This window comes from Ruditapes philippinarum, unplaced genomic scaffold, assembly GCF_026571515.1.
Source record: "Ruditapes philippinarum isolate M1 unplaced genomic scaffold, ASM2657151v2 ctg6050_1_1_1_1, whole genome shotgun sequence".
Lineage (NCBI taxonomy): Eukaryota > Metazoa > Mollusca > Bivalvia > Venerida > Veneridae > Ruditapes > Ruditapes philippinarum.
Genome location: NW_026866049.1, coordinates 48,917 through 113,210, shown reverse-complemented (window position 1 = coordinate 113,210; position 64,294 = coordinate 48,917). Strand labels below are relative to the sequence as shown.

Here is a 64,294-nt window from a genome sequence, read left to right as displayed (position 1 = left end):
AAAGACTGCAGAGCCCCGGACCGTGTTGTGCGAGAGAAAATTTGAAAGAAAACCAAAACGATTTTCGAAAAAAAATGCTATTTTAACTAGTTTTCAAGGTCGCAGTAAGGTCGTGGTTTATGTGTGAGGGCACCTTAAAGTAAGTTATCAGTTACTCGTATAATGCGGAACTGGCGAAGGGAAATATTTTACTTAAGCAAGAAAATGTTTCGCGGGGATTTTAGGGTCATGCACGTGAAATATTAGTGAACACATTCATACAACCCTTTCAACTTACAGTGACCTCTCATACGAAACAGACTATACAAAACATTACCACAGTTAGGCAAACAAACGACGACACAACAGTTAGGCGAATACCAACCAAATACAACATAACACGGAGGATACAATATACCAGTGATAAACAGAAAACGATACACAGGTTACATATTATTAAGGCTTTTTCAATTAATGTAACATGGACAATTATAAGTATGTAAAAAATATCAGATTAATGAAGGAGGGGTTTCTAGAATTGCAGACACCGTTTATTCCTGCGTGATCGTAAGAGGCGAGAAAATGGTTCGAACAACTGGATTATATGCAGCTTATGGCTCCGGTAGGTTTTTATCCTGCTGGGCTTTGAGTTATAACACCTTAGGTTAGCCAAACTCATCTTTCCTGTTCCGGCGCCATAAATGACTAAATTGTGTTAGTGCGCCTGAATATAATATAATAATAATAATAATAATAATAATTATGATAATAAAAATAAAGAATCAGGGCTAAAGATAGTCACGCTCCGACTTAAAAGTGGTGTTCAATTCCCTACACTTTATACACATGCACTAGAATCAATTATACCAAAGGATCAAAACAAATTACACTTAGATGTACTATAGTTGCCACAAAGCACTAATATCGGCCTGGTGTGAATATAATTAAACGTTCAAGAGAAAGAATGAAAATTACAACATCTACAAAAAAAAACAAGAACCGTCTTAATCAGTATTCAATTTTCAATACATACAGCATTCTGATAAATTATCCCGATGGACCAGACAGAAAAATAACTAACAAAACTAAGATGATGAAGACGAAAATTATTAGCAATATAAAATAGAGAAAAACATGATCCATAAAGAAAGCCCTACACGGAAAACATGAAAATGTTGCAGGCTCGGTTTGATTGAGCCTGTTCAAGGACGGCAAATGGAAAAAATGCAAGTTTTCCCTCCAAAGCCCCCCTTTGCACCCGGGCCTAAGCAGAATTCCACATTTAAACACCCCAATTTAAAAACAAAAATATCTTCACTATTTGGGCTAAAATTTGCAAAGGGACATATCAAAAATCATTGATTTACATTGGGTTTCAAACCCCTTGATACTTTATCAAAGCATTATGTACTATATTTTGAGGCACATTCACAATTCATTATAACTGTACCATAAAAGTCAAATAGTGCTTTTGGGCAGAAGGGACCAAAATATTTCAATATCCAAAAATTAAAAAATAAAAAATTATTTATATTAGAAACTTTTTTTGAATACATAATATCTTTCAATATTAAAATCATAGAACTGTACATGTACCACATGTGGGCAGTGTAAACTATATTAAAGGAACTCTACTAATGGCAGACAGCCTAAAGACATAAAATTTTAAAATTCTTACATAGAGCAAGTGGAGTTCTTTAAATGGAAAAATATGCAAAGGATAATGAATAAATACACTCAAAATTAAAGAAGTTTTTTGTGCGAATCCTAACCCAAGTTGAGTGAAAGCGTTGCAATGCTTTTCATATTTGTGTCATTTTGGACAATAAAAATGATTATTTGAGGGATATGAAAATTTGCACACAAGTTACTGGTCCAGACCTTCATGTATATATCAAATGTACCTAAATCTCGGGCCAGTCATGTAAAAAAAAACTTTAGAGTCCCTTTAATGATACACTGCCGAGTGCCGACTGTCGCATGTTTCTCCTTTAAACAGTCAAGATAAAATTTTACATTGTCATATCTTCTGCTATCTAAAAATAGCATAAGTTTGTGTATTTTATTGCTGGTCACTGTATTTACAAACTAGCACAGGCACGTGTGAATGATGAACAATATAGTCGCTAACACTGCCCAGTATGGTTCGTCTGACCACGCCCATTCCCCGACTCCCGGTTACAATGATGTCAATATTGTGATCTTTGGCGGCCAGTACTATAGATTCGCCAGCAGGCTCGTGTAGGCGCTCAACTGAGTATTTCACCTGTATCAAGAATAAAAAACAACAACACGTGGTTAAAAATGATAAAAAAAAACCATCAAACAAAGAAAAACAACAAACAAAAAATAACAAACAAACAACAACAATACACATCTAGATATAATTATAAGATGGCCTTGTATACGTATGTAACTTTGATGCGCGGGAATTTTAATTTAAATACTAGTATAGGGCTACTCCTTCAAGTGCTAATGATATAGTTAAATGGGACATTTAACGACTTGTAGCACTTGACACGATACATAAACTGAGTGTTGTTTAAAATGTTGATAGTGTAGTAGTCACGGACCTTAATTAGTACGAGATAGGTTGAGTACGTTAGTATATGTTTCATAACCTTTGATTGGCTGTAACCCTTGACGGCGAAGGGCACAAACTTGACAAAGGGCCGATTCTGGGTGATTCATCTAGAAGCAACCATTGGTGATACTAATCCGTTCATAAGCGAGACATATTAGTTCATCCAGATCTAATATACAAACATCTAGATAGATAAGTTATTTAATTTAAATTTGCAAGGTTCTACAATTGACTGGAAGGCTGCGTTCCATATGAACGTTGCTCTCTCCCTTTTTACGCTCACATATTTTTTACATACGTACATGCGATACAATACCAATAAGTTAAAATGTGTGTACATAGCTAGATGTTAGCAATCTATCGATCTATGAACAAAAACAATAAGGACCCTTACAATACATTTACGGACCGTTATAATAAATTATAAATAAAAATGTCTTACTACATGTACTGTTACAAGACAATATTTTTTTATATTTTGTAACGTTCGAAGCGTAGCAAAAAAAAAACAGCCATGGAAAAAATTAATAAAGGGTAAAGCCGCATTTAGATTATCCAGTCGATTACCAAAAGTCATTATCCCGAAGTTTGACTGAATTACAAAGTTGCGATTTTAGTAAATGATGGAGTTGCCTTACATTATATTGTTTGACGGTGTCATCAATGTTCTTCAAGACTTTCTGTACTTCCTCGTCATGTTCGGCTATCATGATGGGAACCACTCCAGGGTTTGTAAGCTGGGCAATGGCTGGCAATAATAATAATGATAAGATAAAATAAACCAGCGTTTTATTATTCAACATTATCGTAAAAATCTCGTTTTATAAACATTCAAACGGAACTTAACGTCTCATTACACTTGAAGAGACAAGAAAATTAAAATTATAATTTTACGAATTTATCTCTTTGAGGAGGATATCATAATGCCGGTCAAATGTGATTAAATGAAATTTTAACTTCTTCTAACTTACGAGGCAGATTCGCTCCTAACTCAGCGCAGTAAACAATAATCAAAGTATCACCATCCTTGTAGAAATGCTCCATAAACCCTGAAAAAGTACAAGATTCCTTAAAGTTGCAATTAGTTCATTAATTTGTTTTACATGTATGTTATACAACATTCAATTTGTGACAACTATATGTAGCAACCGTAAATACGACAACTATTTTGAGCATATTTTGTTTATCATTGAGTATTATTTACGTATTTTGTACAATGTTATAATTTATATCACAAACTCCTATATTTGCGCAGTCATTTAATTTGTCGCCTGTCAGTGTAATATGTGGCATTTGTCATAAATAAATTATGAATTTAAATGCATTTTTTACATTTAGTCTCGCCAATTTGCAGTTTCAATAATAAAAATAAGACAAACGCAAATTGGGCAGAAATGTTTAACCAGCGAATGACTGATGCACAGACTTTAATTGACAATTTTGTCAATTAAAGTCCGTGGCTGATGGGAAGCATTATAAAGTTTTATTTAAATGAAAAAATATATAAAGTATGCCTCGTAGATAGCTACTTATATTACTGAATGAAATAAGTGAACAGTAACTTACAAACGAATGCATTAGTTGCGTGTTTGCTTCCGTCCATAGCAATCAAATTCTTCGACTGTTTGTAGTAACTTCTGCCATTTTTTTCCCTCTCTCTCGATATTTGTGTTATAATTATATTAATTTAAGTATTATTACTATATAAAAACCAAAATCTTCTTAAGGCTACTTTTCCTTAATATCGCGTTTATTTTAATAAACACTTCATAATTATTTTAACAACAGTGACACTTAAATATATCATACTGCTGCTTTTGCGTTCGGAAAACTCCGCTGAGTGCCGAGTTACCATCATCATTGCCCAAGTTTGACGAAAAGAGCCGAAAAGTCGCGATTGGCTGACTGATAAACTGATACTTTGGACTTGTTTATATGACACAAAACAAATAAATGGTTAAAGTCCTATGTACAAAATACTATTATATTAATATAAAAACTGTTGCTGTTAAGTTGATTTAGGACGACAGTGTTGAAAACATACATATATACACCACTTAATTAGTGTTCAGTAATAATTTACGGTCAAGCGATCACTGAACCTTTGAAAGAACTTGAATTACTAATGATATATCACTTTAAGTACTATGAAAGAGTGGATAGTCTAAAGAAGTAACAAGTTTAAATCTTTAAAGATACCACATGAAATATATAAATATTCCCCACGCCAAAAAAAAGAGAAGTATCATTGAAACAATAAATAAATAAACAAATGAATAGATAATAATAATAACAATAATAATGATAATAATAATAATAATAATAATAATGATGATAATAATAATGATAATAATAATGATAATAATAATTTTAATAATAATAATAATAATGATGATAATGATAATAATAATAAATAATAGTGATAATAATAATGATAATAATAATAATAATAATAATAATGATAGTAATAATAGTAATGATAATAATAATGATAATAATAATAGTAATGATAATAATAATGATAATAATAATGATAATAATAATAATAATAATAATAATAATAATAATAATAATAATATTAATAATTATAATAATAATAATAATAGTAATAAAATGATAATAATAACAACAACAATGACAACAAAAACTGTCAGTGATCGCCGTGGCGAAGATATAACTAAGTCAGAAATACTTTACAACTTACGAAAGAAGTAGATAATTCCTTTACAATGATATTGCATGTTATTTCTTTATGTATATACTCTTTACAGCGTAATTTAGCGTTATAATGGCTTTAAGGATTATCTGTCCCTTAAATAATGCAATGAACAAATATCTATTCTAATACATGTATTTCTTTTTCGGAATTTGACGGAAAAACAGCGATTAATCATCTATTGAACAACAAGGTCAGATTAAATATAACAATATATATTATACGTATGTTTATTTAAAGCTATACACCAGGTCAATCACGTCTATCTTGATATTAAATATAATAAAGATAAACTTACACTCATAGTGATACATGTATAAACATAATATGAAATCATGATTTTAAACTTTTTTGTGTTACACTTACTTATGTAATATTGTTAATTAATTTTTTCAAATTCTGACTGGCTTAATCACCGTTTTTTTTTTGCCATGCCAGCTTCCCTGATTCATGTGATCTGGTTCGTGTGTTCTGGTCTAGAAAAATCCACACTTAGAGCTAAATCAGGATAATCATATGTTATTGCTATAAACTCTGTACATATAACATAAAAAAGTACATTAAATACAAAACAAAATACAAACTATACAGAAAAGAAAGTACGAGTATGGTTGACTCACAAGATTAACCAACATATAAAAAAAGCAGATTGAAGCAAATTTGGTTTCAAAATTTCCACATTAAAAAAAGGATATCGTTAAAAATGACTTCAAAATACACACAAAAAAAAAATTTTTTGCGTAAGTAAAGTATAAAAGCAAAAAAAAGAAAAAATATAAAATTTAAGCATCAGAGAGAAAAAAAACTTCGTTTTTTTAGAAAAAAAACAAGTAATGTTTTAATTTTTTTTATAAAAAAGGGTTTAAAAGAAAAGATAAGCAAAAAAAATGTGAGAATGTAACAAATTAAAAAATATATACAACTGAATATCTTTTAATGATTTTTTGAATATAACTCTCATTTTTAAACCACTTATGATAGGATCTTTGTAATTAGTTTTGTTTTACAAAGACCGAATTCGTTGCTACGTTTTATAAACGTTAACATCCGTCAGATTTTTTTTCTCTTTTTTTTTTATCTCAAAACCATTAAAACATACTTAAAATTTACAGTTAACATAAATCATATAAAATAAGCTTGTGATATCATTTTATGAAATTAAAGTTTTCTTTATAAATTCTTGGATACCTCAAGGGAGGACACACTTGATGTATACCTAAAACAAGCTATACAACATGAAATTCACAAATCAAAATATAAAGGGTTAGTTTAATGGTTACATATATTTTTTCATATATTTCAGCAACGTCATACCGCAATAAATCACGTCTGCAATATGAATTTTACCTTCCAGGTATAAAATAATTATGTCAGATACATAATTATCGTCATTAGTTTTCAATGTTTTATTTTTAGTTTAAAACCCAGTAACAGTAATAGGTTACTGATGTTATATTGTTATCTTATTGAAACATAATCACTGTTTCTCGGAATCATTTGTCATCATCTTAATCATAGATTTCTGCACTAATCTCATAGTTTGATTTAGGGTCACCCCTCCATCTATACACTGGTATCCTCCTTTCTTGGACTTTATGTTCACGTCATTCGTATCCTTCAATTTATCTTGATCTACTGGGGCAGGCCCAAAATCGATGGTACCAAGAACGCTAGAGAGGTCGACCTTTCTTGGAGTCGTTGGTGTCTCTGTCTGAAGATTTGCAAGCGTTTCTGTTGCCATAGTAATCTTAGATTTTTCAACCTGTGCTGTCTCATGCCTATTCGTATACTTCAATTTATTTTCATCTACTGGGGCAGGCCCAAAATCGATTGTACCGAGAACGCTAGAGAGGTCGACCTTTCTTGGAGCCGTTGGTGTATCTGTCTGAAGCTTTGCAAGCGATTCTGTTGCCATAGTAATTTTAGATTTCAAATTACATTCTTCAACCTGTGCTGTCTCATCTTTATTCTGACTTTCATCTGACACTTTAGCTTGTCTCATTTTATGTGTTGTAGTTTTGTAAAGAGTTTTAACAGCATCAAATCCCATTGTTGAGATGTCCATAGCCGTTGCGGAACTTTTTGCCGTTGCTAAGCCGCATTGATTTAACGTCAATTGTTTTGTAGTTTCTCCACGTTGTTGCCATCTTGTATGAAGTAAATTTGTAACTTCGTCTTCGTTTATAATTCTCTTGCTTGCTTTAAGCTCAACTATTTCCTTATCCACTTCTTCTTCAAATTTTTTCAACGACATTTCTTCTTTTGCCCCATAAATTATTATTTTAACCAGACAGTTTGCTTCCTCAAGTGGTATATATTGACCACCGGTTATATGTGCCACTGCCAGATAAAAATCCTTATATGCTTTTATACTTGGCTCACACCCAGCAACGTAAATTCCAATTCCTTTGGCAGCTAATGCTCTTGCAATCTCCATTGGGTCTAAACCAAGTGGGCAACCCTCAGGGAACTTATCTCGAAAGGCACCAAGACCGTGTGGTGGTGCATCCGTAATGAATACACATATTTTAGTTGCTTCTTCGCGCCAGGATAGCTTCAACAAATCGTTCATTGCGTCGGCAACAGCTTCAGGTATATCACCGCCGCCACCAGCGTAACAGTCTCGCAGCCATTTCTTCATAGTTCCGACTGACTCAGTAAAATCATGTACTCGGGTAACAAAAGATTCTTCTACCGGTGGATGGTCACGGTATTCTATTAGAGCAAGATGCACGTCACAGTTCTCACTTTCAACAATTTCATTTACGATCTGTACAATATTGTCCCTAGCCTCTGTTATGTAAGGATCCATACTTGAAGTACAATCTATTACAAACGCTAAATCTAATTTTGCCTCTCCTTTTTTAGCCAACTTAGTTGGATGAAATGTTGCCATTTTATTTCTTCTCTAGATAAATCACAACAATCGAATGAAATTATCACGCCTTGAAAACGTTTCGTAAAGTATGTGTGAAGTTAATCTCCAACTACTATACTAAATACATGTATATTACTATTATTCCAGGTACTGCTCGTTTTAATTTACTTCCGTGTTGATACCCGACATATCATAAACTATTTAAACAATGTGTCTTCTATATCGACTTAATTACTGATTAGTCGGCCTTAGTTTAAGGTAACATTTCTTCAATCCTTGTGCATAACTAAGATAAAATTAGTTCAAACAATGGATAGTTTGAAAATAATATATTGATTGGATAAAAAGTATAATTATTGAATTCTGTAACGTTAAATGTATAATTTGACTACCGTAACGACACACAAGGTTAGCTTTTAAAAAAGCTAGTAGCGACTCGCTTCGTAATTTTTTTCAAGGGGTGTGTTTAAATGTAAAAATGACAGTTCTGTTAGCTGAAGAGACTTCAGCGAACATCAAAGTAAAAGTGAAGTCAACACTGGCCCGGTGCCCGATGGCCAGTGTATATAAGTTCAGGCCAATGTAAATTTAAGAAAATTTTGTTAATTATTTAGTAGAATAAATTCAAAACTGGAATTCGGGCCAGTAAATTCAAAATCTTAAACTCATTGACTGAAAGTTCTCTGAGTTCTCTCAGTTAAACCAAGATGAGTATGAGTATATATGAAGGTGCATGTAAACAGATTGAATGAAGAACCTATGTCTATGCACATTTACTATATGGCCTGTTGACCTTGACCACAAAATGTTAGATAGGTAGATTTCATAAAGATGTCTCTTTATACAAAATTAAGTTGTAATACATGTATGTTATTTAGTATTGGAATGAGAGGCACAAGTCCTAAAGTAAACACAAGTTGTCAATCAATTCAGCCAGAAAAGCCGGGATCCTATTAAAAAATATAGGGATCCCGGAAATTGACCAGTCTAAGAAGATGTTTTTCAGATAAGCCGGGATCCTATTAAAACATATAGGGATCCCGGGAATTGACCAGTTCAAGAATATAGTTTTCAGAAAGGCCGGGATCGTATTAAAATGTAAATAGATCTCACGGATTGGCCAGTTCAAGTATATAGTTTTCAGAAAAGCTTGGATCGTTTTAAAACATATTGGGATCCCGGGATTTGACCAATTCAAGAAAATAGTCTTTGATTTTTCCAATTAATTAGGCATATAATTATAAGTATTGTGATTTCCGCATTTTAAGTTTGTTAATCAATAGCTCTAAATATATCTATATTCTAAGTTAAATTAATTTAACGTTCATTATATACAATAAAAAAAATAACGTTTAATGGCCTTTCATTACGACAACAATCAACACAAATATAGTTCATTAGGTTTTTCCTCCATATCTTATACGATCCCGGATCCCGGGCGTCCCGGATCCCGGCCAGTAAATACATACACTAAATACCGGAAAGGATAAAATGACCGGAAAAAAGGAAAAATAAAAAATGCACAGAAGCAGATGTACACTTATGTTAATTAACCAAACGAAAACTTACTACAGAGAAAACAGGTGAAATCGCTAAATCAGAAGTCAGTGTAAATATGATTTATTGAAAAGACAAACATTTTCATCATCATTATATCTTTGCGCTCAAAACAATACTTGCTGAATTTTAAAAATGGCGTGAAAATTGAAGGTTTTTTGACGCTATGTAAGATTAAATTTGATTGGTTAAATAATTTTGGATCCTAGCCCTGATAGATAAATTTTGTAGAAAGCTGGAAGCCAAGCTTCGATTAAATTTTTGGATAGCTTCGGAGTTTTAGGTTGTTTCTCAGTAAAATCCTACCGTAATACCGGCTCGCCGTGGCGAGCCGGCATTACTGCACCTTCAGAACTATTTTTTTCATATGTTAAGTATCTAACATTTTCTTAAACCATTATTAAATCATTATTAAACACATACTTTGAATTAGAAATATGCATATTTGAGGCATAATGTATCTTTAATTAAGGATATGATTTTATAAATATTTACACATGTTTAAAGATTAATAAGTTTTTAGTTTGTCATTGTACAATGTATATAAATAATACACCCAAGTTTCATAAGGTTTTATTACACAAATATAGCATGTTTATGGCAATGTTAAATTTATTGTTAACATGTTACTAATTTATTGTGTCGTCTTAAAGGATAAAACATGACGCTTTTTACAATCTTCACTTTATTTCTTATTTCTATTTCTACATTTTAACGCATTGCGTTGCATTAAGGTAAATGTCTTCATCGCACAAAAATTTCCATGTTATGGTAACATTTTCGACTAATTAATCACAAAGAAGTTTAAACACCCTAGAATTCCACAAGATAAACTCTGATAATATGGTTATTACTTACAATTCAAACAAAGTAAGAACAATTTCAATGGTTTTAGGTTCTGTTTATTTGTATTAAGGATTTAATTTACATGTATTTAAATATTGTTATTGGTATAACATTGTATTTATTTCAATTTTACAAGTACTTTTAACTTTGTTTTAGCAAAGGAAATATTTAAGTGCTCAAAAATTGTTTACTTGTTATCTGATGATCAGATTAGTACTTATTAACAAAAACTAACATTTGTTGAATTCTAACATGAAAAAGTACAAAAGCCCATCACAATCAGCACCGTCATAATACCTACAATAACAACAAAATATGAGAACAAAAATCGGTCAAGGTAGGGCAGTATTCCCAACAAAGTCAATACATTAAGGACCACTAACTAGGAAGTCAGCAGGTCATCGAACAAAAATAGAAAAAGGCACAAGGGTGAAGGACGGGTAGTTCAGGACCCTTCAGTAAAGGAAATCATAGAAAATCAATAAATGCATTATAGAAGATAATTAAACAAAAAAGTTTGGCATAGCGGGAAAGGGACCGGTGGGCTAGGGAGACTTCAGTTGCTTAGTAACATATTTATTTCGTTCAAAAACATAGCATTGAATTGTCAGTTAATGAATTGCCATAGGGGTCTTTCAATAAAATAGGGTTATTATTAAATAGAAATAAAAAACATTAGTTGTTGTTGTTGTTGTAGTAGTTTATGTGACTGTTCAGCTGTTCACAAGTTGTCATCGTAAATATTTCTCTTACGTAGCAACAGTTCAGCATTTGGATCCTATCAACCAGTACGTCATTTCACTTCCTTTACCCTGAAATATTGAAATAATATTCATACGTTTGATTTAAGTTTGTCATAGAATTTAGGTATAGACCAAACTCTTGATTCGTGATCAAAAGGAAATAACTCACGTACCATGAATAAAAGACAGTTAGAGTTATGCCCCTGGCTTTGTTTTCTTTTTTAATTTTGACCAGTCCCCGTCCCCGACCCTAAAGTCCCCTTCCCCTTCACCCCTTTACTTTTGTTGGCCTATTTATTAATCAATAAATCGTCTTCTTTAATTTCCTTGTCGGTTTCTATTATTATCATGTATTACAACAGTAATCATCCCGGGCGTGCTTTGCCTCGTGCCTCTGTCCTGTTTTTGTTTGATGTTCTGCTGGGCTCTTTGTCGCTAGTCCTGTGTTGTGTTGACTGAACACCGCCCATCATTGATCTTGTTTTTCTTCTCTTATTATGCTCCCCGAAAAATTTCGGGGGAGCATATAGTCGTCGGGTTGTCCGTCAGTCCGTCAGTCCGTTCGTACGTCCCAATTTGTGTCCAGCCCATAACTTAGTTATTTGAAGTCGGATTTTAAAACTATTTCACAGAAATGATCACCATATTGAGACGACGTGTCGCGCGCAACATTTGGGTCGCTACCTTGAAGGTCAAGGTCACAGCATGACCTTGCATCAAAATCGTGTCCGGTCCATAACTTCTTTATTTGAAGTCAGATTTTAAAACTATTTCACAGAAATGATCACCATATTGAGACGACGTGTCGCGCGCAACATTTGGGTCGCTACCTTGAAGGTCAAGGTCACAGCATGACCTTGCAGCAAAATCGTGTCCGGCCCATAACTTCGTTATTTGAAGTCGGATTTTAAAACTATTTCACAGAAATGATCACCATATTGAGACGACGTGTCGCGCCCAACATTTGGGTCGCTACCTTGAAGGTCAAGGTCACAGCATGACCTTGCAGCAAAATCCTGTCCAGCCCATAACTTCGTTATTTGAAGTCAGATTTTAAAACTATTTCACAGAAATGATCACCATATTAAGACTTCGTGTCGCACGCAACATTTGGGTCGCTACTTTGAAGGTCAAGGTCACAGCATGACCTTGCAGCAAAATCATGTCCAGCCCATAACTTCGTTATTTGAAGTCGGATTTTAAAACTATTTCACAGAAATGATCACCATATTAAGACAACGTGTCGCGCCCAACATTTGGGTCGCTACTTTGAAGGTCAAGGTCACAGCATGACCTTGCAGCAAAATCTTGTCCGGCCCATAACGTCGTTATTTGAAGGCAGATTTTAAAAATATTTTACAGAAATGATCACAATATTGAGATGACATGTCGCGTGCAACATTTGGGTCGCTATCTTGAAGGTCAAGGTCACAGCATGACCTTGCAGCAAAATTGCTCTCGGCCAGTAACTTCGTTCCTTGAAGTCGGAATTAACAACTATTTCACAGGGATGATCACCATATTCGACGTGTCACATGCAACATTTGGGGCGCTACCTTGAAGGTCAAGGTCACAGCATGTCCTTGCAGCAAAATCGTGTCTAGCCCATAACTTCCTTATTTGAAGTCTGATTTTACAACTATTTCACAGAAATGATCACCATATTGAGACAATGTGTCGTGCACAACATTTGGGTTGTTTTTACACTTTGAACTTTGTCTGTGACATAACTCTGACACTACAAGAGGTATACCTTCCTGTGTCCAAAACCTATTCGGGGAGCATCACCCGGTTCAACCGGCTCTTGTTTTATTAGTGACAGTTGTAGCGAGTTACCGTCAATTTGCCGCTCCTCTATATCCTTTTAGCTGTTAAAATCTTTGTTATTAGCGTCTTGGTGTCCGGCAGAGATAGATGAAAAGCATGATGTTCCATAAATAATATACTATTCAGATAAGTGTCTACGGCAATGTTGTGATATCAGTCAACCCCACCCTTCTACTTGCATATTTTATCATAATAAAATGATTGCAAAATTGGTATATTTTGATACAATTTATGACAAAAAGGATTTCCATATAAAATAACTAAATTAAATAATAATTGAATTCCGACAGCTTGTTATGGTTTATATAGATAATATGTGTCCGCCAGCTTAGCTCAATAAGCTCAATTAAGAAAGCACCGGACAAGACAAAAGTTCCTCATTGAGTAAGGACATAGGACATTGTGTCTGAAAGTCATTATTTGCCTCTCATCCATGATTCGATTAGAAATAATGTGGAATTAGTAGTACAATCTGGAAGAAGGGTGATTTAAGTCACTTCTGGAGAAATTTGTAATAGCTGGTAAGTTATCCGGGAAATTCATGATATGGACAAAAATGTGTTAAAATAGGCTTGAAAATCAAACAAACAATTAAATGATGTGTGATGCATTGTTAAATCACGTTTAAAAAGACAATTTCATGATGAATACTTAAGTTCTGAGTATCTTAGCAACATATATGTCATACAGTGAATCTTATCTGTATTTTTATTTTAATGGTCATAGAAATCATTTTATAGGTTAGTAAGATTTCCTTCCTTATATGGTAGCAATGGTAGCACATGCGGTTTAATACTCATTCTAATCCAATAAACGCTTTGTTACTTTACAATAATTCTTTATTATGGCTAATAACATGCGTTTCTCGAACCATTACTTATTTTCGCGTGATTAACTTTAACCTACCTTTATTTCTATTGATCCCCTCACTTCAGTTTGAAATTTGTTACAAAGGTCGAGAGCTGTCTTGGCGCTCTGGCTTAGATGAATCTTCATTGCTAAAATAAATATTAAAAGAGGAAACATGTTTAAGAAAAAGAACGAAATTCTCTCGAACCACCTTAAATCATTCCTCTTTTGTTTTTAACAATTAAAGGTACTCTTTTCTTGATCAAATATCAATAGGATGAAGTAAATGAAAAAATACCGCCAAAGTTTTTTTTTTTGTCAAAACGAAGACGTCGTCGTTTATCATCAATTTACAAATATTGCCGAACTTCAAACATGTTTGAACATACCTGTAGATGAATTATATAACTATCATAAGCATAACTGCATTTTTAGCTCGACTATTCGATAAGAATAAGTAGAGCTATTGTAGTCACCCGAGCGTCGGCGTCGGCACTTATGTTAAAGTTTTTGTAATAGTTCAAATATTTTCAAAGTCCATTGACATATGGCTTTGAAACTTTGCACACTTGTTCACCATCATGACCCCAACCTGTAGACAGGAGGAGGTAACTCTATCAAGCATTTTGACAGAATTATGCCCCTTTTTCGACTTAGAATTTACATTAAAGTTTTTGTAATAGTTCAAATATTTTCAAAGTCCATTGACATATGGCTTTGAAACTTTGCACACTTATTCACCATCATGACCCCAACCTTTAGACAGGAGGAGGTAACTCTATCAAGCATTTTGACAGAATTATGCCCCTTTTTCGACTTAGAATTTACGTTAAAGTTTTTGTAATAGTTCAAATATTTTCAAAGTCCATTGTTATATGGCTTTGAAACTTTGCACACTTGTTCACCATCATGACCAAACCTGTAGACAGGAGGAGATAACTCTATCAAGCATTTTGACAGAATTATGCCCATTTTTCGACTTAGAATTTACGTTAAAGTTTTTGTAATAGTTCAAATATTTTCAAAGTCCATTGACATATGGCTTTGAAACTTTGCACACTTGTTCACCATCATGACCCCAACCTGTAAACAGGAGGAGGTAACTCTATCAAGCATTTTTTTTTACTATCAAGCACTAAGAATAGTCGAGCGTTGTTATCCTACCGACATCTCTTGTTGATATATATACAAGTTAAACAAATGGCGTACGCGGCATAGTAGTTAAGGTAGTTTGCCGTGAGTTCGAGTCCCACAAGATAATATGGAATCTTTCATGGAGGAAGCTATCCAGCTAGTTTATGGAACGTCGGTGCCCGTTCGTACGGAATTGAACTGAGGAATTCTCCTCTGACATGACCTTATTGCAACAAAAGAAAAATATATCTACAACATTTGTTTGAGCCGGAGTTAAATATTCCTCACTCAACATGCATCCATTTTACAGTGATACCACTGCCTTGGCATTTCAAACACCATCAAAGCATAATGAAAATCACTATACCTTCACCAGTTGACTCCATTCTGCTCGCAATGTTTACAGTATCGCCAAATAAACAGTACCGTGGCATAGTTCTCCCGACCACACCTATAAAATTTATACCTGATTATAAAATAATGCAAAAAATAGTTCCAGACACGAATTTTGTATCATTCTATACTCAGTATAGTAATACACCGATCTTTATTTTTTAACATGTAGCTTCATATGAAAGCTGTACGTTTACAGGGGATACTAATTAAGCCATTATCTTTTTTTGTCAAAAATGATAAATCAAACCTCTTAACCTTTGCTGGCATTGGGTTCACTGTGCCTTATTTCAAATAATTAATACTGTTTGTAATGATATTTTAAAGGAAAATAATCTTTTCATTTACAAAATGTTTTATAAAAATACTTTTTTCATTATTAATCAAAATCTGGAAACAAAGTGATCCATCGGAAGCATTAATCACAAGAGAATTGCAGACTCGGTTTGATTGCGTCTTTACATGAGAGATAATGAATATGTGCAACATCCCTCACGCCCCCTAGCACCGGCTTGAGCGGTACTCAATTCTCAACACATAAAAGTGCTGGCATCAATGATCCCGAAGGACCAGAAAAATATAACAAAACTGAAGTGAAGGACGGGGCAACTTTTTACAGCTGCCACACAGCACTTGACACCTGCTGTTGTGAAGTATAAAAATCTGGAAACAAAGTGATCTCTCAAACTTGTTCTTCCATTTTTTTTTTATTTTGCTCGATCTGTTTTCCTATTCTACATGACATTTCAAGAGATTTGTATGGCATTGTTTTAATCATATGTGCCTTATTTCGCTTACATATAACCAGTAAGCACTGATACTTATAAATTCATCTTCAAAAATTCTGTCTGTATCTGTATTAAATTAAAATTTATTACAATAATATTAACGATCAAACTGTTTTAGTAATCTCCTTGACTGTTCTTTACGGTCGAGCACCTGAAACTTTTACAATTGTTTATTATTTAATGCATTGAACACGTTTTATTAACTTTAGTCTTCATGGGAGAAAAAGTCAAACCTGCTGCACATGGTCCAGTGTTTATACCAATCCTTAGTTGAAGTATTGTTTCCGGTCTGTGCTCTATTTTGAACTCTTTTGCACATTTTAGCAGATCCAGCGACATTAAAGCAATCTCTTCGGCATGTCTGTGCTCGTTTCTAACAGGCAGGCCGCTGACAACCATGTATGCATCACCTATAGTTTCTACCTGAATGATATACTACATAATTATGGAAGCTGCATTTTATGCTGTATATAGAAACATCGATATTTACCTGTAGTTTCGAGGCGCCTGTTGGCAAGTAAATAGGGTGGTTGAATTCAAACAACTCCTTATTGACGTTTTAGAGTTCGAATCCCTGTTTCATCTAAAGGTCGCTTTATGACTTAGCATTTAGCCGCTTGCTGCTACAGATTCTGTCCAGGCGACAAGTGCAGATCAAGATCAGATATCATGCCAATGTCACCTTATCATAGTCAGCACAAGTCGCTATTCGGTGAGTAAATATTTTCAAATTTTCCATATAAATGATTTGTTGAAAGGTGGACAAGTCAATTTAACATTTTTAACATGGGAAGGTTTAATTGTGACTATATTCCACAAAAATTCACGTGTAAAATATGTGTTAGATATGCATTTCGTAGTTGTTATATAATCACATAATACCTTGTAGACATCACGTTGTGATATTCTTGCATCAAATGCTGAATACAAATCGTTCAAAAAGTCCACTATTTCTATCGGAGTACTTTCTGACGACAAAGCAGTGAATCCGACAATATCAGAAAAATATATGGTAACATTTTCAAATACTTCCGGTCTGACAATTTTCCCACATTTCAAATCTTCAGCAACTGTCCTGAAACAAAATAAACCAGATGAAATAACAGATCAAATGCTAATAAAGAATCAGGGAAAAATTGTATAGAGGTTATATATCGTTTGACAGGTGGCGATCCAGTCCGAAATACGATTAGGAGCGAGCGATCTAATCATCATAACATGAAGCACAATTCATGGCTAGCAATCCAATCTGACACATCATTTCGCGACTGACGATTCAATCTGATCCGCGACTAGGGGCTAAAATTCCCATTAGATACAACTTTTGATACACCCTTTGGGCCTAACGATTGATCTGGTAGACCTTTTGGGATTAACAATTAAATTTGATACACAACTCGCGGCTAACAAACCCATTTGATACACCTTGTTGACCAGCAACGATTCAATCTGGTGGACATTTTGGGGCCAATAATTTTATCTTGATACATGATCCAAAATTAATTTACTGCTGGACAAGCTGGTATTTAAGCATAATGTACTTCCACATCTACTCAGTTGAGTACGATATAATGATAATTGCTTAAAACAGGCTTGTGAAGTTGTAAAGACTAATTTGGATCGCATTAGGGAGGAGCACACTGTGAAGGGTTTGGCCGTCCGCACGTACATTCCTATCAACGTCCTCTTATGCTTGCCCAACCAATATTTGTGACGAGGACTTACTTCGTTAAACTTTGTAGGAATATTGCCGTTGGCTAGGGCCTCAGTGACACTGAGTGAGAATGTTTTGGTCTAAAAGGTATGTAGAACTTATGAATGACAATACTCCTATCATATACTAGTATATGACATTTTGTCTTTCGTTATTTCTAACACTAAGATATAGAAACTTAAGAGAAAGCAGAAGAAATCGTTTATACGTAGGCAACATTCTGTAAAGTAGGGTGTCAGTTTTCTGTTTCTCCTCGATCAACGCAGCTGTTCTCTGCTCTACAATGGTCTCCAGATTCACAGCGTATTTTTCTAACATAAGAACCATATTGTCTACTATATTCACCTTCCTGAAAATATAACAATATACAGAATAGAACACTTAGTAAGGCTACAAAATTAGTCTTCTGACTCCTGATGAGCAACAACTGTTCCAAAAAGTTTCATTTCATATTTAACCAACTCATTGGTTTATACAGAATTATTGATTTTAGCTGCTTGTGTAGGAACCTATAATATAAGCTTATAGACACTCTTTTGAATCCGTTCTTGGAACCAACCAGTACTGAGCAATGACAAAAGTAACAAAAATACTTGTTCTTAGCAAACATAGAAATTTTACAAGAAGGGCCTACCTCCCTTGACGTAATTCTCTTGTTACATATCTAATGTCTGACATTGGCGGTCTACATTCTGGTTTATCCGACCAACATTCGTTCAGTAACTGGATCATCCTCTTTCTCGTGTTGTAGCCAACCATCCAATCGTTCTCAATGTTGTCTTCAGCCTCGTCATTAAAATTTTTTGGGCGATACGGCGGAACTTCTCGTGCTTGAACGCGTTTTATTATTTCTACAAGAAAAATATTATATTTACCTAGGAAATATTTTAAGAATAATAACATCTTTCCTAGCGGAGGAATACATTTCATGTGAAATGGCTTATTTGCATACAACATGCACTGCTGCAACTGCCGTTTAAGGTATTTGAAAAACTGCTAGAGTTTGTAATAAATATCTACAAGCAAAGAATCATCCTCAATATTGGTTAATGGAATTAGTACAACAAATATTGTTTTTTTATGCAAAGTGTATAAAAGTTCTTGATACCTGTGTGATACTTGTATTTTAAGACAAAACGAAAGACAAAACGAAAGACAAAACAATTCCCATTTACATATAGAGATTTTTGAAAAAAAATCAAAGTACCTTCAGGTGAGGTTGCTACGGTATCGTATGGACTTCGTCTGTATAGAATCTCAAACAACACAACGCTAAAAGAGTAAATATCCGCTTTTTGTGTACCCATATTTATCTGCATGCTATTGTCTATGAGCTCAGGTGCCGTCCAAAACATACCTAAAATAAATCTGTAGAATTACTTATCCCCATTGACAGAAAGTCTTACATACAGATGATAATTTGGGCTAGTATATTCAACACAAAAAAGATATGATGGCCGTTACCTTGACAAAGGGCGACAAAATCAACTGTCGTATTGCCCTGATTGTCCAACAGCCTGTCCGAACAGAATTACATGTATAAACAATATTATAATGACAAGTAAAAATGATTCAGACAAAAGTGAGTCAATGAGATTTTACCGGCCCTGCTTTAACCCATTCTTAATGGCATTAAGTATTAGCATTAGGAGGCGGGATGGATTTATGAAAATCGAGGAATATTTTCAAGATTTGATTCCATAATCGTGAGACATTTATTAAAACAAATGAAATGTAACTATTCTGTTGAAAAAAAAGTTTGTTTTATAAGACAAATCTATTACGAAAAATAAATACATAAGTATATAAAAAGAATCGGTTTATACCGGTATTTTTTGAAAACTAAAACAACAGCTGTGTATTTAGCCCTATTCAGATGTATGAAAATAGTTCCGTTGTTATATCATTAATAATAAAATTTTGACCGTACAAAACAATTAAGATCAGCATCTTTTGTTAGTTAACCCAAAATGATCAGCCAAATCAACATTCATTTCTTCAGTGAAAATATCATAGGATAGAAATACGTTTTATATGAAACGGCTCATTTGCATACAATATACACCTCATTTACATATACATTTGTAATTTGCACGGCTGTGTCATACCGTTTTAAGGTTTTTGAAAGCTTCACGGATATGTAATCAATATTAACAAGTTAATGATAACCCTGAAAATTTGTTTACAGAAATTAAACCACAATATGTTTTCATGAAAAGTGTGTAAAAGTTCTAAATACCTGTATAATACTTGTATTCTGTAAGATTACGACGCCTATTTAGATTTCTCATTCTTGTAAGCCCATAATCAGTCACCTTTAGCACCCATCTGTTGTCAACTAAACAGTTGCTGCTTTTAATGTTGCCATGGTAACGTAACGGAGACGAATGAATATAGTAAAGTGCCTTCAATTAAAAAGAAGTATGACCTCTGATGAGCGTTGGCAACAATTGTAAATGCAATATGGTTTTCAGAATATAAAAAAAAACACATGTGTCAGCAATCTATTTTATTCGAAGAGATGCTTCATGATATTAGCAAATTAACTCAGCTTTAGATGTGTTTTTAAAATTTCCATTAAATAAAATTCTGTATTATGTATTTAAGTACCAGTTCATAAAACCTTTGCTGAATGCCACTATTAGGGCCAAAATCGATTTCACCAAAGTCTCAAAAGATGCTTAGATAATCGGCTTAAACGGAATGGTAAATGCATGTGTGTGTTTTAAACTATCTTATGACATTAGAACGAAATATTATGCCCATCTTAGTGTAGATGGAGAGTGTACAGGGTAAAGTAAAAAATCTTTATTTTCTCAGAATATTCTAAGAAATGTTAAATAAATCAGAAAAATAACATGCCTTGGGAGCAGTAATACTACAAGAAGATAGGTAAAAATTGCAGACCTCGTTTGATTGAGTATATTCATGAGAGGTTATAAAAGATGAAGCATCACCCATACCCCCTAGCACCGTCTAATCTGTTGCTTAACATATCCTATCAATCTTACTTACATTTGTAAGGTCATTTATAAGCGAGACCTTAAACAACCAATCCAGCTTGATATCTTCATTTTCAATAATGTCCTGAAAATATATTGCACTATAGTTATGAGATAAATTGTTTATGACAATGACATATGTTACAATATAGAATTAATATGAACATTTTATATGTTAAAAAATAAAATATGTCTACACCCGGCCCCATGGGCTTATAAGTAACCTTGTATAATAGGCTAAAATAAGAACATGTGATCAAATGCTATGGCATATAGCTATAGTCAGCTGCACATGTTAAGATGATGAAAAATATAAATATATGCATGTATATACATGTACATGTATAATATATACATGAATGTTAATAATTACAAACAATGTGAAGTCTGAAATTTATGAATATATACTGATTTTTACCTGATCTGAAATGCCTTAACAACAAAGTTTGCCTTTTAACGAATATTGTCATATAGTAATATACAATTTTTCTTCATGTTCAGTTATGTTTACAATAGGTCATTTCAGACATCATAATAAGCTTACATCTTCATACAGTTGTTTATACATCTTGGTAATTAAGTTTATTCGAAATGTAGATTATACAGTCAAAGAACGGATAAATAATCGGCGCGACATTTTATTTCCGCTTTAAAGACGCTGCTCTCAATACGAGACAAAAATCTTTGCTGTTCGCATCCGATTACATTATTTTAAACTCAAAGTCGGTAATCGTTCTCCTGGAAAAATATCTTACAGTTTTATCTCATTCACGAAGAAAAGGAAAGTTACTTGAAAAAGACAAAAACAGAATGAAAAACAGAATTGCTTCCGACCCAAAAAAATGACACTATTAGAAACAAAGCCAGCATTTATATGGTTTTAAAATTTACGCTCAATCAAAAAGAAATGATAATGTGAATTTAAGAGCTATCTTGTCAAAAGTACAAAAAAATGTCGGGAGAATGAATTCCAGGAGATTATTGGCCAAATATACAGAATATGAATTTCAAGGGCTGACTAGCCCAGTATAAAAAAACAAGAATTACAAAAGCTGATTAGCCCAAGAGCTGACTTGCCCAATGTACAGAAAAAATCGTTAAATGAAGTTCAAGAGCTGATTAGCCCAATATACAGAGAAAAATCGGGAAATAATGTATAGATTACAAGAGCTGATAAGCCCAATAAAGGAGAATGAAATTTTATTTCTGACTAGCCCAATATACAGAAAAATATCGGGAAAATGAATTTCTACAACTGATTAGCCCAATAAACAGAAAAAATTCGGGAAAACAAAGTAAAAAAATCTGATAAAATAGAGAAAATAAGAATCCCTAAAGAAAGCTAAAGAAAGCCCAACACGGCAAAATGATAAGCCCAAAAAAGTAGAATGAATTTAGAGTGCTGATTAGCTCCAAATACAACAAAAAATCGGAAAATGAATTTCTAGAGCAATATGCAGAATAGATTTCAGGAGCAGATCGAGTGGTCCAATACACAGAAAAATATGGGAGAGAACTGACTAGTCAAATATACAGAGAAAAAGGTGTTTTTTTCAAGAGTTGATTGGCTCAATGCAAAGAAAGAAACATGAGAGAAAGAATTTTAAGAGCTAACTTTGCACACCAAAGAAAACCCTGAGAGAATCTATAAAATGAAGGGCATTTACCTCAAGGCTACCTTTGTTACAATATGCTGTGAGTAAGCATGGTCTGCATTCTTCAATACACATGCCAATAAATGTGTTCACGTTCTCATTCCGTAGATCTCGCATCTACAAAATAATAATACACCTGTTTTTGAACTGTACATCTATGTCCCTGAAAATACCAGTTCAGAAACTCTTGTTTATGAAGTGTGCAAAGTAATAACATTCTAATTACGAGTACTTTCAAAGTTTTTATTAAAAACAATAATTGGCAAGCAAGGCAATGCCGGAATATTACATTTTACCGCAATATCGCTTACGCTCATAGGATGGAATATAAAAAATTCTGTATTTCTAAAAGTAAAGACAAGGTACTATATGCTCAAGATATGCATATGTGATATTGTATTCACCGCTTTTAGTTCGTGTAAATCAGTCTGTGTTAGGGATATACACTGAGGGTTCAAACATTTGATGGCAACAACTATCCCCTTGTAGAACCCAATCTTGGAAAATAACTGGAGATTATCTGTGACATCTGATATCCGGTCACCAGCAGATTTTGACCCTGCTACGCTGCGTAGACTTAACTGAAAAATAAATTTTTTATTAAAGATAACGTGTATTTGAGGCGCCGCCATATTGACATTCTTTTTTTTTAAATAATGACGTCAAAGTGGAGAAAAAAACAATTCCAAATGTTTCAAAATCTGTTACACAGGCAAAAAATCTGTTGCACCACATTATTCAAGGATATACATTGAAGAAAATAATAGTCTGCAAGCATTGTTCCTAAAAATAATTATAATAAATTATAATTATCCCCACTTAACAAAGATCACACCTAAAATATACTAATATGGGCCATCTTCATAAAGGTGCCGCATACTTTAGAATCCGCGCGATTCATTTAAAAATATCACTAACACACAGTGCAATCAAAGGTATTCTCAAAAATTACCAAATGAACTGCCAATCATAAAGTTTCTTACTTATTTGGAGCCAACTGTCAATTTTTGAATTTTAACTTTTTCTCCTCATTTGTATGATACCGGTAGTTTACCTGACTTATACTGTTTGTGAACCGGGCCTTGGACATTCGGATATCATCGCCATTTATCGTCCACAACTTAAGTTCTACTTCCCGATCAAAACTTGGCTCTCCTGACGGTAAAATCATAAGTCAATATTAAGTAAAATATAAGAATTCACATTCAAAAAATATTCTGTCTACCATATATCCTAAAGTTTATCCCAAAAGGTTTGCAATTGATGTTTCCGGAACAGTGGGAGAGACTTGTGAAACTTTTTTTATCATATTGTAAATACATTTTTACTAATTCTATATCATAATCAGTATTAAGCCTATTCTGTGTTAATTAAAATACTCTTTCGCAATGGGAAGTTATGTTATGTAGATTTAGTGTTGGACAATAGGAAGTTACATAAATGTAGATTACGGCGTTTGACAATCGGAAGTTATATGATGTAGATATACAAGTGTACGATAGGAAATTACAAAATGTAGAATTTAACATGTTTGACAAAGGGAAGGTATATTATGGATTATTAAAGTGTTTAACAATGGTAGGTTATATGATGTAGCTTAAAATGTTTGACAGTGGGAGATTATATAATGTAGATTTGACAATATATAGTATTATGAAATTTTGATAAAAGTTTGTCAACTGAAAACCGCCTCCGTGGTCGAGGGGTTAGAGTCGATGACTTCTAAACCATTTACCTCTCTGGCATGGGTTCGATCCCCGGGAGATGCTTTGGTAGTTTAGCGCGGAGGAAGGGAGTCTAGTACTGGTGTAACTCTCCAGGAAAGATGGTTAGGAAACTACCCGCCTATATGACTGAAATACTGTTGGGAAAAAGGCGTAAAATGAAACAAACAAACAAATATTGTCAACTGAAGTTCAAGAAATGTAGATTTTGCTGATAATGAGTCGCCATGTACAAACCTGTACCAGAGGTAGCCTGTGACACTTGCAGCTGAACCTAGGACAATGGCGACGACAGTAAAAATAGAAATTATTAATACCATATCTGAAAAAATATAAATCACATAACATCAAAATTTACCTAACATAATTGGCATGAACAAAAATGAACAACTAATTTGGAACTAACTCTAACTTTTAGATTTCTGAAAGCTATAACAACAGCCTGGTGCCAGACCCGACGCCAATAAAAACAGTATTTTGTCCCAATATTTGAAAAATTAATGAAAAATTTGCCTGTTATTGACCATTCTACTTCAACAGGTCATATTAATTAACAATAACATTCATGTAAAAACCTTAGAAAGGCTTACTTGATTTTTCAGGTGGGCAGTTCTCATTTAAGAACCCACATGTTGGAGTGGAAGGCGGAGCTTTACCACCTGTTGTTTCCCATACAATTTCTTTAAGAATCTGAATTTTCTGAAACAGTAGAATTTATACCTAATTGACATCCATCAGAAAAATACGGAATGAACTACCTTATCAACAGTTCATTTTGTCTATGAAAATAGGGCTGTATCATTAAAAGCAGACTGCCTACAGATTCATACTAATTTTCATGATTTTTTTTATTTACAATTTATTTTTTAGTACAATATTGTGAAGTGAAGAAAAAAAAGTAATTTACACTTTGCAAACGGGACTTTCAATCCACGTTAATTACCAAAAAGAGGTCATAATATGCATTAATAGCCCTTACGGCGATAGTCATGATGTAAAAATATATGGCGATAAAAACTGCAAACTCTGTCCTTATTAAATAGCACATAGCCTTGCATCTTTTCACTTTTCTTAAAATCTTAGTACATTTTACCCAAGTTTGATTTCCTTGAAATAATTCCGCTCATCTGGAGGTAAGCAGGTTGAAAATTAACAGTATATTCAACAACAAATCTAGAAAATTTATGTAGTGAAGACAATCATGGAAACTGCACCAATCCTGTATACCATGTCGCTTATCAATGCCATACATATTCAATAAACCTTTTTACAATACATTTTTGCATAGTAACGGATGTTGCATTTCGCGCATGCGCATTCTGCGTAGGGAAATAATGTAAGCTACATTTTAGCATACTTGAAGGCTTTAATTGACGTGATTTCAAGTTATGTCATCCAGGAATGACTAAAAGCGGTAAATACTTAAAACGTGAATTGATATGTACTGTAATTCTTACCTCACTATCTACAGAAGTCAGGGATATTTCCATTGCGACATGAAATTCTGTTGCACCGGGTACCAGATCCCAGACCCAATAATCTGGTTCCCTGTCGCCATTGTCGTCAACTTTGACATTTCCTGTCATACCTATCATGGTAGAAATACATTTTTCTTAACATTTTTTGTATTTGTATTAAAGAGCGAGCAATCCATAGATTATAATCCTAACCCAAAACCTCTAACCCTAACCCATATACTAACCATTACCCAGAATACATACTAACCATAATCCTTGACCTAGCTTATCTCAATGATTTAAAGAGAAACATTAAATTAACTCTTAAATATTGAGGAAATAATTTTGTGTAAAATCTTAAAAATAGCTGCGGACATATTTTGAAGTATAGCCTGTAAAAGTTGCAAAAAGAAGATACGAAGATACATGTAAATGAAATTCTGTTGCATCCTGTAGTTTATAAGAAATTTAAAAGGGCTGGTTTCCTACTGGAAAATACATTTTTAATTCATTCCAGTTTCCTGTCACCACTACTTATATGCATGGCATACAATTTGTGTTAAAAATACATTGATTTGTTAATGATGTTTTTAGTATCAGGTTTGGCAAATTATGTTTATACATGTATTTTATTTTGTTGCATTACCATACATATTTGTTCTGCTCACCTCGAAACGTTTTGCCCTTGGCTCTTTCAAACATGAGCGTTCCGTTCCGCGGATTCTCGTTATTGGCGAGAGTCTCATTCAGAACAAGAAGATACAAATAAACAACATCATGAAGAAACGCCGAATATTCTGATCCCTATAATAAATATACTCAAAATCTGAAAACCAAAAGATATATGAGCCGCGTCATGACAAAACCAACATAGTGGGTTTGCGACCAGCATGGATCCAGAGAAGCCTGCGCATTCGCGCAGTCTGATCAGGATCCATCCTGTTCGCTATCAGTTTTTCTACTTGTTAAAACAGCATGGATCCTGATCAGACTGCGCGGATTTGCGCAAGGCTGGTCTGGATCCAGGGCGGGCCCGAAAAACCCTTCGGGGTTTTTGGGCCTTACCGGCTCAAAAATGTAAAATTTTAAATTTAAAGGTAAAGTTAAATTAAATATGCTAAATTTGTTTGGGAAAACCTTTTCTTTTTTTAAATTTCGAAAAAAATCATCCCCGTTTTAACGAAAATTCCTTTTTAAAGGGGGACCGAAACTTTTGCGAGTAAAAAAAATCTTTAAAAAAAATAAATTTTTAAAAATTCTTAATGTTTTTACAAAATTAAACTGCTTTTTTAATAAAAATTAAAAAGAAAACCTTTATTTTGTTATCTTTAGGGGAAATTTTGGGTATTTTCCATGGTTCATGCGCCTTTCTTCTCTGAAACTGGGTTTCCCAGGGAACGTCTCTAATCCGGTCCCCCCATTTCTGCTAAAATTTATCAAAAAACCAAAAAAATTTGAAAGATTTTAAAACTTGTTAAATTTTAAATTAAAAAAAGTTGTATCGTCTTGTATTTTTTTAAATCTTAACAATTCTAAAAGAATGCAAATACCATCGAGGAGTTTGAACTGTCACTTTCAGTGAGGGGAAAGTGATTTTAAATCAGCGAAGTACGTATCAGCCATGGAGTTTCATATATAATTTGTTTGTGATAATTTATACAAAAGCGATTAATATTATTGTTTTAAGAGGCTAGGGAATATCAGCCAGATTTCATAACTGAGTTGTGTATTATTTTCCTGTCCCTAAAAGCAGTTAATTTTCACTTAACATGGTCTCTTGGGGCCTTAGATAGGGCTCTTAGGGCGGCCCATATAATTTATAAAAATTTTTTATCTCATTTTGGATATTAAACAATGGTTCTAAAGTTTTTCTGAATGTTGTTGGTTCCCCCAAAAACCTTTGGGCCCTTTAGGAATCCCAAAGTTTTAAATTTCATCGATGCGTTTTAAAAATTTATAAAATTCTAAAATTTTCATAAAAAGACCCCAAAAAAAAAATTTTCTTCTTTTGAAAATTTGTTTTTAAATTTATTTTTCAAGTTTTTTCGTGATATTCCTGGAAAGCAAAAATAAACGCCCCTTTTGGCTTCAACGTCAAATTTTTCATTTTTCCCGTCTTCCACGGAAATTGTTTTATCTTTTGGCGGCCAAAAAGATCGGACAAAAGGTAAAATAAAATTCCGTCGTCATACCCTTTTTGGTGCGCAAAGTGCCAAAAATCCGTCTTTGTCAGAAGTTATCTTTCCCTTTCATAAAAATTTTGATGGGGAAAATGGAAAAATCAAAAGGGTTAAATAAAATTCCCTTGGGTTAGGATAAAATGGCAGCTATAAATGTAATGACGTCACAAACGACGAATAATTTATACCGCTAAAAGATGTGTCAATCATTGAATCAAAAGAATACACGGTGTCCTGTAACTGTAAGGGCCATCGCGACACACACATACATTGTAACTCGAATCAACTAAAATACGAACTTACGATGCTGAAAAATCGTGTTTTCGTTGATTCGATTTACGTGTGTATCGCGATGACCCTAACCACCGTAAGAATGATATCTTAATTAGGAAATGATAATCGTCTTATTTTACAGCGGCAACGTAGAAGATGAAAGTACCTGTCTTAAAGAAAACATTTTTGAAATATGTAATTTAAATTCTGAATAATGTCTCTTATAAGTAGCATAATTATATTACAAATGATAGCTTTTCTATATTTAGACATGACCGACGAACGACTTGAAAAAGCAAATTTATTAACAACATGAATGTCGTCTGCAACTACATGTACTGATATTTAAATAGTTAACTCACTCCTAGCCCGCTGTCTTGCTCTGCTCAGAACGATATCTATTTGTCCGTCTGCTATACCAGCCTCTATTGGTATGAAATCAACTATTTTTATATCATTCTCACTGAACGCTGTTTCTACTGATCTCGTGGAATAATCACAGAAAACATGTCTCTGGCTACTCTTACGTTTCGAAATTATCACAACTTGTGTCCAGTTATAATGTTTGAACAGTTCAACAAACGCTTTGCCCATTTTATTAAATGGCGGACCTAGACGAACCAATGTCTTGTAGACGCTTTTATCTTCCAGTGCTGGGTCAGTTGACGCTTGAGAGAACATAGGCAGATTCCAATACCTTGCAAGAAGTCCAGATGGCTTCGTTGCTGAAAGAAAGGAACAAAAGAGATCTTTGTAGTGATATTAGTTTCAAAATATATATAAACTAATCATTTTTATGCCACCGCAGCATCTGCGATGCGGTGGCATATAGCGATTCACCTGTGTGTGTGTTTGTTTGTGTGTGTGTGTGTGTGTGTGTGTGTGTGTGTTATATAGATTATATAGTGAACTTAAAAAATCTTCTTGTGAAAAACCACTTGTCCAATTTCAACAAAACTTGGCAGGATTGATCCTTGGGTGAAGGGCTTCCAAAGTTGTTCAAAGAATTTAATTCCATGCAGAAATCTGGTTGCCATGGTAACCAAAAGGAATTATAAGAATAAATTAAAAAAATCTTCTTGTAAAGACCCAAAAGGCCTATAGCTTAGATATTTTGCATAAGGCATTGTCTGGTAGACCTCTACCAAGATTGTTCAAATTATAACCCTGGGGTCAAAATCGGCCCCGCCCCGGGGGTCATTGATTTTCACTATATGTACATATAGTAAAAACTTAAAATAACTTCTTGTAAAGACCCAAAAGGCCTAAACCTTAGATATTTCGCATAAGGCATTGTCTGATAGACCATTACCAAGATTGTTCAAATTATAGCCCTGGGGTCAAAATCGGCCCTGCCCCGGGGGTCATTGATTTTCACTATATGTACATATAGTAAAAACTTAAAATACCTTCTTGTAAAGACCCAAAAGGCCTAGAGCTTAGATATTTTGCATAAGGCATTGTCTGGTAGACCTCTATTCAGATTGTTCAAATTATAGCCCTGGGGTCAAAATCGGCCCTGCCCCGGGGGTCATTGGTTTTCCTTATATGTATATAGTAAAAACTTTATAGCAAAAAAATTTCTTCTAGCAATTGACAAATGCTAGAGGTTAGATATTTTGCTTGAAACATTGTGAAGTGAACTTCAGCCCTGGGGTCAAAATTGCCCCTGCCCCAGGGGTCATTGATTTTCAATATATACATACATGTATAGTAAAAAATAAAAAAATCTTATTGTCTGAAGGTACAAGGCTTAGAGCTTGAATATTTGTTATCCCCCGCCGATGGAATCGGGAGGGGGATATAGTTTTGGCGTTGTCCGTCCGTCCGTCCATCCGTCCGTCCGAATTTCGTTTCCGGAGTAGTTCTCTGCAACTACTGGCTGGAATTCAACGAAACTTTATGGGAATCATCAATATCAAAAGGAGATGCGCATATCGTCGGCTTGTTCCGGTCCGACCCTTTAACTCAGAGTTATAGCCCTTGATTAGTTATGTAGTATGCATATAGAGTAAAAAATCGTTTCCGGAGTAGTTCTCTGCAACTATTGGCTGGAATTCAACGAAACTTTATGGGAACCTTCAATACCAAGAGGAGATGCGCATATCGTCGGCTTGTTCCGGTCAGACACTTTAACTCAGAGTTATGGCCCTTGATTAGTTATGCAGGAGTCATTGATTTTCACTATGTACATATAGTAAAAAAAAAAAAGTTTTGTCTGAAGGTACAAGGCATAGAGCTTTGATGTTTGCTATATAATATCATCTATGGGTTCTCTACTAAAGTTGTTTTAATTATGCCACTAGTGTTAAAATTGGCTCGCCCAGGGGCAGTGATTCTCATTATGTTCACATAGTAAAAACAGAAAATAAAACAAATCTTTTCTGAATGGGAGAAAGCTACAGCTTAGATATTTGACTTGAAATGTTGTTTGGTGGACCTGTATCAAGATTGTCTTGAATTAAACCCTTGGGTCCAAAATTTTGCCTTGCCCAAGGGGACAGTGACCTACTTTCTTGTCCTTTGATGTACAGCAATGAAATTTTGACCATGTGCACAGTTTTAGTTGTAAAATTGAACTTTGATATCAGGTGACCTAGATTTTGATGATGTGACCTACTTTCTTGTCCTTTTATGTACAGCTATAAAATTTGAACCATGTGTACAGATTAAGATGTTAAGTGAACTTTGATTTCAGCTGACCTAGATTTTGACAAAGTGTCTTACTGTGTTGTCCTTTGATGTAGTCATGAAATTTAGGCTGTGTAAATATGACCATCAAATTCACTAGACTCAAGTGCATTGATATATTCCTACTCTGGTCTTTTATTGAGTTAACAACAGATTTAACCACTAATCTGATAATAAGAATTAGATAGGTCAGGGATCTATGCATTATGACAATCTTCAAAATTGTATAGAAACAAAAAAAATCTGTTTTTACACTACTATTTAGTGTTGTATTAATGCGGTGGCATAGCATTTTTCTCAAATGCAATCTTGTTCATAGGTAGTTTTCATAAAACATATTCTCAATTAGATGTGTTTTTATTTGTTTGGGTCGTCAGACCAAACAAATAATGGTAGCGAAATTTCAGAGTCTAATGTTGTTAATTGCAAATGCCGAAAGTAGTCCACTTGTTTGAAGCGGTTACTTCCCTTTTGTATGTACACTAAAGCCGAAAAATTCAGGGGAGATCACTGCGTAAAGATGGTCAAAGACAGGCGCATCAATTTTCAAGCAAAGTAATTCCCGAATGGTCGAAGATTTCTAATATTGTTTTATTGTATTTTCTGATCGAAAATAACTAAATACAAAGCGGACATTCAATCTCTGACACAGAAGTTTACGACAAACCTAACAACAAGTAGTTCTCAAAACAGCTTAAAACTAGCGATTTAAAAGAAAGAAATATTTTATTTTGTTACAAGTATCCAACAAATTACAACGCATTTAAAGTTAAACAATAGCGTTGGCTTATAGAATTGTCAATAAATGCACAATCACAAATTACGCGGATGAATATGATTTTATCAATGAAAATACTATTTTTAGCCATGTAGATTACCGAATACTACACAAACCGAGTAGTGGAATATATAGATTCTACATGTCGGACTGTTTGGGCGAGAGGATTTTCGCTAAAATATTTACTTCAATTTTAAACAACAGGTTTACCCTGAACAAAATACCTCGAAATTAATAAGGATTACAAACCCGAAATGCAATGGAAGTTCTTAATTATAGATTCTACATGTCGGACTGTTTGGGCGAGAGGATTTTCGCTAAAATATTTACTTCAATTTTAAACAACAGGTTTACCCTGAACAAAATACCTCGAAATTAATAAGGATTACAAACCCGAAATGCAATGGAAGTTCTAAATTTAGAATGACTTGATATTATTCAGTTCTTCTGTGTATAACTTCTCCGTGGTACAGTGGTAACGCGCTCGGTTAGGGAGTGAGAGGTCTCGAGTTCGAATCCCAGTCGAGGAAACTTTTTTTTTAAGTGTTTTTGTTAAGGAAGTAGCCATGATATGCAAGGATAAAGTGTGGCTGTCGTAAAAATGATCATAAATGATTTTTTGATGCAACTCTAGTTATGCAGAATTCCGTATGTATCAAACTCTGGTGCCTTGCAAAATGAATTATAATACATAAAAATAACCCTATACAGGAAAATGCATACAGATATACAGTACGATTTAGATTGCAAAGATCAGAAAATACCACAGAACTTGCAGCCCTTTGATTCTTTATAAATATAAGTGCTTATAAAATAGTAAGCTCCAGGATTAGTTAACATCTGTGTTAAACAACAGTTAAAGTCGTTACAAGCCCTAATTTAGAATAATGTGGTTTTCTTCAGCCCGTTCACATATAAATTCACCGTGGCTGAAGGGTTTTCGGGCTCGCTTAGGAAGCGAGAGGTCTAGAGTTCAAATCCCAGTAAAGGTAACTCATTTTTTTTTCAAATTGTTGAGGTCAAATAAACATTGGATTGAATATCAGTGTTGCAATTAGTCTTATAGCCAATTTACTACAATTGTATCATAGTTTCGAGACCTTTCTGTTGAAAATGTGTCAGGGTTAAATCGTATACATATACATGCACAGTGCGTTAACTGGAGTGCGGGTATTAGTTACCCGCACTCCAGAGCATGCCCATTGATTGGCTCATTTTTGCTGGGGTTTACATATTGTGACGGCAGAGAAAGGGAAAGCGACAGAAATGTCATATTCAGATGTTCGTTCATTGGTTCATTTTTGCCGGGGTTTCATATTATGACAACAGGGAACGTGCTTTTATGTTTGACTATGATACAAAAGAGAAAGAACACCAAAACACTCGGCAATCTGATTAATACTCGGGGGCTACGCCCCCTCGTACAAATCAGATAGCCTCGTGTTTCGGTGCTCTTTCTATTACTTAAAACGCTGGAAAGCATTGGTGGCACTATACATATAATCTCACAACCTGCACCTTTCTTACATTCTGAGACCCAAACAAATTCAGCGCCTTCTGTGCTTTGATTATATATGGATGTGCTTCTTTCTTTCACATACATTCGTTACAAATAACATGTGAATTATCTTTTTTCAAGGTTACGAATATTTCCAACTCTAGTACACAAATTTGAATAATATCTCATCTAGTGTTCATATTTGTACAATTTCATCTCCTTTATATCCTGTGTTTTTAAAGCTTCTACTTGTCAACGATGACTTGTTACTCTGAATCATAAAAACGCCTATTTTTATCTATACAAATCTTTGCAGTTCTTTGCAGGATGTGGTTTATTATCCCCCGCCGAAAATTTTCGGCGGAGGATATAGAAATAGTCTCCGTCCGTCCGACCTTCCGTCCTTCCTTCCGTCCGTCCGTCCGTCCGTCCGTCCTTCCGTCCGACATTTTTGTCCGGAGCATATCTCTAAAAGTATTTGAGTTATCAACTTGAAACTTCATAGGTGGATAGACCTCATTGAGGAGGAGTGCAGTGCACAAGAATGATAACTCTACCTTGCATGATTTTTTAGTTATTGCCCTTTGTTATTTTTCAAGATTGATTTTTGTCCAGAGCATAACTCCAAAAGCCTATGATATATTAACATGAAACTTCATAGGTGCATAGATCTCACTCAGGAGGTGTGCAGTGCACAAGAATGATAACTCTACTTTTCATAATTTTTGAGTTATTGCCCTTTGTTATTTTTCATACCTAATTTTTCATCTGAGTGGAGCATAACTCAAAAAGTGTTTGAGATATCAACATGAAATGTCATAGGTGGATAGATCTTGTTGAGGAGGAATGTTGTGCGCAAGAATGATAACTCTTCCCTATACAATTTTTAAGTTATTGCCCTTTGTTTTTTTTTCATGCTATTTTGTCCAGAGCTTATCTCAAAAAGTATTTGAGGTATCAACTTGAAACTTCAAAGGTGGATGGATCTCATTGAGGAGGAGTGCAGTGCTTAAGAATGATAACTCTCCCCTGCATTATTTTTGAGTTATTGCCCTTTGTTATTTTTCAAAATTAATTTTTGTCCAGAGCATAACTCAAAAAGCCTTTGAGATATCAAAATGAAACTTCATAGGTGCATAGATCTCACTCTGGAGGTGTGCACTGCACAAGAATGATAACTCTACCTTTTATAATTTTTGATTTAGTGCCCTTTGTTCTTTTTCATACTTAATTTTTCAATTCAATTTTTTTCTCAAAAAGTATTTGAGGTATCAACTTGAAACTTCATAGGTGGATAGATTTTACTGAGGAGGGATGCAGCACACAAGAATGATAACCTACCCTGCATTATTTTTCAGTAATTGCCCTTTGTTATTTTCAGCCATCTGTATTCACATAAGTTTCAAATCTGTAATCACTATAGCCATCAGTTTTCATTACCAAAAGACCTCTTAAATTGAATTATTCCGCTCTACTACATATACATTCTTCCAATGAGCAAACACATTCGGCGGGGGATGGCCATGTTGACATGGCTCTTGTTGATTGGGTAACAGTCACGGAAAATTGGGCGTCCGTAACTTTGGTGTGACTGCACTGTTCAAGTTTTATTTTTTTTTACATGACGGGACTGGAACAAGTTTTTCGATATCAATGTTCTATTGAATGTAGGTCTATAACCCAATAACGTGTGTGCAAATTTTCAGATAAATCAATCATATCATTTTTCAAAAATAATAATTCTAATTGAAAAAAAATGACCAAACGTGAAAACTCACTCAAATAGGGCTAAGAATAGCACCAAATACTTTTTTCAATTTATTTCTGAGTATATTTTTTAAGTGTTTCATGAAACTTTTTCTGTTGTAAGTGCCTAAGCCTATCTATGTAAGATATTCAAATTTGATGTTTTTCGGATTTTGGAGTTAAGTGGAGTTCGTTTAAGGATTGACCTTGTTCTTTGTCAATAAACGACTAAATTTCTTAACTTTAATACAGTCTGTATTCCAGTAAACATAAGAACCCGCCTAGCAGTACCAAAATTATTTCGATTAAATCCTAGTTTGCCCGACGATCCTACAAAAAACGAGATTTATTTTCGAACTTACAGGCACTAACATAAACTGTTTCTATACATGTACTATTACCCAAAATAAAAAAAAGACCACGTGATTAAACGTCCAATATACAGGATCATTGTAAACTATTTCTACAATTTCTTACAAAAAAAACACTTACAAATGGAACATGGCGGTCCGATGTAAACGTCAACGTCTTCGTCCTTGAGCATCATGGTGCCTGCTGTCCCTCCCTCGGCACTACATCCATCATCTTTCCATAACACACTTTCTCAAGAGAAAACAAAACTGATATAGAACTTATCATTATAAGTAATATTGTTGATATATATTTCATCATAGCTATATATTGCTCATATTTCACTTACGTAAGAGATGTTTCTTTTTTCCATTAAGTTTTGTTATTTTATGCGTGAAATACCCTTGACTTAGACTAAGGTATTTCAAATAGAATGTCTGGTCAATGGTCTGGAGATCTAGACGGGCCGATTTTACTAACCCTTCTCAGACCTAAAATACAAACCCCGAATCTCTTACACGCATTCTTGCTTCATTTTTCTTTCATTCTTTAATCATGAAAAGTATATTTTCCGCCGTCATCTGTTTCCGTGCATTGGAGTATATATTCGTTTTTAAGAATGTTAAGTTTTTTTAACACGAGGTGTAAACTTGATAACTAAAATTCGCTTGAGAAACTTATAACTATTATTGTACAAGCTATAATTTGAAAAGCAGTTCTTTAATATTATTCTACTAATTTAACAACAACCAATGAAACCACATTCTTTCACTCAGTTTTCCTCTGTTTCAACGGAAGTCAATGTAAAGACAGACAGTCTACGGCTGAAAACTATAACAACAATAACAAAAAAAACATACACACTTTCAAAAAGAAACAAAAAACTCCTGCAGCTTCAAGCTAAAAGTATTGACGTATGGCTAATAGAGTTACCTTGGGATTAATTTTAGCTTAAACATAATGTATCTGTTTTCGTCAGCTTCGATGTTTTCCACATTAGTATTTTTAATGACCCTGTCATTCATTCGGCTTCGAGGCAGACAAGTCTTACACGATTTTGAATAAGTCGCATGATTTTTTACAGCGGAATGACACGATTTATTTTGCAAGTTGTCAATAAAAATAACAGTACATAAAAACATTCACATACATCAGCATTACACTTTGGGAGCCATTTTTAATTTTGCTTTGTCGCATAAGATTATTTATTTACATTTTCTTCAAATGGACGGACAATGTCTTCTTACCTCCGTATACAAAGCATTGACTTAATATCGTGGAACCAGTCTGTCTAGAAACTAGAAAACATATTTATTTTGAATAAATTTAAACATAATTATCTTGTAAAGTTTTGTATTTTAACTTTGAGATGATTGGGATATTGCAGTGGGCCTGCCGGATATATCCAGTCTGCAGTACAGACATAGTTCTGGCTTCCCAAGCTTTAAAGCCGCCTTTTATAAAGTAAAGCGAGGTCAAATGTGCTTTTTTTTAGTGACGCCTTGAAAAAGGCGACATATAGGGGTTACTTTTGTCGGCGGTGTCGGCGTCGGTGTCCCCTTAAGCTTGTCCGGAGCATAAGTCAGTCATCATAAGTCGGATTGACTTCAAACATGCATGCTTCTTATGATGACCAGAAGTGCAATGCACAAGAACCGATACTTTGCACTTCTTATTTTTTGAGTTACTGCCCTTTGTTATTTTTCATACTTTATTTTTGTCCGGGCCATTTCTCCTAATGTATAAAAGCTATGGACTTGAAACTTCACAGGATGATAGATCTCATTAAGTAAAAGTGCAGTACACAAATTCTGGTGATCTGCACTTCTTATTTGTTGAGTTATTGCCCTTCGTTAATTTTCATACTTTATTTTTGTCCAGGCCATTTCTCCTAAAGTATAAAAGCTATGGAAATGAAACTTCATAGGATGATAGATCTCATTAAGAAGAAGTGCAGTGCTCAAGAACTTGGTACTCTGCATTTCTTATTTTTTGAGTTTTTTGAGCCCTTTGTTAATTTTCATACTTTATTTTTGTCCAGGCCATTTCTCCTAAAGTATAAAAGCTATGGCCTTTAAACTTCATAGGATGATAGATCTCATTAAGAGTTATCTCATTGAGTTATTGCCCTTCGTTAATTTTCATACTTTATTTTTGTCCAGGCCATTTCTCCTAAAGTATAAAAGCTATGGCCTTTAAACTTCATAGGATGATAGATCTCATTAAGAGTTATCTCATTGAGTTATTGCCCTTTGTTAATTTTCATACTTTATTTTTGTCCAGGCCATTTCTCCTAAAGTATAAAAGCTATGGCATTAAACTTCATAGGATGATAGATCTCATTAAGAAAAAGTGCAGTGTACAAGAACTGGTACTCTGCACTTCTTATTGAGTTATTACCCTTCATTAATTTTCATACTTTGTCCAGACCATTTCTCATAAGTTATAAAAGCTATAGACTTGAAACTTCATAGGATGATATATCTTATTGATAAGAAGTGCAGTACACAGAAACAGCTGCTCTGCATTTCTTATTTTTGGAGTTTTTGACCTTTGTTTTCATATTCATTTTGCCGTGGCCATTTCTCCTAAACTATATTGTTCACAAGGCGACACATCCGACTCGCGGAGTTCTAGTTTTGGTAAAATTTTGTTATTAACCTGTGTTAAGGCTTAATTGTTGATTCTTTGCTAATTAAAAGTTTATATATCGTTTCATCGGGATATAATTAATTAATGACCTAGGCATTGCGATAAACCATTACGAGCGTGTCAGCACTGTATATTACAATACATGTAAATTAATTTATATCTAACATATTAATTCTATAAGTATATCTAATACGTTAATTATATTAGTGAAGATATTACATCAAAGACACCTGTTCATACGAACAAAGCTATTTAATTTTTGGTCACGCAGGATAAAAAATGGCCATTTTTTGTATGCATTAATTAATATATGACGTCATCTTGATTCGTTCATTATCGCATTAATTCTGTGCGCCCACCAATGTGCGTGAAGCTTTTTTTCAAAAACAGCGTTTATCTTTATTCATGTACATATATTTAACTTAAATTCAATCTCAAATCCAAAATCAGTAACTAAATCGTAACAACTTATTTATAACTTTATTCAAGTCACTGTCACAAAATTATGTAAATTTATAATGTGTAAGCTATCGTACCAATTAATACACATTTTTGTCATCTTGTTAATACAATACAAAATAATACAATATAATACAATACATTATAATATATTCTTACATGACCCGCATTTTCCCCTATGAACATAGTAGAACCGAAAGTGTGTGTTATTATAGGGTTAACCCACGTTTTTCTGTGTTAAAACGTCTGCAGAGTCCTGAGGAACGGTTGGTGCGGGCGAGGGCTCCAACAGTTCCGAGGGACTCTGCAGACTTTATAACACGAAATAAACGTGCGTTGACGCTATTATAGCATTTTTTTTTTAAAGATTCATGATGTATATTTAATACAAAACACATACATTGGACGGTATTTATCCAATTCTACATGTTTTACGTATGCGCTTTATTTTTCCAGGGCCAACTACTTGGGAAATTCAAACGCTCAGAACCGTTCGAAAATTCAATTTTAGTTGATTTAACATAGCTTATCATTGGTAAATTATTAACTAAAGAAAAAAAAACAACATTAAATTACTCTGCCCAAGACAAAACATGACCTTCAGAAATTCTTAAAATGATTTCAGATTGACGTTAGAAAAAAGATCAGTGACATCAGAATCGTTTTTGTTTTTTTTCAAGCTCACAAGTTATTAAAAGAATATCAGGCACTAAACATTATTCTCTCAAAGAAATATAAACAGCATTTATCAATATAATCATCACTAAAACAATTAACATTTTCTCATATTCATTTTGTGTTATCTTGTTTCGTAAGTTAATTTGAGGGTTTGTACGTACATTTTGTAATATTTTATGTAATATAATAAAATTTCATATAGTATTATTAATAAAGTTATATGATAAAATAGTATGATATACTTAGGAATGTTTTAAAACACACACAAAAAAAAAACATTTGTAAACCACAACTCACCTGATATTATGCTCAACTAAAATGCCCTCCTGTTTGGCCTTGTCCACAGCAATTGTGGCTGCCGCAGCATTGTTTTCCCAGCCTAGCCGAGGATGACGAAATGGACTCAACATTCCAAGTTTGAATTCAGAATTCATAACGTTAGGTAAACAGTAAACTAACAGTACAAAAATACGAAATAATTTCCAACAACAGTCTACCGTCATGTTTGTTATTATAGTTAAGTTAACGCGTTGTTAAATCAAGTTAAATTTGTTAGGTTCATAATGACCTAACAGTAATAGGATTTTTGTTATAATAAGTCATGAATACAAGCGCGTGATGCCAACATCAAATGACCAGATCACTATAGATACCGCAATCCTCTTCTTGAAACAGACTTTCCGATTATCGGAAACCAGTGATTAGATGTGTTTACAGATTAATAATTAGATATTCTTGTAACAGTAAGTATTCATTTTGAAGAAGGCTAAGATGGCAATTTCGTCGAAGGACATCGGGGTATTCTTTAAATTCAACATGACATACTGGCAAAAATCACACTAGTTATTGTTTACCATGTACATGCTTTTAGAAAAAGGAAATAAAAAGGAAAAAACAATATTCTGCTGAATCCATAAATATATTAAATATATAAATATATTTCAATACTATTAAAGAGAACCTTTGTTCCTTTGTGTCATGTGGAGGCCGTAAAAGGTCGCCCCGTACATCAATTTCTTTCTCCTTTTTTTGGAATGAATATCACGAAAAGATATTAGTCTTAGCTCCTACATTTATTTTACAATAGTTGCTTTAAATTACTCGTATTTTACAATAGCTACTTTGAATTACTCGGTTATTAAACATTTGTTAAGCCCTCTATATTTGGATTAAGCATTAGGAGTCTTCAAATCGATTGTAAGTATTATAGTTTTGTTCGTTTAATAAATAGTTAAATACATATAATATATAGATATGCATATCTTTATAATATATAAAGCGGTATTTATCAGATTGGATGCCAATTATATTCTTCTACAAGAAAACTAATTAAATGTAATAATTGGTTTTCTTTTCACACACGTTCTTTGATATAAATTTAGACAGGAGTTAATTATGTGCAATACATTGTAATGGAAATATTACTTTAATGAAAAACAGTTCTAAATACAGAACAAAGAATTTCCAAGTTTGACTTAATTAGAAATGGCAGAAATGGAAAGCACGTCATTATAACATCTCAAATGACAAATACAATGAAATATCAGTAAGTAAATAGTGTGAATAATTTGCAGCTTTGAAAAGACCTTTGTTTTTTATGTATTATTTTTGTATTATTTCAATTGATCAATTTATTCTAAAAAATTACTGAAATTTCGCTTTTTCGTAAATGGGTAGATGCATTGCTAGAATATCAAACGAAAAACGAAAATGGCTTGATAACAACTGTGTATGCATAACACAGTGCGCATGCGTATCCTCCGCGAGGCTCGTGTTTTTGATTTGCAGTTAAAAATCGTAATAAGACGGACGAACATATTGGTAGTCACGAAGAAATTGGATGTCAAAGTATTGTGCATATCGTGACAACAGAAACGAAAATATTTCGTTTACATTAATTACATTAATTGAGCATTAATTCGAGAGTTTGAACCGAGGTCAGTTTAAAAATCACTTCAGTTAAAGGTTCAAAAACATCTGAGCAATCATTAAAGCTTTTATTAGTTTAAACATATTTATTTCAATATTTTACATATATTACATTTTATATGTATATAATATTGTTGCATAAAATTGAAAGGGATTAGAACGAAAGAAAACTTATATATAGTTCCTCTCCCGAAAGCTTTAAGCGATGTTCGATATTCAGCCAGAGTAGCTAGTGAATTTTTTTCCATGATATTTTAGAAAAATTAAAGGTATTGATTTATAGGTTAAGGTTTCTAGTCACATTACAAATGTGAGATTACTTGTATGCTGGGCAAATACTTTTAAGTTCTAATATTTCAGATGTTCCAGTATTTTCCTTTTTATTTTCCGGGATGTTTATACTGGTTATCTCCGAGCTGGTAAAAATGTGAAAACAAATCTATTAACTTAACAAAAACAAAAATAATCTAATTGTTCTTGAATTGAAATAGACTACAGAGAATATTGAAAAATTCTCAGGTAAATTTAATAAAGAATGGGTTCAAACCTCACTAGGACCATTTTTTTCTCTTTTTTTTTCTTTAAACTTTTTTTAATTAAGATTATAGATGTATTATAAGATCAGAATATACATGTGCTGGGATTGACAAATATAGATCTACACTATATTTAGATTTAATCGCTTTTGGGTCTTCACACGGTGTTTAAACTTGTACGTGTCTTAATTACTAGGCCTAGCTCATTCATGTAGTATGGTATAGAGCTAAATCTGAATAGAATAACTTAATTATTTCAAATCAAGGGTCATGTTAAATGATATGTAAATCACAAATCTGTGATTATGGCAATTCATATTTTTATGTTGTTAATGTAGAAAATCAAGTATTTTATTGATTAAAAATTTTATAAGACCATCAACATGATAAACTAACCTTTACATGCGATATTCGTTCGGCCTTTTCCGCCGGCAAGAATACTGACAGTCAACGAATCATTAAGACCGACCATTTCTTGAGTTATGCCCCTTTATTTGATAATCGCCATTTGTAAACAAGTAAAAATCGAAAGCGGAAGTGGCTATTGACATAGGAATTGAAAGTGAAAGTGTGGAAAAGGGTTGTTCACTTGGTGACGATTCCTGAATATTGAACACGTGGACTATATCTACTGCTGAAAAAAAGAAACGTTTTCAGGTAAGCTGTCTATACCTGCTTTATAGAACCTGAGTCTGAGATGGAAATTCTATCACAGACCGTGCCCTCGCCTACGTGTATCTATATATATTATATACTGCTGTATAATGAGCAAGGTTGCTCAGTCTTTGTTAATTCTCATTTACTTTCATCATTTTAACATAACCTGGGACATAAGATAAGTCTTATATCCCAGACATAACTTAGAATAATGTAAACCACCTCAAGATGACGTATATTTCGTCCAAGACCCATGTCCCCCAGCAACACTGTCCAAGATCAAGGTAGTAATTAATTAAGTTTGTTAATTAATTAGCACTTCATTTCACAATAACAATATTAAGCAATTAGTTACTTTTATGCTCTATTTTTTTCATATGACCAGGGAAGTTGGTTAAAAATCATTCATTTTTTTGTTTTAAACGTGTCATTCAGTATTTCATGCACCGCTTCTGTATGTCACTCTGTTCACTCAACAATTATTAATTAATCCAAAATGTTGCGATTGTTCTGTTGTCGGAATACCTTTGCCTATTATCATTAAGTTACATTGAAAATGGTAGCACCCAACTAGAAATGACACTAAAAATTTGATTGATAGGTACTGGCATGCGAGCTGTTCCTATACAAAAATCGTAGTAACTTAATAATTATTAATTATTTTTTATTAAGCTCACTAACCAAAAAATTGAATGTTACACATCAATATTTGGCTCGTCACTCAAATCATGGAAATTCTATTATGATCTAAATATAGAATAACCATTAGTTATGAGGCCTCATATGGGGTACTGAAATTATCAATTATTTTGTATGAAGAGAAGTAGTTCCCGTACATAAAATATAACCCATTATAATTATAAAATGTTGTTTTATCAGACCTATTTTTCATTTATAATTGTTGAACATACCATTTTCCCAGAGGTAAAAAAGATGTAATTCAGGAAATAGAGTGTAGACTAAACGCTGGTACCTATTACCCGATGCCATTACCCCAACGCATTCACATGCAATTGCTAGTCCAAATATTAAGACGTAACCGCGGATTTGAAGCTATTTTTTTCATGGGTCAAATCCGCTTTTTCCGATAAACGTTAAACTGTAAAAAAACAAAATGCAATGACTCTTTCAATGAAGGACTAATGCAATGGCGTGCTTGTATGCATGATATTTTACACATTAAAGTCATAAAATTATTAGTCCACTACCGGTTTACTGGAGGGGACTTTAGGTTTACCCTCCGTCCGTCTGTCTGTCCGTCCGTCCACAAAACTGGATCCCGCGATAACTTGAAAAGTACTGAAAATATTTTTATGAAACTTGATATATGGATAGATGGCAGTATGGAGATTATGCACGTCTTTTTATTTTCTTCCTATGTAGAAAATTCTGGTTGCTATGGCAACAAATAGGCTGAAAATATGGCAAATTTTACACATAAACTGGATCCAAAGATAAGGCAAAAAGTACTGAAAATATTTTTATGAAACTTGAAATATGGGTAGATGGCAGTCTGGAGATAATACGCGTCTTTTTCTTTTCTTCCTATGTTGAAAATTCTGGTTGCTATGGCAACAAATAGACTGAAAATATGGCAAATTTTACACATAAACTGGATCCAGTGTTAACGCAAAAAGTAATAGAAATATTTTTATGAAACTTGTAATATGGGTAGATGGCAGTCTGGAGATTATGCGCGTCTTTTTCTTTTCTTCCTATTTTGAAAATTCTGGTTGCTATGGCAACACATAGACTGAAAATATGGCAATTTTTTCACATAAACTGAATCCAGTGATAACTCAAAAAGTACTGGAAATATTTTTATGAAACTTGACATATGGGAAGATGGCAGTCTGGAGATTATACATGTCTTATCTTTTCTTCCTATTTTGAAAAAATATTGGTTGCCTTGGCAACAAATAGGCTTAAAACATGGCAAATATAACAATATTTGTGATTACATGTAAGTCAAAAAGAGCCGAAAATTTTTATGAAATTGCATCTTTAATTCAAGAGTTATCTCCTCTTTAAGAATTTTGCTTTTAAAAATGTTATATTTTGTTAACAGGGATGTTTCAAATATTAACTTTAGAGTGTCCTTCAGTCCGTCTGTCTGTCTGTTCATAAAAACTGTTTCTTGTGATCACTTTTAAAGAACTTTTCCAACAAATTTACTTAAAATAGAGAAAAATTGAAACATTAGTGAATGGTCAATGGCCCTTCAGAATGTTGATGGGTTTCTAACCGGTAGGGGACTTATGGATTGCTTGCAATACTATGATAATTGCTTGTTTAATATAGTAATGTAGGTCAAAATTCTGATAATTAAACAAGTTTTCATCCCATTGCCTACTTATCTGTACACAGGTGGTATTAGAGGAAAACCCTTGAACACACCTCAAATGTAAGTATTTTTGCGCATGCGTGCAAGGACAGAATCCCCCAAAGTAAACAAGGTCACGTTTTGACAACACACAGGTGAAAGTGATTTAAATTGAAACTTTTTATACATACTGCCAAACTAACACTTAGATTTTGTCTCGTTTATGATTTGATATTAATTTTTAAAGAATGCAAGTAAAAATCAAAAGTTTAAACGAAAAATATGGGTACTGCTTCTGTACAGGAACTGCTCGCCTGCCAGTAAAGAATTCTATATATTCTTTGTTTTTTTATTTGATTTCATTCTAAATATACAGATGTTGTGTAGTTTATAGTGGGACAAGCCAAAGTCATTGAACGCTGACTTCCCCATATTAAAAAAGAAAGGAAAGTGGGCCTATTTGTTAAAAAATGTTTATGTGAGTGGTCCTTTTTATCCATTCAGTAAGGTCTTAAGTTATTTCTTATAATATCAGTTTGTATTCTTTTTTCCAGGTTGTTTTTTTTCATCATCAGGAATCTTAAAAATAACAGAAACTTGCTTCAAATATGTCGATGGACATGATGGAAGTGGATGATTCGATTCCAGATGATCTGGAAGAGTATTATATGGGAAATGAACATAGAGGACATGTCTTAATCATTGCAAATGAAAAATTTGACAGTCCTCAGATTGAAAATCGTTATGCAGCGAAGCAAGATGTCAGAAAGATGAAAGCTTTATTTGAAGCCCTGGATTTTAAAGTAACATATTTTATGGACTTGAAAGCTCATGAGATGAAACAAGAAATTGAAAATGGTATTAGAATTTTTTACTCTTTATGATTTTTTGGTGTGGGCCAAAAGGCCTAATAAAGCCTAAGACCTTTATTAATGCCTTAAAATTTGTATACTTTCTTGAAATAGTGTTTTTTATTTAACTTCAGATTGATGGATATACACTTGTGTAAAATAAGTATAGGCTCGGGGATTATATCATTTTTTACAGCCATTGTTCATGACATTGTGGGTGAAGTCACATTTTTTCTTTCCACGTTGGTTTTTTATGCCCCCACAGAGTGGGAGCATATAGCGTTGCACTTGTCCGTCAGAGTGTCCGTCCGTCCGTACGTCCCGAAATCTTGTGAACGCAACTCCTCTTAAACCGGATGGCAGATTTTGCTTAAACTTCCAGGGATGAACAACCTTAATGTGTAGATGGTAGTAAAGGAAAGAATTTTTGCTGCGACCAAATTTAACAGAATTATGGCCCTTTGTTGATTTTTTCACTATATACTATGTAGAAATCTTGTGAACGCAACTCATCTTAAACCGGATGGCAGATTTTGCTTAAACTTCCAGGGATGAACAACCTTAATGTGTAGATGGTAGTAAAGGAAGGAATTTTTGCTGCGACCAAATTTAACAGAATTATGGCCCTTTGTTGATTTTTTCACTATATACTATGTAGAAATTTTGTGAACGCAACTCCTCTTAAACCGGATGGCAGATTTCGCTTAAACTTCCAGGGATGAACAACCTTCATGTGTAGATGGTAGTAAAGGAAGGAATTTTTGCTGTGACCAAATTTAACAGAATTATGGCCCTTTGTTGATTTTTTCACTATATACTATGTAGAAATTTTGTGAACGCAACTCATCTTAAACCGGATGGCAGATTTTGCTTAAACTTCCAGGGATGAACAACCTTAATGTGTAGATGGTAGTAAAGGTAGGAATTTTTGCTGCGACCAAATTTAACAGAATTATGACCCTTTGTTGATTTTTTCACTATATACTATGTAGAAATTTTGTGAATGCAACTCCTCTTAAACCGGATGGCAGATTTTTGCTTAACTTCCAGGGATGAATAACCTTAATGTGTAGATGGTAGTAAAGGAAGGAATTTTTGCTGCGACCAAATTTAACAGAATTATGGCCCTTTGTTGATTTTTATTTTTCAATTTGTGGCACATGTAGTCCAAAAAATATTTGACCTAAAGTCATAAGATTGACAGAACAGTGGCGTGTGGGGGCATCCGTGTCCTATGGACACATTTCTAGTTTTTGTTATGTTTTTGTAAAAAGAGTCTAGTATTTGTTTAGATGTATGTTACTGTTGATTGCTGTGAATCCTTCTTGGGCATTAAATTTTGTGGTTTTGTCACAAAGGACATTTCCATGGGTTTTTGAATATAATTATATGGAATGTTTATATTTGCCAAAGTATGATATGAATAGTGTTAGAAAAATGTACCGTTATGCAAAATTATCATACAGACTTAACGAAATTTTGTTGGATTTTAATTTTGTGCAGTAAGTGCCCCATGGATAATGATTTTACAGTATGTATATAGCCAATAACCTGGAATGAAATAATTGCCAAGAATGGCAATAAAAATTGCAAAGGGAAAAAAATGCATCCAAGAAGCCATGAATGAGTATGTTATCATTTAATAGTATAGTATTCATTATTGAATATAAAGTTAGCATTTAACACTGACTACAAAAGTGCCTCACACCACTGTGGGTTTGAATCCTGACAAGGACTTTAGATTCTTTCAAGTAAGGAAGCTATTCAGCTAGCTTACGGAAGTTGATTGTTCTACTAAGTGCCCACTCATGCCTGAAATAATGCAGAGAAGGGCACCTGAGGTCATCCTCCACCAGTGAAGCTGGAAAATCACCATAGGACTCACCAAATGTGGATAAATATATTTAGTTGAAGCAAATGTGGATGATAAATCTTTAGTTAGACAAATGTGGATGAATATAACTGAAGTTAGGCAAATGTGAATGAATATATCTTAAGTTAGGCAAATGTCGATAAATATAGACAGCAGACCAATACTATGTATAATTAATTTAGGGAAGAAGTAGGGCTTAACATATTCATATTACTATTATTATTATGATTATATATATTATAAGATTATTTTGCGTAGTTATAATATCGAAAATTGTGGCTGATTTTGATAAAATGTCACATGTTTGATTCATTAGCAATACATTTACAAGTAAAAGTAATACAAATAATTTCATATCCATGTGTTATGAGTCTAATTTTGCTGATTGTCACTAATTTTTGCGTGATTATCGCTAAAAAATATGTTTGTATCCAAGTCTAAGAGGGGTTCCACATACGAGCAAAATCCCAGGGCCCTAACTCTTGATCTGCCCATGATAAATATAAATAATTTTACAGAATAATGGATGGAAGAAAGATACTTGACTTGTATCTCACAATATTTTATGTTTATTTTGTTACTTGTATCCATTTCGGCCTGATAATAAGGTGTCGTATATTTTTCCTTCGGCTCACAGCCTTGCGAAATAAACTTTCTTCATCCACGGCACCAACCTATTATTCTCTATATGTTTTCAGTTAGCAAGTCACCTGATAATAGGACAGCAGACTGCTTCGTCCTAGTTATAAGCTCTCATGGGCACGAAGAACAGGTAACAAACAGAGTAAACGGGGAAGAAGTTTGGCGTCAAGCTATAAAAGGCGTTGATGACGCTATAAAAGGCGTTGATGATAAGAGACATATTTTTGTCGACAACATCCTAGAAATGTTTGACGATAAAATTAATAAAGCCTGTACTCTGAAGGGGAAACCAAAGTTATTTTTCCTGCAGGTGATTATTTTAATAAATTAATTGGAATATATTTTGAAGTTACTTGTTGCTCCTGATATCACTTATCGTCAGTCATAAACAATAGTCTCCACCCTAGGGGTTGTTATCTATTTTGACAGCATTATTTGGCAATATAACAACTTGAAATCAAAATCATTAGGTGCATTATTAGGTGTGTTATCCTTTAATTCCTATTAATTTTTAAAGCTTCAGTGAAAATCACTCTGACAGTGCTTTCAGTGCTTTGATTACACACTGTTTAGCTAAAGAAATAAAAACACAGGCATTTAAAGGCCCATTATGCCCAATTTATTTCTCGAAAGTGTTTTATTTTTGGTGGCCTGTTATAACTTCCAAAAAGTTACTCAATGGGCAATTATCTGAACCAACTTTTGCTTCTGTTGCTTTTTAGCAATCAGTATACATGTAGTTATATTGCGATTTAGTATTTTGTATAGAAGTCAAAATACTACTTTGTTTACATGTTGCTGGTTTTATGACAAATTATTTCACATTAGCGCTAGTTTCTTCAGGGGATAAGCACGTAACATGCTCCAATACCATTGTTTAAATAAAAATTTATCTATGTCCTTTCCAAGAAAAAAATATTTATTCGTATCTGAGGTATAATGTGCCTTTAAACTGGCTAAAATATGTACATTTATTACAAATGATTTTGTATTATTTTTCAATATCATTACAGGCATGCAGGTCAGGCCATTTGAAAGACAGAGATGGGATTTTAGGAGAGTATGATACAGGTACAAATATAAAAGTGTCAGTCACCAATCTTTCCAACGTACAACCGACTACTGATGAATTTCGTGATGACAAAAAATTTATTAACGCAGTTGATAGATTAGCAGGCTCAAATCAGAGCGATTTGCCTCCGGATTGTAAGTTATTTTATGTTTATATTTTTAGTTTATTATTCATATTCTTTTCGACTTGAATAAAACAAGTTCTTTCAACTTAAAAGGTTTCATAATTTTTATCTCACCTGTCACAAAGTGACAGGGTGATCTTTTGTGATAGCTTTTCGTCCGGCGTCCGTCCGTCGTCCGTCCGTCGTCCGTCCGTAAACTTTTGCTTTAAATGACATCTCCTCATAAACCACTGAGCCAATTTCATCCAAACTTCACAGGAATGTTCCTTTGGTAGTCACCTTTAAAAATTGTTCAAAGAATTTAATTCCATGCAGAACTCTGGTTGCCATGGCAACCGAAAGAAAAATCTTTAAATATCTTCTTTTAAACAACCCTAGGGCTAGAGCTTAGATATTTGGCATGAAACATCTTCTAGTGAGTGTCTACCAACTTTGTTCAAATAAAAGCCCTGGGGTTAAAATTGGCCCCGCCCCAGGGGGTCATAGATTTTCCCTATATGTATATAGTAAAAACTTAAAAAATCTTCTTTTAAAGAACCCAAAGAGCTAGAGCTAAGATATTTAGCATGAAACTTCTTCTAGTGAGTGTCTACCAACTTTGTTCAAATAAAAGCCCTGGGGTCAAAATTGGCCCCGCCCAGGGGGTCATAGATTTTCCCTATATGCATATAGTAAAAACTTAAAAAATCTTCTTTTAAAGAATCGTAAGAGCTAGAGCTAAGATATTTGGCATGAAACATCTTCTAGTGAATGTCTACCAAGTTTGTTCAAATAAAAGCCCTGGGGTCAAAATTGGCCCCGCCCCAGGGGGTCATTGATTTTCCCTATATGCATATAGTAAAAACTTAAAAAATCTTCTTTTAAAGAACCCAAAGAGCTAGAGCTAAGATATTTGGCATGAAACATCTTCTAGTGAGTGTCTACCAAGTTTGTTCAAATTAAAGCCCTGGGGTCAAAATTGGCCCCGCCTCGGGGGGTCATTGATTTTCCCTATATGCATATAGTAAAAACTTAAAAAAATCTTCTTTTAAAGAACCATAAGAGCTAGAGCTTAGATATTTGGCATGAAACGTCTTCTAGTGAATGTCTACCAAGTTTGTTCAAATAAAAGCCCTGGGGTCAAAATTGACCCCGCCCCAGGGGGTCATAGATTTTCCCTATATGCATTTAGTAAAAACTTAAAAAATCTTCTTTTAAAGAACCCAAAGAGCTAGAGCTAAGATATTTAGCATGAAGCATTTTCTAATGAGTGTCTACCAAGTTTGTTCAAATAAAAGCCCTGGGGTCAAAATTGGCCTCGCCCCAAAAACTTTAAAAATCTTCTTTTAAAGAACTCAAAGAGCTAGATCTAAGATATTTAGCATGAAACATGTTCTAATGGGTGTCTACCAAGTATGTTCAAATAAAAGCCCTGGGGTCAAAACTGGCCCCGCCCGGGGGGGTCATTGATTTTCCTTATATGTGTATAGCAAAAACTTAAAAATCTTCTTTGAAAAAACCCAAATAGCTAGAGTTTAGATATTAAACATGAAACATCTTTAAGTAAATATCTAAAGCCTGGGGCGGGGCCAATTTTGACCCCAGGGCTTTTTATTTGAACAAACTTGGTAGACACTCATTAGAAGATGTTTCATGCTAAATATCTTAGCTCTAGCTCTTTGGGTTCTTTAAAAAAGTTTCTACTATATATATGCATATAGGGAAAATCAATGTGGGACGGGCCAATTTTGACCCCAGGGCTTTTATTTGAACAAACTTGGTAGACATTCACTAGAAGATGTTTCATGCCAAATATCTAAGCTCTAGCTCTTACGGTTCTTTAAAAGAAGATTTTTTAAGTTTTAACTATAATTTTGCATATAGGGAAAATCAATGACCCCCTGGGGCGGGGCCAATTTTGACCCCAGGGCTTTTATTTGAACAAACTTGGTAGACACTCACTAGAAGATATTTCATGTCACAAATATCTTAGCTCTAGCTCTTTGGGTTCTTTAAAAGAAGATTTTTTAAGTTTTTTACTATATGCATATATGGGAAAATCTTATGACCCCATGGGGCAGGGGCCAATTTTGACCCTCAGGGCTTTTATTGAACAAACCTTGGTTAGACACTCACTAGAAGATGTTTCAATGCTAAATATCTTAGCCTCTAGCTCTTGGGTTCTTTAAAGAAAGATTTTTTAAGTTTTTACTATGATGCATATAGGGAAAATCAATGAACCCCCTGGGGCAGGACCAATTTTTGACCGCCAGGGCTTTTATTTTTGAACAAACTTGGTAGACATTCACTCAAATGGAAGATGTTTCATGCCAAATTATCTAAGCTCTAGCTTTTACAGTTCTTTAAAACAGAAGATTTTTAAGTTTTTTTACTATATGCATATAGGGAAAATCCAATGACCCCCCCGGGGGCCAGGGGCCAATTTTGACCCAAAGGGCCTTTTATTTGAACAAACTTGGTAGACACTCACTAGAAGATGTTTTCACTGCCAATTTTTTAGTTTGGGGCCTTCTGGGTCAAAAAAAAATGTTTAAGGGGGAAATTTAAAAAAAATCATATAGGGAATTTCAGCGGGGCGGGGCCCCAAAAATTTGCCCTAGGGGCTTTTTATTGAACAAAAATTGGAAAAATCAAAGAAAATTTTCACAAATACCAATTTTTAGCCTCCTTTAGGGAAATTTTTTAAAAAAGTTGAAAGGGATTTATTCTTTCGTTTTGCCAAATAGGGAACCGATTTTTCCTTACTTTAAATGGAAGCCCCTGAACCAATTTTGATAGAGCCCAAATAAAAAAGACCCAAAAACAAAAATTGGTTTTTTGCGGAAATAAATAGAAAATTCCTTGGGTCATTAAATTTTTTTAAAAAAAAGGCGCCAGAGCGGACCGCCCAAATCTTGTTTGGCCAACCTAAAACTCACCTTCATTTTGAATTTTTGGCGTAAAAAAACTAATGTACAATGTTGCTTTTTTGCAGCAGACATCCAGGCCCTTCATGGTTTTGCTCAACTGACACTCCAGGAACCAAAGGATCATGTTACTCCAATCCCATGCCCTGAAGATTGCCTTGTTATGTATCCAGCCATGCCTGGTATGTATTCTGTTGCGTAAAGTAAATATCTTGTTCTGTTAAGTGGGTATCAAATTCTGTAATGTTACATGTAGAATTAATTTTGTTCTGTTAAAGCTACAATCTCACTGACATCCCGGCAGAGCCCCGGTAGATGTCGGCGCCATCCCGGAATGACCGGGAAAGCACCGGCATGAACCGTAGCTCACCTGGGCTCTGCCTTGATGATCCGGGTTAGTGTGACCGCAACAATAATTTCACCCTGGATCATCTCGGTAACTTACGTGGATGGTCCTTTGCTCTGCTGGGAGTAAGTGAGACTGCAGCTTAAGTAAGAATAAAATTCTGCAATGTTTTCTGTTGGGTAATGTACAAATCCTGAAGATTACAGGATGTAGAATTAAAGGCACATTATGCCTCTGAAATTCATATTTTTGTTATTGTTTAGAAATTTGAAATAAATGTTTAATAATGTTTTAATAATTACTAGAGCATATCAGATGTATTATAACTGAAGACAGCTAGTAGTGCTGGATGTGAAGTAACATGTCATGAAGGTAGCAAAATGTATCAAAGAATTTAAAGCAAAAGCTAGTCATCTATATGACAAACAAGTATCTTACTGCTACTGTATCAAGATACAAATAATAAAAAGTTTTTGAGAAATAAAAAATGATAGCATTTCTGGGGCTATGTGACCTTTGTAGAAAGGGCAAGAAGGAAAATAATACACAATAACAGAGATTTTCCTTTTTATATAACAGACTCCTATAAAAGGCCTCTTCCCAATTGAAATTTATTTTAAAATCACACAGTTTTCCCAAAAATCTGAACTTAAATCTGCTCTTTTAAACTTGCCAAATTTGCAATTTTAGCAAATTGAATAGATTTTTCCCAAAATCAAGAGGCTTAAATCATTGAATAACACAAATTCTGTTGTATTTTTCATGATCATTTTTTACAAACACTGTTATAAAGTATATAAGCCACTTCATTGGAAGCACCTTGTTCTGCTGTTAGCTTAAACTTTTGAAAATGTGAAAATTGACAAAAATATCTTTTTTATGTGAATAAATAAGAATGAATCATGTATGTATTATATTCAAAAAATCACCTTGTGCTAGGAATGATGTTGCATTCACACAATAAAATTGTTTTCGAAGATTGGTTTGCAGAGCATCTTATTAATTTACATAAATTTGGAAAGTTAAATCAACACAAATATAATTATTGTTTCGCATATTTCAGGAAAATTGTCTTTTAGATTTGAAGGAATAGGGTCATACATGATCAGCTATATGTTCCTGGAAAAGTTTCGAAACTTACTGCTACAAGAAAAGTGTGACATCTTACAGTATTTGACATTCGTCAGTCATGCTATGGCAAAAACAGAAATTGAATTTGATCCTACAGTCGGGCTAGATGCAGACAAACAAAAGATGCTTCGAGATAATATGCCCTTTAAGATAACAGCTTGTCTCGACCACAGACTAACAAAAATTTTGAAATTTCACCCAAAGCCAAACGCTGTGTGGCAAAAACTGAAAGAAGAAGGAGCATCATTTAAATTTTAGTGTTTCAAAATTAAAATACCGGCACCGATTATTACTACGGAGAGGGCTATAGTGGAACCTCTTTGACCTGTCAGCCAAACCCATCATTCAGACCGACAATTAATCAGCCTCTACGATATATGTTTCTATAAATCCTACACTCCTTGACAGATTTTCTTCAAACTTTACTCAAATGTTCACTTCCAATAGTAGATGTGCAGTGCACACATCACTGCTGTGCCAGCTCAAATGTTGACCTCAGCAAGATAATTTGAAGAACCTATTCCACTGCTTTGCTGGCACAGGGTCAAGGTCACACATGAAGGTCAAATGTCAGACAGTGTCATGTCCAATCTATATTTCCAATATCTCTTGAAGGATTTTCTACAAACTTGACTCATTTGTTCAGGTTAACAACGTGATGTGCAGATTCCATGTCACTGCTGTGTCAGTTCAGGGTCACACTTGAAGGTCAAAATGTCAAACAAACTTGGGTCTGCTCCTTGATCCACTTATCTCTTGAAAGGGTTTTGTAAACTTTGGCTCAAATGTTCTGCATAACAAGGCAATATGCAGAAGTTATACCACTTCTGTACCAACTCAAGGCCAAAGTCAGACCAAAAGATAAATATCAGACAATTTTTCGTCCTCTCAATATATCCTATACCTTTTGAATGTTTTTCTTTAAACTGTGCCAGCTAAAGGTCAAGGTCACATTGGAAGATATCATTCAGGCATTTTTCCACCCTTTGAAACATTTGCTTCCAGTACTATGGCTTGTTTAACAAGGTCAAGTGCCGAACCCTTGCCATGCTTGTGTTAGATCAAGGTTGATTATTAGTTGTTTCCACCTTAATGTTTTAACTTGGCTCAAATGTTCATATCAACAAGATGATGTACAGAGCCAATGCTGTGGCCTTGCAAGGTCAAGGTCACTCTTTAAGGTAAAATGTTTCAATGATATTTTTGTGTCGGCAGAAATTATTGTGTGTTCACACTATGAATTCAATATTCTTTGAAAGACTTTAATGTGTCAGCACAAATTATTTTGTGTTAACACAATAAATTCTATACACTTTGAAAGACTTTCTAATGTTTACCTTAAGAAAATGATGAATAAACTTACATAAAGATACATGTATGTGTAAATGAAATGGTAGGGCTCTAATGGTCACTTCTGTGACAGCTATAATTTTGTACTGATTTAGAACAATGTTTTTTGTTTTGAGAAGCATTGCAATATTTGAATTATTAATTCAGGTGCCAAACTGCCTTCAATCAATTAAGCATTGCAATATTTCATTTGTTTTTTAGCTTACCTGTCACAAAGTGACAGGGTGAGCTTTTGTGATCGCTTTTCGTTCGGTGTCCGTCTGTCCGTAAACTTTTGCTTCAAATGACATCTCCTCATAAACCACTAAGCCAATTTCATCCAAACTTCACAGGAATGTTCCTTTGGTGGTCACTTTTAAAAATTGTTCAAAGAATTTAATTCCATGCAGAACTCTGGTTGCCATGGCAACCGAAAGAAAAAACTTTAAATATCTTCTTTTAAAAAGCCCAAAGAGCTAGAGATTAGATATTTGGCATGAAACATCTTCTAGTAAGTGTCTACCAAGTGTGTTCAAATAAAAGCCCTGGGGTCAAAATTGGCCCTGCCCCAGGGGGTCATTGATTTTCCCTAAATACATATAATAAAAACTTAAAAATTATTCTTTTAAAGAAACCATGGAGCTAGAGCTAAGATATTTAGCATGAAACATCTTCTAGTAAGTGTCTACCATGTTTGTTCAAATAAAAGCCCTGGGGTCAAAATTGGCCCCGCCCCAGGGGGTCATTGATTTTCCCTATATGCATATAGTAAAAACTTAAAAAATCTTCTTTTAAAGAACCCATAGAGCTATAGCTAAGATATCTAGCATGAAACATCTTCTAATAAGTGTCTACCAAGTTTGTTCAAATAAAAGCCCTTGGGTCAAAATTGGCCCCGCCCCAGGGGGTCATTTATTTTCTCTATATGCATATAGTGAAAACTTAAAAAATCTTCTTTTAAAGAACCCAAAGAGCTAGGGCTAAGATATTTAGCATGAAACATGTTCTAATGGGTGTCTAAAAGGTTTGTTCAAATAAAAGCCCTGGGGTCAAAATTGGCCCTGCCCCGGGGGTCATTGATTTTTCCTATATGCATAATAGTAAAAACTTAAAAAAATTTCTTTTAAAGAACCCATAGAGCTAGAGCTAAGATATTTAGCATGAAACATCTTCTAATAAGTGTCTACCAAGTTTGTTCAAATAAAAGCCCTGGGGTCACAATTGGCCCCGCCCCAGGGGGTCATTGATTTTCCCTATATGCATATAGTAAATACTTAAAAAATCTTCTTTTAAAGAACCCATAGAGCTAGAGCTAAGATATTTAGCATGAAACATCTTCTAATAAGTGTCTACCAAGTTTGTTCAAATAAAAGCCCTGGGGTCAAAATTGGCCCCGCCCCAGGGGGTCATTGATTTTTCCTATATGCATATAGTAAAAACTTTAAAAATCTTCTTTTAAAGAACCCAAAGAGCTAGAGCTAAGATATTTAGCATTAAACATGTGCTAATGGGTGTCTACAAAGTTTGTTCAAGTAAAAGCCCTGGGGTCAAAATTGGCCTGGCCCCAGGGGGTCATTTATTTTCCTTATATGTGTATAGCAAAAACTTAAAAAATCTTCTTTGAAAAAACCCAAATAGCTAGGGTTTAGATATTAAGCATGAAACATCTTCTAGTGAGTGTCTACAAAGTTTGTTCAAGTAAAAGCCCTGAGGTCAAAATTGGCCCTGCCCTGTGGGTCATTGATTTTCCTTATATGTGTATGGCAAAAACTTAAAAATCTTCTTTGAAAAACCCAAATAGCTAGAGTTTAGATATTAAGCATGAAACATCTTCTAGTAAGTGTCTACAAAGTTTGTTCAAATAATAGCCTTGGGGCTTAAACTGGCCCCGCCCCAGAGGTGTCATTGTTTTTAACTATATATGTGTATAGTAAAAACTGAAAAAATCTTCTTTTAAAAATCCCAATGAGCTAGAGGTTAGATTGCAGAAAACATCTTTTTGTGGGTGTCTACCAAGTTTGATCAAATAAAAGCCCTTGGGTTAAAATTGGCCCTGCCAAAGGGGGGTTGGGGAGGTCATTGTTTTTCATTATATGTTTGTAGTAAAAACTTAACATCATGAAACATCTTCTAATGAGTGTCTTCCAAGTTTGTTCAAATAAAAGCCCTGGGGTTTAAACTAGCCCCGCTCCGGGGGCCTAAATACAGGTGAGCGACCTCAGGGCCATCATGGCCCTCTTGTATAAATTTAGGTGCCAAACTGCCATCAATCAATAAGCATTGCAATATTTGAATTATTTACAAAATTCAGGTGCCACACTGCCTTCATTGATTAAGCATTGCAGTATTTGAATTATTTACAAATTCAGGTGCCAAACTGCCTTTAATCAATTAAGCATTGCAATATTTGAATTATTTACAAATTCAGGTGCCACACTGCCATCAATCAATTAAGCATTGCAATATTTGAATAATTTATAAATTCAGGTGTCAAACTGCCTTCAATCATGTGAATCATGTTTTTTTATTTTTATTGTTATTGTTAAGTTTCAAAAGTAATCATGTCTGCATCCATGTATATATATGTATTACATCATTATTTTACAAAAAATGTTTCGAAATATTTGGTTTATACAGAATTTATTTTAGTTTGATTGTATAGGAAGCTATAAGCTTATAGACACATTTTCAAATACTTTCCTGGAACCAACCAGTACTGAGCAATGAGTGTAAAGTTTTTTGCTCAAGGAAACAACGTCTTGCTCCTGACAGGGTTTGAACCCATGCGGCTAGCGATCATTAGCTAGACCGACACGTTAACCACTCTGCCATGCTGCCACTGTTTCAAAAAATATTTAATCAAGCATCAGCCTTCAATAATTGGGAGACAAGAAGAAAAATTAATTTACCATCTTTTTAAATAAAACAGGCTTTCGTCTTTAGCAGGGTGCTGGGGTTCCAATTGAAACAGAATTTCGTCTTTAGCAGGGTGCTGGGGTTCCAAATGAAACAGGATTTCGTCTTTAGCACGGTGCTGGGGTTCCAAATGAAACAGGATTTTGTCTTTAGCAGGGTGGGGTTCCAAATGAAACAGGATTTCGTCTTTAGCACGGTGCTGGGGTTCCAAATGAAACAGGATTTCGTCTTTAGCACGGTGCTGGGGTTCCAAATGAAACAGGATTTCGTCTTTAGCAGGGTGCTGGGGTTCCAAATGAAACAGGATTTCATCTTTAGCAGGTTGCTAGGGTTCTAAATAAAACAGGATAATGTCTTTAGCAGGGTGCTGGGGTTCCAAATGAAACAGGATTTTTTCTTTGGCAGGTTGCTTAACAAGGTTTTCATTCTTTAGCAGAGCACTTGGGCTCCTAATGAAATGGGTTCTTCATTCTTTGACAAGGTGCTTGGTTTACATTTAAAACAAGGTTTTTCCTTCTTAAAGCAGCACGCCTCCAGATTCATGCTTATTTTCATGAAAATTTTGAAAATGTATTTGAATGTACTGTATCATATTGTGAAATAACCAAAAGGAAGCAATTTACACATTATCAATGGCACTTACAACCCATGTAAATTACAAAAAAGTGGTCAAAATATGCATAAATAGCCCTTACTGCGTTTGTTAAGCAGTAGAAATATACTTGTAAATACCGAAAAATCAGTCATTAACCGCATATAACATGTAAAATATTACTTGAATCTTGAATCATTTTACCTTTCCTAAAATTTTTGTACATATTTCTCACGTTTGATTTTATTGAAATATTTTGACTCATCTGGAGGCAAGCAGCTTTAAAATAAATAGCTTGGTGCTTGGTTAGGAAATGAAACAGGATTTTTCCTAGTTTGGCAGTAGCCTGGCCAAAATGGCAAAATTGAAAATGTTGCAGACTTAGTTTGATTTAGCTAATTATAGATGGTACTGGTAAATTCAGAATTCCGTCTATGTCTCTGAAGCAGTATTTAACATTTATACATGACAATGGTGGAAGTTGTTAGAATTAAGAAACATCCCCAAATGTTTTCATGATATTTTCAAACTTTTTTTGAGTCACATTTAAATGTATCATGTTCACTGGTCATTTTATTTAGATTTTAATTTTATTAAAGACTTTGTTTTACCATGGATTTATACAAACACTTCACAGATTATGTATTTCCATTGATTTATGCAAACACTAACAACGAATGTGTGTTACCATTGATTTATGCAAACATTAAGTCCAACAAACTATGTATTACCATTGTTTTTTGCTAGTACAATCATAAATTTGTATTACCATTGATTTATGCAAACATCTACAAACTATGTATTACCACTGAATTATGCAAACATTAAAAGACTTTGTATTACCATTGATTTATGCAAACACTTTATAGATTATGTACTATAACCATTGATTTATGCAAACACTTAACAGATTATGTACTATAACCATTGATTTATGCAAACACTGAACAGATTATGTACTATAACCATTGATTTATGCAAACACTGAACAGATTATGTACTATAACTATTGATTTATGCAAACACTGAACAGATTATGTACTATAACCATTGATTTATGCAAACACTGAACAGATTATGTACTATAACCATTGATTTATGCAAACACTGAACAGATTATGTACTATAACTATTGATTTATGCAAACACTGAACAGATTATGTACTATAACCATTGATTTATGCAAACACTTAACAGATTATGTATAACCATTGATTTATGCAAACACTTAACAGATTATGTACTATAACCATTGATTTATGCAAACACTGAACAGATTATGTATTACCTTTGATTTATGCAAACATTACTGAATTATTTATCATTGTCCATCATTGTATTGTATTTTATTGAGATGCTGTTATTATATTTTGTGTTGGGTCAAGAGCTCATTGGCCTGAACCAGTATGTTGTTGTCCATACATGGTCAATTCTTCTTTTTTTTCATCTTATATGAGCGGCGTCACGACAAAACCAACATAATGGGTTTGCGACCAGCATGGATCCAGAACAGCCTGCGCATCCGCATCCGCGCAGTCTGATCAGGATCCATGCTGTTCGCTTACAAACCCTATAACAAGTAAAGAAACTGATAGCAAACAGCATGGATCCTGATCAGACTGCTCAGGCTGGTCTGGATCCATGCTGGTCGCAAACGCATTATGTTGGTTTTCTCATGACACGGCTTAAATACAGGTTGTTTTTATATATCTTTGCATGAATGTATTTTGAGGCACAGTGTTGGTTGTGTGGAAGATTCAGGTCCTTGTGGCCAAGGTCAAGGTCACATGCAGATGTCAAAGGTCAGATATGAAAATGAGGGTAATAAAGATTGGTGTTGCTTTCATTTTGTAACAGCCAAGATAACCAATATCATCATTCCAGTTTTGGCGCTATATGTCCTAAATTGTGTTGGTGCGTTGTAAAACCAAACAAACAAAGCTAAGGGTATTTATTTATGCCCTCTTATTTGAAATGTTAAGTTCTCCACAAAACTATACTATATTTAAACATTAAGCACAAACTGTTTCAGTCCTTTATATATGGAAAGATCCATTTATTAAAATAATAATTAATTTGACGCTAGGCCACCTAATTTCTGGGACAGTCCCGGACGTTTTGGCATGTATGGTATGTGATGGCAGTTCCGGGTGACGAGGGATAACAACATGTCTTCATCTGTATAACATTTGTTGACCATCACAGATCACCCATCAAGGACCTGCAACCTTACACCTCATTTAAATTTGTAAATAAAAGAAAACCTTTTATATTTCTTAAGGAAATATTTATATTTGAATTTTTTTTTTATTTCTAGGGCAACTTTTATATTTCTAAGGAAATTTTTTGATTTCTAGAGCAACTTTTATATTTCTAAGGAAACTTTTACATTTTTCAGGAAATTTTTATATTTCTAAGGAAACTCATACAGTCTAACTTGCCCATGCGACCACGTGTATTAAGCGACTTTTGTCTTATGCGGCCACTTTGAATTCCCCCCGATCATTTTCTCTCTATATCTTTAGTGTATTTAGCGACTTTTGCTCAACGCGACCGACCGCTAATTAGTCAGCTAATTGAAATCAATTTTTTCATTAAACGACCACTTTACCTGTTTTTAGTGAACGCCGCCTCGTAATGTCACAAGTGTCAACAATCAAAACACAATTTAAAAATGTGTGAAAAACTCTATTTGCCAAACCGTTTTAGTGTATGCAAATGAAGGTAGGTATACGCGTGACGTGTATTATCCAATAATATCGATAAAACAATGCAACTCTCCGCCCCTACTCAGATGGTGTATGCGCTCAGCTGTTGATATTTAAAGACTGCATAGAATTGACCTTGAACTTGATCAGCAATAAAATTAATTGTTACAATCAGATGTAGTTTGTTTATTTCAAATGAAAAATGTACACCAGAAAGCGCTTCACATATTAGGGTTTTCATGTTTGAGACAAGGAAATACAACGGAGAAGTTCAAAAATTCGGGAAAAAATGTCAAACATGTACGTAATAGATCAAAACTGTTTTCTCAATAAATATCAGACAGTTATTTTATACAGTAGCATCCATTTAGATTATCGGAGCGTTCTAATTATTAAACATTTGTATTAATGAAGTTGAAAAACATTCCGCAAAATAAAGATGTCATGTATAAATTTTGATTTTTTATCATGCTTTGTCTTAAGAAACCGTTTAATTAAGTGACCGTTTTGGGTGTTTCCCGTGCGCGGTCGCTTAATGCAAGTATGACTTTACATGTATTTCTATGGACTCTTTTATATTTCTAGGGAACCTGTCATATTTTTTGGTAATCTTCCATATTTCTATGGAATCTTTTATATTTCCAGGGAATCTTTTACATTTCTAGGGAAACTGTCATATTTCTATGAAAATTTTATGATTTCTAGGGAAACTTAAATATTTCTAAGGAAACTTACATATTTCTTGTAAAAAGTTATCATAGACATTTTTCTTTGTAGTCATTTTCATTTATGCTTCAAATTACAGATATATTTAGCATTTCTTTCATTTTCTTTGTGCATGCAAACAGGTAAATAAAGTTTATAATCATCTGTCATGATAGAGTTGTTTGTTCTGTTTGACACGTGTATTCAGTTGTCCGTCTGCCCGCTCATTATCAACCCGGTGACAATAAGATCCATTCAAAAATCAATGTGACCCCTTGAGATTTAGGCATCCGAATTTGGGAAAAAAAACATTTTTAACACTGTGTAGTAAATTAAAAATCAGGACTATTGAGCTTTTGCAAATAATCAATAATTTGTACGGGTTACCATAGTGGTTAAAGTTACATTAAATAAATATGTAAAAATATTTTGCCGTCGGCCTAAAAACCAAGCATTATACAGTTTCATAAACCTTTTTAACAGTTATGTTGTAAATCTCATCAAATATTGTTCATAAATTAGGATTTTAAACAGAAAACCCCACGGTAACACTAAGTTCGTATACGAATTTTAACATGCAAATGAAGACTATAATCAGCTCGTGTATATGCGCTACGTCACGGTGTTATAGTTACTATCCGGAACACAGCAAATATAAGATTTTCTTGTGCAAACACACTTATACCGTTTAAGCTTCACGGTGCACTTTGCCTGGGGTTCAGAAAAACGTAATCATGTCATAAAAAATGAATTTTTTGAAAGTATTCGTTACAATGCGGACATATATCGTAAAGTTAGAACTGCTTAGAATAGTCATGTTTGTTGATTTAATACTGATGTACGGATGAACTACAGGCGGAAAGGCGGAGGTTCTCATGCAAACAGAAATTGTACATCGGATTTCGCCAAAATTAGGTTGCACACTGTTATGCTTTTCAAATTCATTTTGGTTGTCTGGACACCAAAATATGATCTGGAGTCGATATGAAACCCAATTTATTAATGAAATATCGAGATTTCTTTTTTATGAAATTTATTTAATGTAACTTTAAGGTCATTGACTTCAAACCACTAGCCCCTCATTGTTGTTGGTAAGAAATGTTGCGAGGATTCTTTCATGTTAGTAAGCTTTCCAGCTAGCTTACATCAGTGGTTATACACGAGTGCCTGTTCATACCTGAAATAATACACGGAAGGACAGATGAGGTCTTTGTCCACCCATACAGCTAAAAAGTCACTATATGACCTTGTCAGTGTTGATGTGATGTAAAACCCAACAACTACGAAACAAAATGAGCCGCGTCACGACAAAACCAACATAGTGCGTTTGCAACCAGCATGGATCCAGACCAGCCTGCACTTTCGGGCAGTCTGATCAGGGTCCATACTGTTCGCTATCAGTTTCTCTACTTATTATAGGGTTTGTAAGCGAACAGCATGGATCCTGATCAGACTGCGCAGATGCAAATTTAAATTTAATATCTTAAGCTGCCTGTATGTGATGTTCAGCATGACGTATTTATTATACACATAATATTTCTACTTAACTGCTTTAAATAATTATTTATTATTAAGAACATCGCTGAGGTCCAAAAGCCTAAAAATATAAAAGTAGAAAATCTTATACAATATAGATCATATAGATCAAACACTGGCACTTACAATGAAAAAAAAAAATGAAAAAGATTATTGTTATCCTCTGAATTAAATTGAATATCTATATTTTGCCAATTCTCAGCCAAATTTGAGTTAAAAACATTTTCATTTTTAGGCCATTTTGCAATTCTAGAAAAACTGAACGAGCGAATGGACATAAGTTATTATCCCCCGCCGATGGAATCGGGAGGGGGATATAGTTTTGGCGTTGTCCGTCCGTCCTTCCGTCCGTCCGTCCATCCGTATTTCGTTTCCGGAGTAGTTCTCTGCAACTAATGGCTGGAATTCAACGAAACTTTATGGGAATGTTGATCAGCATGTGAAGTTGTGCACCTGGGTATTTTCGTCTGGATATTTTTAGTATTTTTAGAGTTATTGCCCTTGACTTAGTAAAATCTGTCCGAGTTTCGTTTCCGGAGTACTTCTCTGCAACTAATGGCTGGAATTCAACGAAACTTTATGGGAATGTTGATCAGCATGTGAAGTTGTGCACCTGGGTATTTTCGTCTGGATATTTTTAGTATTTTTAGAGTTATTGCCCTTGACTTAGTAAAATTTTGCAATTTTCAACTTGTGTCGCATGTTACTCAAAAAGTATTTGACCTAGAGTCATGAAACTTTACAGGAATGTTGATCAGTATGTGTAGTTGTGCACCTGGGTATTTTCGTCTGGATATTTTGAGTATTTTTAGAGTTATTGCCCTTGACTTAGTAAAATTTTGCAATTTTCAACTTGTGTCGCATGTAACTCAAAAAGTATTTGACCTAGAGTCATGAAACTTTACAGGAATGTTGATCAGTATGTGTAGTTGTGCACCTGGGTATTTTCGTCTGGATATTTTTGTA

General features: G+C 34.0%; 6 protein-coding genes across 7 annotated transcripts; 1 reads left to right on the top strand and 5 right to left on the bottom strand.

The window, feature by feature from the left end:
• Positions 1–1,927: 1,927 nt before the first annotated feature.
• On the bottom strand, positions 1,928–4,324 carry LOC132731124 (uncharacterized). The gene is made up of 4 exons (XM_060717250.1): positions 4,130–4,324; positions 3,535–3,612; positions 3,202–3,311; positions 1,928–2,245 (listed from the first exon to the last, which is right to left on the bottom strand). The coding sequence occupies exons 1-4, from the start codon at positions 4,164–4,166 to the stop codon at positions 2,042–2,044; spliced, it is 429 nt and encodes a 142-aa protein (XP_060573233.1). The 5' UTR covers positions 4,167–4,324; the 3' UTR covers positions 1,928–2,041.
• A 2,075-nt stretch (positions 4,325–6,399) lies between these two features.
• On the bottom strand, positions 6,400–8,330 carry LOC132731117 (uncharacterized). Its single transcript, XM_060717242.1, has one exon. It carries the CDS (start codon positions 8,173–8,175, stop codon positions 6,757–6,759), a length of 1,419 nt encoding a protein of 472 aa, XP_060573225.1. The 5' UTR covers positions 8,176–8,330; the 3' UTR covers positions 6,400–6,756.
• Positions 8,331–10,455: 2,125 nt separating this feature from the next.
• LOC132731123 (atrial natriuretic peptide receptor 1-like) lies at positions 10,456–23,803 on the bottom strand. Its single transcript, XM_060717249.1, has 13 exons — positions 23,720–23,803; positions 23,070–23,246; positions 22,678–22,782; positions 21,024–21,095; positions 20,248–20,413; positions 19,216–19,365; positions 18,643–18,859; positions 18,217–18,357; positions 17,177–17,369; positions 16,528–16,717; positions 15,481–15,564; positions 14,037–14,128; positions 10,456–11,372 (listed from the first exon to the last, which is right to left on the bottom strand). Exons 1-13 carry the CDS (start codon positions 23,753–23,755, stop codon positions 11,325–11,327), a joined length of 1,671 nt encoding a protein of 556 aa, XP_060573232.1. The 5' UTR covers positions 23,756–23,803; the 3' UTR covers positions 10,456–11,324.
• A 453-nt stretch (positions 23,804–24,256) lies between these two features.
• LOC132731122 (receptor-type guanylate cyclase gcy-28-like) lies at positions 24,257–26,675 on the bottom strand. The gene is made up of 4 exons (XM_060717248.1): positions 26,515–26,675; positions 25,847–25,977; positions 24,980–25,088; positions 24,257–24,711 (listed from the first exon to the last, which is right to left on the bottom strand). Exons 1-4 carry the CDS (start codon positions 26,546–26,548, stop codon positions 24,503–24,505), a joined length of 483 nt encoding a protein of 160 aa, XP_060573231.1. The 5' UTR covers positions 26,549–26,675; the 3' UTR covers positions 24,257–24,502.
• Positions 26,676–28,644: 1,969 nt separating this feature from the next.
• On the bottom strand, positions 28,645–40,262 carry LOC132731125 (receptor-type guanylate cyclase gcy-29-like). Its single transcript, XM_060717252.1, has 3 exons — positions 39,450–40,262; positions 35,505–35,611; positions 28,645–29,024 (listed from the first exon to the last, which is right to left on the bottom strand). Exons 1-3 carry the CDS (start codon positions 39,653–39,655, stop codon positions 28,645–28,647), a joined length of 693 nt encoding a protein of 230 aa, XP_060573235.1. The 5' UTR covers positions 39,656–40,262.
• Positions 40,263–42,117: 1,855 nt separating this feature from the next.
• On the top strand, positions 42,118–61,962 carry LOC132731120 (caspase-1-like). 2 transcript variants are annotated; one of them, XM_060717247.1, is made up of 6 exons: positions 42,118–42,274; positions 45,152–45,455; positions 48,020–48,273; positions 48,977–49,169; positions 52,137–52,247; positions 53,475–61,962. In XM_060717247.1, exons 2-6 carry the CDS (start codon positions 45,206–45,208, stop codon positions 53,798–53,800), a joined length of 1,134 nt encoding a protein of 377 aa, XP_060573230.1. In that variant the 5' UTR covers positions 42,118–42,274; positions 45,152–45,205; the 3' UTR covers positions 53,801–61,962. The 2 variants fall into 2 exon arrangements, with proteins under 2 accessions (XP_060573230.1, XP_060573229.1); XM_060717246.1 differs by having other exon boundaries at positions 52,134–52,247.
• Positions 61,963–64,294: the final 2,332 nt, after the last annotated feature.

Coding starts and splice junctions, on each gene's coding strand:
- LOC132731122 (XM_060717248.1), bottom strand. CDS start 26,548: ATGTTTGAAAGAGCCAAGGGCAAAACGTTTCGAG. Junction 25,089..25,846: donor TGACTTCTGTAGATAGTGAG/GTAAGAATTACA, acceptor CTACTGTTTCAG/AAAATTCAGATTCTTAAAGA. Junction 24,712..24,979: donor CTGCCCACCTGAAAAATCAA/GTAAGCCTTTCT, acceptor ATATTTTTTCAG/ATATGGTATTAATAATTTCT.
- LOC132731124 (XM_060717250.1), bottom strand. CDS start 4,166: ATGGACGGAAGCAAACACGCAACTAATGCATTCGTTT. Junction 3,312..3,534: donor GTTAGGAGCGAATCTGCCTC/GTAAGTTAGAAG, acceptor TATTATTGCCAG/CCATTGCCCAGCTTACAAAC. Junction 2,246..3,201: donor ACACCGTCAAACAATATAAT/GTAAGGCAACTC, acceptor TTCTTGATACAG/GTGAAATACTCAGTTGAGCG.
- LOC132731125 (XM_060717252.1), bottom strand. CDS start 39,655: ATGACGGTAGACTGTTGTTGGAAATTATTTCGTATTTTTGTACTGTTA. Junction 35,612..39,449: donor TTAGTTGAGCATAATATCAG/GTGAGTTGTGGT, acceptor CTCTTGAGAAAG/TGTGTTATGGAAAGATGATG. Junction 29,025..35,504: donor CGGACCGCCATGTTCCATTT/GTAAGTGTTTTT, acceptor CCTTTCTTTCAG/CAACGAAGCCATCTGGACTT.
- LOC132731123 (XM_060717249.1), bottom strand. CDS start 23,755: ATGTCCAAGGCCCGGTTCACAAACAGTATAAGTCAG. Junction 22,783..23,069: donor ATTTACACGAACTAAAAGCG/GTGAATACAATA, acceptor ATTATTTTGTAG/ATGCGAGATCTACGGAATGA. Junction 21,096..22,677: donor GTAACAAAGGTAGCCTTGAG/GTAAATGCCCTT, acceptor ATATATTTTCAG/GACATTATTGAAAATGAAGA.
- LOC132731120 (XM_060717246.1), top strand. CDS start 45,206: ATGTCGATGGACATGATGGAAGTGGATGATTCGATTCCAGATGATCTG. Junction 48,274..48,976: donor CAAAGTTATTTTTCCTGCAG/GTGATTATTTTA, acceptor ATATCATTACAG/GCATGCAGGTCAGGCCATTT. Junction 49,170..52,133: donor GAGCGATTTGCCTCCGGATT/GTAAGTTATTTT, acceptor GCTTTTTTGCAG/CAGACATCCAGGCCCTTCAT.
- LOC132731117 (XM_060717242.1), bottom strand. CDS start 8,175: ATGGCAACATTTCATCCAACTAAGTTGGCTAAAAAAGGAGAGGCAAAA.